The 71,880-nt window shown below is 39.3% G+C and overlaps 1 protein-coding gene across 1 annotated transcript; it reads left to right on the top strand.

Moving 5' to 3' along the window:
* Positions 1 to 40,722: 40,722 nt before the first annotated feature.
* On the top strand, positions 40,723 to 70,342 carry SPOPL (speckle type BTB/POZ protein like). The gene is made up of 11 exons (XM_058839735.1): positions 40,723 to 40,950; positions 55,716 to 55,850; positions 56,031 to 56,152; positions 56,416 to 56,567; positions 60,119 to 60,246; positions 64,337 to 64,514; positions 64,610 to 64,665; positions 66,218 to 66,340; positions 67,483 to 67,625; positions 67,710 to 67,763; positions 69,815 to 70,342. The coding sequence occupies exons 2-11, from the start codon at positions 55,773 to 55,775 to the stop codon at positions 69,957 to 69,959; spliced, it is 1,179 nt and encodes a 392-aa protein (XP_058695718.1). The 5' UTR covers positions 40,723 to 40,950; positions 55,716 to 55,772; the 3' UTR covers positions 69,960 to 70,342.
* Positions 70,343 to 71,880: the final 1,538 nt, after the last annotated feature.

Below are 71,880 nucleotides of genomic sequence, written 5' to 3'. Positions count from 1 at the left end.
ATGGACTGACTGCTATGCAGTCACTCATAAAAAAGGGAAAATGCCGTGGAGGATTAAAAAACCAACAAAAACCACATCATCTGTGAAAGGCCAGGTTCTCCCAGTGGAGTAATTTAAGCATCAAGGAGGTTCCCCGACTTTTTAGTCAATTACAATGAAAGTCACCATGTTTCATGAAATCTTGCCCAGTACCATCATCCTTCACTATTTCCTGTTCACTCAGGATATTCTTTAAAGGGTCTGCTTCTCGGGACTCCTGAATTACCAAAGGATTGCCCAACACCCAGCCAAGGTCTCTTTTTCTTTATCCTTGGGTACTTGGAGCTGTGAGCAAGACTCAAATGACATCTTTACATGGACTGCCATCCATACAGCACAGATATCCACCTTTCCAGCTTGTGCTTGTCTCTAACCACCCAAAACAGCATCTTGGCCTTTCTCCCTGGCATCTCCTTGCAAATATTTAACTGTTATGTCACAATAAAGATGACTAAAATATTGCTGCTAGTCCCCTTACTCCACTACATGTGACCCTGCTACTCCTTTTCCTGCCTCTTGTGATGTATTTTGCCTGTCACTCAAACACTGAGAAGGGAGCCTTGTGATGTGTCAAAGCCTTGATCCTTTCTACACAAGAACTGTGAAACTGCCTTTTCTTTCCAAAAAGATGCTAAAAATCATGCAGATTTACAGCTTTCAGCAATTTTTTTTTTCTTTTTATTATAAGTGCAACTTTTGCCTCATTTTCTTCTACACAAAAATTCTTCAAGCTTCTCACTGTGACCCTGGTACCCTTCTCTTTTTTGCCCCTTCACAGGTCTCATTTATTGGTAAAATGCTTGTTCTCACTCTCATGCCCTTCACAGCCTACCCCTCACTGGAACAACTCCTGCCTCTGCTGGATGTTAGCACGGATTCCAATCAAACTATTCCCTGCTGCCATCTCCACTTGGGATGGTTTTTGTTCCCCAAGCCTCCACAGAGCTCTCCCATTATCCTTCAGAACCATTCTTATCCCATTCCTTGGCTTGACATCTCTAATGGACAAATGTTAGGCAGCTGGTGTGCTGATACTGTTTGCTTTCATGCTTATCAACTGTTTAGGAGTTGCTTTGCACTTCACCATCTGTCCATCTCCATCTGGTGTCTCCTGTCGTACAGTTTGGATTTAAGCTCTGGTAGTGGTGACCGTCTTCTAATTTTTAATTTTTTTTCCTTCTGCTAACAGAGCAGCAAGCACAGGGGGTTCTGGTCCATGACAACCATTTGCTAGGTACTGTGTAAACCTAATTATTCAGTCAGCATGCCAGTGGACTATTTGCTCTGCATGGAGCAAGTATGGAACAGAGGGTGCTCATGGACTTCATATTCCTTTAGAATCTGCAGCTAGCAGTCATTCCCTTCTGTTGCCTCCCATTTCACTGTTAATGGACACGAAGAGAGAGAAGGTAAACAGTGTCAATTAATATTTATCAGTTGCTTTTCTGCTTTCTTTCCTTGTTGTTTCAGGAATCTCTAGGAAAACAAGCTGAAAATTATTTTTCCGGTTCCTCCTGAAATAAATGGAGGAGATTCAATGAAACAGGAAGACAGCAATGACCTCGAAGATCATGCCTGGTATTGATGGAGGATGAGGGAGTTCTGGAAGAATCTGGAAGATTGGTGTTAGCACAATGGCCAGAGCACCATGCCAGGAGGCATCCAGAGATGAAAAGGAAAGGGAGAAGAGAAAGGAGGAAGTGTGGTGCTCAGGATGCACGAGGCTGTGACCTGCACGGAACAGAACACTGTGTTCCCTCAGCTGAGAAAAGAGGCAATAGACCACACTTGAAGAATAAGTAGGCCAGGAATATGAAGAGAGGACTATGAGTTATGACAGCATGAAAAGAAATATTTCCCTTCCTAGACCTATGGAATTCCTCCAGAACATCACTACTTTTTTGATAGGAAATATTATCCATATTTTCTTAACCTCTAACTCAAGTCACAAATTAAAAAAACCCTGTTTGTGATGGTGAACACAGTTATTGTTCTGCTCATACAGTGTAGAGATCCTGAGATTTGATATGGGCTAGAAGGTCTGAAAAAGTGCTCAGCTCACTGTAGGATGGACCCTTCATTCCCCTCTTTTAAACTGAGATGTAGGAAAAATCCTAAATAAAAACACCAGGTGTGGTTCTAGCAACTGAGTTTTCACCCTTGAATAACTTCAGGCACTTCAGATAGTGCATTTTTGGTTGGTTGTTCAGGATTATTATTATAATTACTATTATTAGTATTATTATTTCAGATACAGATATTATGTGAACAATGAAATGACAAATGGTAACACCATACCTCTTTAATGAAGTGTTTATCTATGTCTTTTCCAAGCTTTCTTTCTGCAACTTAGGATCTTTTATGAAAAGTTAAAGAAGATCCAGGATTTTAAGCCAATGAGGAAATGAAGCTGAGTGATGTCTAGGAGATATTTATGACATATCACATATATTAACCAGCATTGATAAATTGGATGCAATCTATCTGTTGGTCTTGTATTTCCAAAGAGAGATCAAACACAACTATTTGAAACAGCTGTTGCTGGAAGTCTAGTGAGCAGTCCTCAGCCTGCATAAATCAGCACAGTTCTGGCAATTTCAGTGGATCTACACCGATTCACACAGAAGCAAATCTAGTGTTCCACTTTTGCAAAAGCTATTAAAATGCAAGCAGTAGATTGACCATGGCTTAATGCTGCTAATCCAGCTGCCCTTGGTCTCTCTATTTTCTCTGCTTAGACTTCAGAGACATTTACTGTGTAGGTAAGCAGCATTAAATTAAGAGTTCTTCAAAGAACTGGACATTATTGATTGGCAGAGGTTTTAAGGACTGTGCTCTGTTAGCAATAGTTTCAGCCTAATGCATGCAAGCTCCAAGTCCCAGAGCTCTCCTGGCACTGGTGACACTAACACTGCACAGCAGCTGAAGGGTGACTTCTGTAAGGTAGGACCCACTTTTCAGGATTCAGCCTTATTTTCAGTCTGTTTCTCAGGAGATACTTCACCAGAGGAAGTGTGACAATAAGAGCTTCAAGAATGGCTTTGCTTTGTGGGATTCATTGTGAATGTAGATGTCAGATCTCGTTCATAACTCCGTACCAAAATTCTTCTCTGCATACAACAAAGGACTGACAGGTTCAGGCTATATTAAAAGCAGAACCCAATGTTCTTTATCTCCCTTTCTTGCTCCAATATTTCCCTTTTGTTACCTTTTTATATGAAAAGAAAACACAGTTTTACACAGTAGGCTTGCTGGGCCAGGGACTGCTGCTTTCTCTACATTCACAGAGCACAATGGGATTTCCTCCAAGCAATAGTTCCTATATCTTTTAATATATTTTCAGTCAGAGAGCTTGGTGGAGAGAATTCAGAGGTATCTCCCCCATATGATAACTTGCGGCTTTTATATCTGAGACCAAATCTCCTGAGACACCAGGAGGACCAAAAGAACATGAACCTCTGCAAACACACACACACAACAAACTTTTTCTGTTTTTCTGCAGGGACCATCTTTGCCCCTGCTAATAACTGCTGAGCAGTCAGTATGAAAAGAGACCTGAGGGGTGAGGGAAATATTGTATTGTCTCATTTTTTAAAGAATGTCCCAAAAAGGTCTCTTTTCACCATGTTATAGAGAAGATCTACTGAGAATCAATGTATACACTAAAAAAATGTGCACTGGGGGATGTGGGGGATTGATCCCAGCTGACTTTTCTCCAAGTCCTGGAAAAGCTCCAGTTTTCTTCTAGAGAAAAACAAACCATTGCTTAAAAATATTAGAGCTAGATATTTGTCTCAGCTCTTGATTAGGAAATTAGTGCTGCCCCCTCCCTTCTTCTTCCCAAATTACAGCAATTGTACCTGTGAACAGGTGCTGTCAGAAACTAGCATCCATTAGTGTATTTTCTGGTTTCATGATTAGCTGATACAAAACTGAAGTGTAATCAAGTAAGGATTCATTCGTTTGATTAGCCATTGAAATTATTCTGTGCCTAATCAGATACCTGGCTAGTTTGTCAGCCTCTTTATGGAGTCTTCCTCTCTAATGGATGGTCCAAATGCATTCACAAAGTGGATCTGATTTAAGTATAGTTAGGGTCCTCTGACTCATCTTGGAGAGTCAAAACAGAAAGATGAAAGAACACATCCAATGTGAACTTACTTCATTCCTCACCTACAATGATAAAAAAGAGCAGTTTTGAATTGCAAAGTCTTATGTACAACAGAACAGGACTAAAGATGTTAACAGAGAGAATGATCTACTGCAACAAGCTCTCTGTGTGAGCTTAGCTGTAAAAGCAGATCTGCAATGAAACAGACCCAGGCTTAAAATCTCTACCCTGATTCATGGTGAGCAGGCTTCTCACTCGTGGATACCAAGGGGTTTGTACTCTCAGATCTTGTCTTTGGTGAGTTTTCTGTATAGTGTCACAGAACGGTTTCCTTAAGACTGAATGATTATAAAGAATGGGCATTTCTCTGAGGTTCTTACCAGAACTTGTGATTTGACAGCTGAGTCAAGAGGCAGCATGTGCAGTTTGTTTTGGGAAAAGGTTGTTCTCTCTCCTCTCATTCTGGCTGCAGTTGCACAACATTTTTCCCTCTTCCTGACTACATTATTCCAAGGCATTACTGCTGTAGCTGATGATGGGCTCAGCCTGGGCCAGCAGTGGGCCCACCCCTCATCAGATGTGGGAGAAGCTTCTGGCAGCTCCTCACAGAAATCCCCTTGTAGCACCCCAGTTCCAAATCCCTGCCAGCCAAGCCCAATACTGAAGCTGTCCTTCTACCACTGTTGAGCCAATCCAGGTCAGGCCTACAGCAAAATTCATTTCTGCAGCTCAAAGCTGTGATTTTCTTCCTCAGGCAGCTGCCTACATCTGTCCAAAGCCAGATTTGCTCAAATCAATAGTAATTTTTCTACCTAGCTAATTATTTAGGTAATTCTAGAACCATTCTGAGAAATTAATTTCTTGCTTATCTTGCTCCCTCCTCACTAACTCTTGGGTTGTTACATGGCAGTACATGCTTGAAAGAAAACTGTTTCAGATGCAAGGTTACAGAAGAGTTTTTGCATCTAGTTAACACGGAGAGGTCAAAAACTTGCCAAACAAGAGCATGAAACTGATTGTATTTTAGCATTCCTACAAAACTAAAAAGTCTTTTAAATGCTAAATATCCTAAAGTAGTTTAAACTCACTTTCACAGAAGTTATTAAAGCACAGAGATAATCCTGTTTGCTTCAATACCTTTTTCCCAAATAGTAAAAAAATTAACTAGGTAAAAATTACCATATCTCTTATTTTCTGTTATTTCTATTAAAAAAGGTCCCAGTCGCAACTGATAGTGTTCAAATATCAGCTTCAATTGAAATGATGCAGGTACATGACAAAATCATTTTTGCTTTTCTGATTTCGGATGTTTTCTCATCAGCTGTTCCTATTTAAAATTAAGAAAACAGGCAAAACGCTGTTACAGCATCTCAAATAACTTCAGAAGTTAGAAGAAATATAACTATTTGGGATTTCAAGTTCAGAAATGGGTAAATACTATAAATAGAGCAAATATGATGTATAGATATTAGAAAGCACTTTACTGGAGAACCTGAACACAAAAATTCAATTGTGATTTTCCACCTTTTAAACACAAACTCAATTTAAAAACTAAATGTTGTTTACACTGAAGTCCAAGACCTGACTGGAGTTGCAGCCTGGTGTCAATGAATGCTGTAGGAATTCAAGTTCAGGTGCCAAAGGGAATATATCAACTATTTCAGCAGTCCCTCTGTTTATAAAGAGGATGGTTTCCAGTCCCTGGGAATTAAGATTTAGGTTCTACACCGGATGTTGAGCTGTAATTGTGATTTCAGGGTGCAATGAAAGAAAACAAGAGCTCTCTCAGGGTAAGTGGTATAGGAAATTGATAACAAGACTTGTGTCTAAAGTGGGATCTACTGCGCTCCACTTGCTTCACTCAAACAGTTTGTACTTAGAATATGTCTTCAGATAAGCAACTTTCTTTTCCCTCACCCACCAAGAGAATCCTGCTGTCTTGGGTGGTATTTTAGAAAGGTTTAATACAGCTTGCAGTTTAAATTAAGCAGGATTCAAAGATATTTCTCAGAAAAGGATCAATTATCCAGGATGGAAAGGATAAAAGTCAGAGTTTGTGTATTGACTCTTTTACTATTTTCAGTACAAGGATCAGTTTAGCTTTGTATTAGCATTGCAAGAACTTCTCACTCTCAGGAGCCTTTCTTTCCCCCTTCACCCACTGGTGAATGATTCTGCCCTTCATGGTTAGAACAGCCCCATGCAGAGAGCAGGGGACAGGACCTTCTAAAACAGAAAAAACAGAAACTGGCAGGAACAGATCAGCTGTTGGAGCTTCCCAGATTATCACTTAACTTCTTCCCTTCCTCTTCCAGCTGTGTCAGAACCTACAGCTATCTCAAATTGAGGAGAATTTGGACTAGAGTCAAAAGTGCAATTATTTTTTCCCTGTTCTCAATTACTAATACAAGTTAAGACAAAGGATCCTACTTAGAATTCCAATTTACACTTTGTAGTGATGTATTTTACAGCTGATTTAGCATTTGCCCCTCTGCAGGCTTAATTCCAGAAAAATTGATTTAGTACTCCTGAAATGAATGAAAGATTTATTATTGACATTAGTAGTCTCATTCATGACTTTAAAAACTGACTAAATGTTAGTGATGACTTATTTAGTACCAACCACCAACAAATACCATTTCATGAGTTCTTGTATTGTGCCTGATACCTGGTGGAGGTGGAGGAGGTGCAGGAAGAGGAGGAAGAGGAGGAAGAGGAGGAAGAGGAGGAAGAGAAGGAAGAGGAGGAAGAGGACTTCTGATATTTTCTAAAAGGGGTTGGAACTCCCTCTGCTGCTCTCTGTGATTTGTAGGTTGCTTCTAATCCATTTCTGCTCCGGTGAAACATGGGATAAAGAATTTGGTGTAACTGTGAACTAAGCTGCACTACCATGGTATGCAAACTGCAGAGAAAGATGAGACATGAACACAATCCCCACTTTGGGAAATATTTGGTGTGACTCATCTAAACAGGGCTGCAGAAACGCCAGGGATTTTCTGCTGATGGTCCTTTTAGGCACCCCTCTGTCCCCCTTGAATGTGTCTCGGTTGTCCTGGAGAGAAAGACCTCCATGCAATCAGGCAAAGCTGAGTCTTCCTCACCTCAAGGTCTTGCAGCTGCCACTTGGGTTCTGAGGACAGCCAGGATTATCCAGCTGCCCACTTCCTACAGGATGGTTACTATGGTGGTCCTGCCACATCCTGGAGGAGTGCAGAGACTTCATCCTGCTGCTTTGCACAGATCTGACCCAGCCTCCCTCAAGCCAGTGGGAGCTGAAGCAATGATCATGTTTTCAGAGCCACTCACAAGCCACTGATCACATCCAAAGTCATCCAGCCCCTTCAGTCATTTATTTAACAGCCTACCTCCGAGTTCCCTGAATCACAGCACAGGAATTCTCTATCTGGAAGGAGTGAGAGGAGCACAGCCCTTCAATTTTTATGTGCAAAACTGTAAGTTATACTGAAATAGTAAAAGAATGAAGAGACACTTACAAAGAGAAAGCTCGCTGTTGAGATAGTAGGGAAAAAAACCTCTACAAACCTGAAATGAAGTCAGTGACATTTAAAAAGAAAACTAAGAATCTACTCAGCTTGGCTTTGCAGTCCAGCAGCTTGGAAATGATGGCTCGTGAGATGTTCTGTAACAAACAAATGTACCCTCTGGGCACAATACATATTATCGATCCTCAGGCGAAAAGAGAGAAGATTGAAAAACACAGATTAGAAAAACACGGTAAGAAAACCTCAATATCAACTTCTCTTTCAAGTTTTAAAATAAATGCAATTGCAGATGTATACTTGGGGAAAGTGTTTCATATTTTCTGACACAGCACCTTCATCTCTGCTGCAGTTCCGCACGACGTTGTAATTCACAGGGAATTCTCACAGGCTTTAGCTGTTGTGGACATTAATTGGAAAATTCAGTGAACAATGGGAACGATAAAGAAGTTACACTTCAACAGAAAATTGTGTCCTCAGAAAAAAATAAAAAATACTCCTACAGTATGACGTAAGCTCCTCAAAAACCTCACCATCCTGCAAGGAAACGGGGGAATTCTTGAACAGTGTTAAACAGACATGAATGGCTCGAGCCCTGAAACAAAATGATTTAAACAGCAGAGTCACCAACCCTCCCAGTGGCTTCTCAGTTAAGAGTTTATGGAAACAAATTCTGAAATTATTAGCACTAGATTTGGCCCAAATTTCATAATTCTGGATCTAACAAACTTAATTAATTTAATTGGAACTTCTCCCAAGATAGCGTGAGAATGTGTTCATACAAACCTTTTCTTTGGTGTAAATAACAAAAACAATTCTTCCCAAAAACTAACCCACAGCTTTGGATAATTTGTTTCTAGCTAAGTACTGCCCTCAGAAGGACACTTCTTAAATGTGGGGTGAGAAAGAGGGAAAAATTTGAGTGCAGGCATGTAAATGTCTGTAATAATCAATAGTTCATTGGTTAAATCTTCCTGTGTAACTGAGAAATTTTCTATATTAAAAATCAAAATCTACATATTGCAATTAAGTAGTAAAACTTTCTATTTGATTGATATCTTAACTGGACATGACCTTCCCCTTTAAAAATATCTGCCTGTAGAAATCTGCAGCACAGATCTAGGACTCATTCTCAAAACCAAGTCTTTTTAAGAACAAGTCTTCTGTGACCATGGGGAACAGAGAATAAAAATAGTCTCCTACTCACAATTAATAGCATTCATGACTTTTCATTGACTTTCTATTAATGATTTCAGAGGTATTCCAACTGGAGTTACATTTAAATTAAAAATTAAAAGTACTTACCATACATGATGTAAATTCATTAGGATTGCTTAGTTACAGAAATGTTTATTCGGGAACATTTTTTGTAGTACTGTTAAAATAGGCTATCAAGTTACAAATGCTAAATTTATGAATAATTATTGTCAAACTGCACAATGAATTACAGGTTATTACACATCTTACACCATGAAGTTGTTGTGCAGTTTATTTGCCTCTGGAAACACTGCCAGTGTTGATGCTAACCATAAAATTGATGGGATTTCGGACAACAGACTAATAAACAAGATAACAAACCAGACATTTTAAGTAATTGTATGGATAAAGTCCCACTTTTCAAACACAAATATATCTAAAATTAGACTTTATGTTCAAATTTCAGCTAACTGGAAAACAGCTGATCTGAAAAGGTATAAAAAACACACTGGTCTAGTGGGAGCTGATGTTTTGCAGTATCATCCAGCCCTGGCCTGCTCTGTTTAGGGGTTTATCATTAGTATTTCACATTGCAAAGTCTGAAAACCTGCCGACAGGTTCTTGTGCAGCATCTCTTGCTCAGCTCCACTGCCTTTTTATGGAACATGATAATGCTTGCTTTTTTGTTTTTCAAAGCTTCTTTCCTTTATAGTTCTTAGACTGAAGGCATTTCCTGCTTCAAGAAATTTCCTTTTTGTGTTTTCTACACTGACAGCACCCTGTTAAGTCTCCAGAAATCAGCTGTGTTATTAAATGATTATTTATGTATGAGGTCACGGTAATTACCATTCCTAATGCCTTGCATACCCTAATACCTGCAGGCTGGTAATCTTTAGCATGTCTTCTTCCAGCAAATGTTAAGAGGCTTATGCCTGAGAATTTCAAACAACTTGGAGAACAAGACAGAGTCCTGTTGCATTTCCAGCCTCACTTTTAACTGACATGCCTTTCCAGCTTCAGTTCTCACATGTGTTATCAGTCTTTCATCATCCAGTCTTTATTGCAAGTCCACAGGGCTCCATCAATTCTCAGACAGTCTTCCCATACTGAGTAATATGCCTGTTTAAATTCAAAAAAGACCATTTCCTGGCCCTATTTGTTTATTCATCTCAGCAAGATCTCCTGAAAAGCACAAACATCCTCTTCTGAAGCTGGAGACACTTTCCTGCAGCTTGTAAGAACTGTAAGAGTACCCAGGAGACAGATTTGATACAGATTGATACAGATTTCTGCTCCTCTTTTTGAGCAACAAGAATATTGCTATGACTTCACTCACCTTTCCTCATTATACAGACATTTGATTAGTCTAAGTTACTGGCATTGTGCTTAGTGCTATTTCATATACCTTCCATACATGTGACTCCAACTCACATTTCTCATATTTATCACTTGTTCTCTTTAATTCCACATCTTTTTACTATTTTCCAACAAAAGCCCTTTTTAGCTTATTATAAATTCCTACTGGTTCCAATATGTCTGCTTCAGTACAAAATCTTCATGTATGATGCTTTGCAGGTTTCCAAATAATCCCAGTTACCTCCCATTCTAACCATGTGTTGAGAAAATAATTTTGGATCCAAGGAGATAGCCCCATGGATTGTCTCATCCAATTGCTGTTGTCTCAGAGGTATCAGCAGTGCTTAGAGGTTTGCTCATCACATACTTGCATGCTAACAAGGGAGCATCTCCTTCACACCTTAAGCTCTTTTTTTTTTTTTCGCCACAGGAAACTTGAGATGAATCAGCTTCCTGTGCATCACTGGTGATGAAAGAGGTAAGGAATATATGGGTGGGAGGGCATGGCCCAGAGCTGATGAATGTGAGCTGATGTGGATGTTCAAACTTACCCTTCCTTAATAGCAAAGCCAGTTTAAAAAGTTCACATTCCCCTCAACACATGCACTCCTGCACCTCTCTTATGTTCTTCCAAATGTATGATTTCTGTGGTCAGAGAGGACAGGCATGCTATGAATATCTCTACATTTTGGAGGAGATATCCTCCTGTGCACCTGGAGAAATAAAGAATGCCCACTTCTTAATGGTACATTGATGTTAAGGAGTTTTTGATTTTTACTGAATTTTTGGCAACAGTCCAACACCTTCTTCCCCAGGTAACAAGGATGTATTGGCTATACAGCTAATAGCTTATCTTCTCCAGACCCAAAGTGCTGATGCAAACCAATCATCCAGTAGCTACAACAATCTGCTGCCAGAAAAGCTAAAGATGACCCTGAGAGCTTCAGACATCTCCACCCACCATATCTGGGTTACCATCTCCTTGCTGGAGGTGACAGAGGTGTCATGTTGTGAATCAGTAATCCAAACAAGTTAATTGGACAGTTTGCCCACAGGAGGGCTGGTACCCTCCTCTTCCTCCTACTTCCTCTGCTTCTCACTGTGCCCTCAAGCCCTTGCACCCACGCTGCTTTGGCCAAAACAACGTTAATTTTCCTCCTGGTTAATGTTTGATCTGTTCACAAAGGCTGGTGGAAGGCAAAGGATGAAACCAATCAGGGCTTCCTCTTGGAGATCAGCAGGCTCTGAGAAATGCAGCAGGTTCTGGAGAAATGCAGCATCATTCAATAGCCCATGTTCATGCTCATGAGCTGCTTCAGTGCCAAGTCTTAACGTCAAAACTGTGAGCAAAAACCAACACAGAAAAAACTCGTCACCCTCTGGGCACTGAGACTGGATTTTCTATTGCCAGCAAGAAATGCAACATCCAGCAGATGGGCAGAATAAACAGCTGGAGGAAAAATGTAGCAACATATTTTGAAATATCAAGAGAAGATGAGTTAGAGCTCATCTCATCATGCTGTCATGACACTTGGAGCATTTTTCTGCTCTTACTTCATTAAAAGCTGAACAAATTGCACAACCGAATCCATCAGCTGAAACCAACCACGTCAATCAAATCTGCATAAAACCACCCAAGAAATCAAAACAACACATCACTCTGGGGCCAGCCCCGAGAGCGTTGGTTGGACCCATTTCACTGTGTCAGCACTGCAATGTGCTGACTGTGCTGTGAGCACAGGGGCTCTGGGGGCAGAGAGGGCTGAGATGGCCCCAGCAGCCCATGGAACTCTGTTCCCAGGGGTTTCTGTCCCCACTGCAGAAGTGTGTGCAGTTCACAGCCTCCCTGTCTCATGGTAACACAGGATGGGTGATAAATCTCTTTTAAAGCACTGGCCTAAACACCACCTAAGCTGCACTCTCTCCACAAGGTCTCCCTGCCAAGCTGCCCCTGCACAGAGCAGGAACTCAGCTCTCCCCGTGTGATGCTGTAATTCCACATATCATTTAGGGCAGAATAGGCTGGTGCTGTGTCTATATCAGCCACATTTTTAGCTTTCCTTTTCTGGTTTGTACATCTTTCTTGCACAGCACGAGCACTTGTATGGTCACAGAGTGAAGCAGGTGAAACAAACCTTTTATGTTTTACTCCACCAAATCTGTTCTTTTAGACACACACCTGCACAAATGCTTGTGCTGTCACTAGGTCTCTTCTGGAAACACTTTGTGTTATGAGTCAGAGAGTTCCCCTGACTAATGTTACTTGCAGCCTATGAGTTTAGTTCCTGTATAATGTAGTTCATACACAAGAAGTTTTACCAGGTTCCTTTAGAAACTTACCTAAGAATTTACAAACAACAAGCCTAATTTAAGTTCAAAGAAAATGAGGCAAATTTTACCTGGCTTGGCAATCCTTTTTAAAGGTATCTCTCTGCCTCTCAATCTCTGAAGAGTAGCTCATGACAGAAAATAAGGAAAAATGCAAAGATCTCCAGTTCAGAGTCACATACAGATTTTTTTTAGACTAGTCACGCTTTTAAATACTCAGATGACAAACTGTCTTTCAATGTTCAAAATGGCTAAATATTAGTTCCTTTTAAATAAAAGGGCATTATAGGTATTTATAATCCCTATTGGTATTTATAATCCTTGACATTAACACGTAACCCTACCCAATATGTAATTTTGCAATTCTGTGACTATACTTTCATATTTATGCAAATGAGCTCTTCAGTGTAGTGCAGCTGCTTCCTCAGCCACATAAAGTGTTTGCTTGTTGCAGGAAAACATACGTAATTACGTTAGGTTGGCTGCCAAGAAATAATGGTCCTAGAAGTGAAACCTATGGATCAGACAACTGGTACATCAGTTTGTATGTCACAGCACAGCTGCTGTCGCTAGGAGCTGTGGGATAAGTCCTTTGTAAACTTTCCAGCTTTTCACAGGTTCATGCCACGCTGCTTTCCCTCCATTCAGCCCGATCTCTTAATGCTGTAAAATCAGCACCCTTCATTTCTCCTGAAAATGGCTTTTCAAAAGGCAAATCTTACAACTGTCTCTCTTATAGACCCATTTCTTTCAGGTATATAGTACATTGCACATGCACACACACAATTTCCAGCATCAATTGGATTTTCAGTGGAGACAGTTATGAAGCAGAGAGCATGAGTGTTCAATCTGGGATTCTGGAAACCACTGTAGAAATTTAATGGTGGGGACAGAGAGGTTTTGGACATCAAAAGGTTGGCTAATCCTCTGGGCACAGAAGCTGTTCCAACTTCTCTGCTTCCATCTGCATGGCCTCCAAAAAATTTCAGGGACCAGCTGCCCAGCAGGATATGTAATAGAATAGCAGCCACACTAACAGTTCTACCTACTTGTTGCTGGAAACCATACAGAATGGTGACAGCTTATGAATCATTTAAATGGGATTCCCTAAACTGAGAGGGGTGGTCAACTGGAAGCTTTATTCGGTTGTTTGAATCTCCTCTGATGCCAGCTGGTTAAAACAAAACATGCCCAGATAACAACTTGCACTGTCCACTTTGCTCCACTCTGGGATGGAGTAAAAAGCAAACTGAGATTCTGAGGTTGGTGTTTTCCATAGGGACAGGCAGAGACTGCAGATCAATGGCAAGGGAGAGAAGATAACAACCCATTATCCACTACAGCTCTAGGTGATCTAGGAAGCTCAGAGATATAATTCTAGAAGTTTCACATCAACAGAGCTCTTTTCTCTCCCACAGAATGTCCAGGCAAGTTTGTAAGGATCACCTGAAGAAAAAATGATTACTGCCACATCCAGCCATGCCTTTTTTTTGTGCATGTGTCTCAGACTGACCCACACTGCAGAATCCCACTAAATCTTTTATATACATCAAATACTTTATCTGCTGTACCATTTTATGGTCTCTGAATTAATGAACAAAGTGTTCTCAGCAACAAACAACTCAGCTGCAAAGTACTTGCCTTCACTTGCAACACCATAAGCTCTTGAACCTCCTGCTGGCTCCTGCTTTGGTGTGGCCATGAAGGCTGAGGGTGTAAACACCTTTACTCAGTATCCCAATTCGACTGTCAGACTGTAATAAAACACTTTGAAGAGTCAATGCATAAAGATATATGTGTTTCTCTAGCTAATTATGGAATGCCTAACTGCCTCTCTGACATTTAGACTTTAACAACTACTTTAGAAAAATGCTTGTTATCTTTATTATCCTGTTGATTTTCAAGATGAAAGAAAACCACAAAATATGCATTTTTTAAAGCACTAGCTCTTGACTCTGTGGATATACATGGCAAAGTTGCAGCTGCAGTGATCTGATCTCATGTTGAATTTAGTTTGTTACAGATTGAAATTTGTTTATTTTTTCAGATGAAATAAGAAAGCTTGGTCAACAATAGCATATATTTAGTAAAACCACAACCTATATATAAGCCACTTTGCAAATCCCATCTATCAGTTTCTTCTCAAATGAAGGCTCACAAATGGAGAACAGTGAAGATCCACATTTTGTCACAGCAAACAGTGTTTCTTCCTTCTATTTTCTATTACCACATCTCAAAATCTGTCCTCCCTGCCACTTTCCAAAAATGAAGATTCCTCCTTTTCCTCTGACAGCCTCGGCCTTCCCCTTTGCACATAGGCCACAGAACTCTGGTAGTGAATCAGCAATCCAGTCACGGGAAGCCTGATGTGCCTCGCTCCGGAGAGCAGCTGAGATGCAGTGAAATGAGGCACGTTCGCTCCAGCTGAGGATGCTGCCTTATCAGCCCTCACAGCTCCTGCCAGGGGCTGACCTTGGTGATTGATTCCTGTACAGCTGAGCCACCAGCTCTGTTCCCACACTGTATTTTCTCTCTGGCCTCTGCCGACAAAGGGGCTGCTGGTGCTGGATGTCCAGGGGTGCGGAACTCACGGAAAATCTGCAGAGCAGCCGGTGCTGCCTGAGAGCAGGGAAAGCTTCAACAAGTCCCCACCTGCAAACTGCTGAGACACTCACAGGCACAATGAGGTGAGATGCTACAAGCTGAGGCATGTGGATGTTGGGGAAAAAGGGTGCCCTGACCTGCTGCCCATTCTGTTTCAGAGCTGGGGAAGTTGTGCTGCCGGTGGTGCTGGGCAAAGCCTGCCTATCACATCACCAGATCGCACTCACCTCTAATTAAATTCAGTTTGCTGCTTCTAAGTAGAAACCACAGCCTCCCAGGAATTTCCATTTCTGCTAAAAAGCAAGTCAAAAATCACAAGAAAGTCTAGCTTAGAGTATGAAACAAAAAGCCAATTGTACAGACACTTTTTTCTTTCAAAGAGAAGCCAATATACAAATTTAAAGCTATCACCAAGTTTGTGAAACAAAGTTTGATGGGGAGGACCAAGTGCACTGATGCTAAGGATTTCACAATCCCAGAGAGGCATTCCACCTGCACACTGTAAATGAACTCCCACTCACCCATTGTAGAGGAGACAACAAAACACTCATTTACAACACTGCACAATATCTACAGGTAGAACCAGTCTCTGTGAGGACTCTGAACCAGGAACAGATGAGTTATAGAAGCTCTTGTGAAAGAACAAGAATGTTTCTGTTGAAGCCACCCAGTGCAGGTGAGCCCCAAGGCAGTGACAGTAACATAAGAAAAAGTGGTAACCCAAACCAGTCCATCAGAAATTGGTCATCATCAGTGCCTATTTCAGAGGAAATAGATTGAGAAGCTGATAATTAATATTCACAAACTAATCGTGACAAATCATGACTACAACAATTACTGCCGTCTGAGTAAAGCTATAGATCTACTAATTTGCCACTTACACAACAACACATTCCTTTGTTAGAGCCTGGACTGGATGAGTCCTTTCAGGCTTAGTGGAAGACTGCATCACTACTCTAATGGGGAGGTCCATTTGCTTTAGCAATTAACAGTTACTGTGTGCTGAGAACCGATTTCTCACACATCTGCAATGGGAAACAATGAGCTTTCAACTGCTTCTAGAATCAGAAGACTAAAATACAGGCAAGCCTGGGATCTGTACCTGGAACAAAAGCTCAGGCAGGGCAAAAGAATTGGAGCAAAGGGAAGTGTGTCATATTCATCAGCTTTACCCTAAAGATCCTCTTGTTTTCTCCTAAGGCCTATTCCAGTTCCTAACTTGAGAATTTCATTGACTTCACTTGGGCTGTGTGTCAATTTTTTTCACTCATGACCCAGATTTTAGACACCATGCTCATTAATCTATTCCAAATAAAAGTTAAGCATTTGACAAATTATTTTCTCATGTGTATTCTGTTCTAAAATCAGCCCCAAAACAGCTTAGCAATTTGCATTGTTAGCATGCTTGAAAGTTCCTCACTTTTTGTCTTCAGACACTTTTTTGCTACTATTAGAATTGTTCCTTCAATAAATACACTTATTTAACCAGAAGAGAGAAAATCACTAATACAGAAAGCAGTTTTAATCCTACACATATCCACATAACTAAGGGAAAGGAAGTATGAGCCCAAATATATCAATTTTACTTTGAAGGACTTACTAAAAATCATAGACTAAAGAAGCTTATTTTCTTGGAGATGATTTTTTGGTACAGCAGTATCTGACATCAATGTAGGGCCAGTGAAACTTCCTTAGTATGCAGTGAGGTGCCTGGAGTACTGCAGTAATTACACATTTGGCAGGACGTAAACTCCTCTGCATTTGTGAGCAGCCTGTTAGTCAGAGTGCAGAATGTAAGGGGCACAGATCAAAAAGCAGGCTCAAACACCACATGGAAAAAAAAAGTAAAGAAGGAATGTATATGACTATAGCATCAATGGTCGACTGATCTGATCCCTCTGTATGTGGCAGAATAAAATCTGCTGAAGCCAAATCCTTTCCCTAAACTCTCATCATTCTTGAAACCATGAATACTCACCAGTGTTAATGTAAATGTTGTCAGGCACCCAACCATTATTTCAAAAAGTACCATTTCTCTCAGAAGTACATTCCCCAGGTCTCCCAGCACACTCTGCACTGTCTGTCTGTCGTTGGATTCCACACTCCTAGGGCCACCAAGTGTCATTTCACTGCCTCTTATAGCACTAAGCACATTATTGAAGCTTAGCATCCATAACTATGAAAAGCAAAGCAAAATCCCACAAGTTAACTTTGATGTGGTTGCAGATCCCAGTCCTGTTCCGACATCAGGAAATTGGACTCATGAAGGATTTGGGAAGGCTGTTAGAAAACATGGTGAAGATATTTAGAGCTCACCTACAGAGGGAAAAATGGGAAACTTGACACGCTTTACTGCAGTTTATTTAACTTCATGAAACCTCTCCATGGGCACTTATAATCAGTGACTTTAACTTGCTTAGCGAGGGTCTCTCTGCATAAAGGATCTTTACACAAACCTGAGCTATGAATTTCTGAATCTCTGATGGCTTTACATTCACTTCCAGGTAATGATGATGGCTGAGCCCACTTTTACATATATATATATATATATGAATATATAAAAATACACATATATGCATATATATACACACACAAGCCATGCCCACACAGGGATTTAGCATAAGGAGAAATAAACAGCATGTCATCAATTCACACTCTGCTGAGCAACACTCTGAAGTGTCAAATGGCAATGATAACAGTCAGATCTTCAGGGTATATGTGCCTTTGTCATCAAACTTTAATCCAGACATTCTCTGCCAGCTCTGAGCCCTCAGTTATTTCAGATAGCTTTTCTTCTGTGTAGCATGGGGAATGTGCAGGCTGGCACAGACTTTTTCATTTCTAGTTTCTGTGGGGTGACAGCACTGTACCATCTAAGAAGAGAATTAAAATGCCATCATGCTGGGTGCATGCATAATGCCATAGTGAGAAATTCTCTCTCATCTCCTACCATTAAATATTTATACAGAACAAGTGACTGGATTCCCCAATGAAGTTTGGGGTTTTGTTGGGTTTGTGTTTTTTTGCATGTCCATAAAAAGTCAATCACAGGCCTAAAATATTTATCTCATTTGGAGATGACAAAATCCCAGGGAACCTTTCCCTCTCATGATCCAAAACCCACACAATGTTGCACATTTTAGCAACACTGGATACTTTTCCTATAAATAGGTTTAAAGGGAAACTAGGATTTTTGTTTCAAATTTAACTTTTCTTAGAGTAACCAAGACACACTCCTTCTTACCTGCATCTGTTTTCAGTGCAGTGGGAAATGTTTTTACTACAGTAAAAGCTAGGACTTAAAGGACAGCAAACCATACTCTGGAATGTACTGATAGTTTTATGTAACTAGTGACAAGAACTCTGGAATGGATCATTGGATCAGGACTTCATCCTGACCTTTCTGAATTGGACATGATGAACTAGGTCCACCCAGATTTTGTCACCACCATTTTAAACCAGAAACCACAAAGCCACACAGTATCAAATGCATTCTTACTTCGTTCCCTTGGTGGGAGGAAACACCACTGATCTTTTCATCAGGAGTTACGTTCACAAAAAAGCAGAGAGAGCAAGCACTTGTACCAAGTTCATATTACATATTCAGTCATTCTTTTGGAAGGAGAACATTTGGATGTACTCTGCCAATCCAACCCAATTCTCAAGCAATACTGCCCTTCCTTGCTATTAAGCATCTCAGCTTCCCAGTTTATTATAAATGGAATTGGAATCCTCTGTCTTTTACCACAGCATTTCCCACTGATTCAATCAGTCTATTCATATTTTTTGCTGACCTGATTTTTCTCCCCTTTCACTTCTAAATCCTCTATTGACTTGAATTAATCTTGCAGAGTACAACTGGGAACTCATTGAGTTTTGAATGCAAGCTCTGGTAGCTCATAGAAGGCCTTCTCACACATCCATTTTCAAAAAAAAAAGGTTAAATGCCTAGTGAGAGAGGTAGCCAGATGCCATTGAAAAAAAAACCATAGTCCAACACACACATGTAGAGAATGAAAGTGATGGTTAAAGCAAATCTGTTCCTGAGAAACAGTGTCAATTCAAGTCAAAACTCATTTGGGTGAAAGAGTAAAACTTTGCATAGGAAAAGTAATGACAGAATTGTTACTGAAATTAAGGTCCAGACAAGTTTCATGTGTATCATATTTAGGTCCTGCAATAAACTCTCTTACTTCATGCTGTGACACAGGTAAAATACAGACAATGCACTGCAAATATCAAAATCTGTAACTAGCTACATTTAAATAGCACGAAGCCATTTAACAGGATCTGATCACAGATTGATACTTTTGATCCCATCTTAAAATGAGAGAATATTTACACAACAGCCACCTACCTGTACAAACAAGGACACTTCAGTATGATATAAGCTCATGCTGTGCACCTATTACAACCTCCCTAAATTAAAACTTACTAGTTAAGAGATTGTGAACAGAGGGCACTTCAAGCTGCTGCAGTTTCATGAGAAACACACATTAATTTCCTCAGCCTAATTGCCCCTTCTTAGCTGCACTAAACTGAGGAGACAAAGAGGCTGCAATTCCATGACACAGACTGAACCTTTGTAATATAATAAATAAGCACACCAGGAACATAAATTCAAAACTATTCTGTAATAGTCAGATGCAAACCCATGTATACTAAGAAAGAAGCATTTTTCTGCAGTGGAAAGTGTGGAAACAAATATCCACTAGTGCCTAGAAAAATATGAAATGGCTCGTCACCGTCTTTTTTTTTCAGTGTAACACTTATGGCGTGGAGTAAAACAGTTCTTCCAAGTACAGGGGTTGTACTTGACATTTCTACTACTATTTTATAGATAAGAAAATTCGCTCAAACTGGGGTCAAGAAACAGCATGGTACTACAGTACTGAACAACACAACACTGTTGTGATAGAAATCCCTACTACAGTTTGCCCCTCATTTCGTTCCATGTTTTTGGGTAATTGTTCCTGAGGTGTGGTCTGTGGATCACTGTTAGCCAGCTAAGTCATACCAGGGGATCTGTAGAGCTGCATACTCAGTATTTGCAGCAAAGAATTTGACAGAAGTGAATGTTTCCCTGAGAAATTGAGAGGCCTAATGTTGACCCATAATTACAAGCTCAACACTTAACCCCTCCTCTCAGTTATAGGGGAATATTATCAGAAAGCAGCATTGTCCATGTAAAGAACAAGGATTCAGGTTTCAGCTGGAAATAGAAAGGTTATAAATGGCCACAAGCTAAACTTTCAACCAGGGAAAGGTACTCTTATCCAATTACAAGAAAACTTCTCGTCCCCTTCTGAGATTAAACCATTTTCCTGCACTATTAATACACCAGAGTAGTATTTTTTTAACTAGAGAGGCAAAAGCCAGCACAGGCAAAAAGAGCAGCCATTTGGCAAAGGGAACAGTGCAAGTCTAAAGGCACAGAAGGCGTCACTTAATAGCAGAAGTGTTATTAACAGGATTTTATCCCACATTTTTTGCTAATTTTTCCTCTTTTCCGTGTTGTATTCCTGGTTTGTAGTGGTTTTAAAGTTCTTTTTAATAGATTACTAATTGCCCTGTGAGTTTCTGACATGAAAAATACTATGTAACTTTTGTGATAAGACAGAAACAAATGAAAACACTTTTTTCCTTAGGTGCTTAGACATATGGGAAAAGGTAAAGGAGAAAACCATTTCAGCTGGATTCACCACTGCATTTAGCAAGTGGGCATGCAAAGATACCTATGAAGATGAATTTCATATTAGAATAGAAGGTACAGAATCTTTTGCCTCTGTTGACAATTCTCCTCATTACTATAGTATTACAATAGCTGTTGATAGCACTCTTATGAAGGTAGCAATTACAGAAACTGGTATATTACATCTCATTTTCCTTCTTTATTCTAGTGCTTTGACCTTTGAAAGTTAGTGTAGATTCTTGGAGTGATTATATAGCTGTAAGTTTATGTCCAGTATTTACTGAAAGTATTTGCAAATTTAAAAGAAATAATTTTCACCTTTAATTGCAATAGCAAAACTATTGCCTTATTACTACTCTTATTCTCTTTTTAAGTGCCAGAGCTGCTGTGGGCAAATTGCCCCTCGATAAAAAAACTGCACATGAAGTTACTGAAATAATTGTGCAGTACAGTATGGGCATTTAAAAAAGAAGTAAAAACATTATTCACAGATTCAGAGGATGAGCAATGAAAAAAATGAATTCTATCCCAGCCAAAACCAGAACAAGCAATAATAAGTACTTATTGGTTTTAAAGGTATTTGGTGAATTAACTCACACTTTTTAAAATTTTTTTTACAAAACTATTTCATTGTTTTAAATGTCCTTGAGAGTTCCATGCCATTAGCTAGCTGAGAAAATGAAATGCTCATTTCCACCAATATGTGCATGAAATCCATATCAGATTTTCCTTTGAGAAGCTTATGTCAGTCAATATGGTTTCCGTACACACTGTTTTCCATACTGTAACAAATTGAAATTAAATATCTGGTGAAGAGGACAAGACACGTGCACGTTTTTCTGACAAAGTGTTTGCTGTTTATTATCACCGTGTCTTCACCAATCTCAGGTCATGGGAGCAAGGGGAACAAGGAGAAGATGACAACAGAATTAAGAGGAGAAGGAATACATGTTTTAAAAGGATTCAAAAAGGCCTAAAAGCTCTTTGGCACCCATAACATGGCTTCCAAATCACTTGCAAGCTGTCCCTTACAGTCTAAATAAGCATTCTCCACATCCAAGGGGTGCTCCCCTGGAGCTTGAAGAATCCAACTCTTCTCCATGAGCTTGAGCAAAGCCCAGGTCCTCTGGAAATGCTCCCCTCCATCTCTGCATGGCCACAGCTTCCCTGAGTGCTCCAGCAATGCAAACACTGCTGACTGTCCAACATGACAGGTCCAGCTCCTGCCTGCCTGCTCTGCTTTGCCCTTGAGACAAACACCACAGTCAGGACCATTAGTCACTCTGTTGATCAGAGGAAAAGCCTGGCTGAATCAACACAGTGTTAGGATCTAATCCTGCCAGAAGAGTGAAGAGAAATTTCTGGTCAAGCAGATTTGCCACACTGCATGTCTGTGATTAGTTTCAATTTAGCCTGATGTAGTCTAAATAGAAGTGACAGCTAGAAAAAGCTGGAGACTGAACCTAAAAGTGAGGGGATGAAACACTGCTTGAACAGTGATCTTCCCACTGTATTAAAGCAATTAATTTAATATTTGCATTGAATCACAGCAATTACAGTTAACTGAAGGGGAGGAGTCTTTTTTTCTGAAGATCCAAGATATAAATTATATCCTTAATTCTCCTATGTATTTATTACCTGAATTTTCAAGAACTCTTTGCTCTATAAAAGAGATACCATTTCTCTGATTTCTGGTTTTGCTTGAAATGTCTAACCTATTTTGTCCAGACTCCATGTCATGCCCAGTGAAAACAGCTTGAAAAGAATTAGAGAGAATAAATTTATGCTAAGCCTTCAAGTGTTAATTCTTATTAATCAATTTGGCCTGTATGGAAAAAAACCTGTCCTAAGCCTGAGACCATGAAGATCTCAGTTCTCAGCTTTTCAACCATGATCACAATTTAATACCAAGTATCAGGTAAAAATCAGATAGTCTAGCCCACCTAAAAGAAGTACAGAAATAAATACTCAAGGATGCAGCTTCAGTATTACATTTGAGGTACTACAGCTGAACTATAACTTATTTGCAATTCCAAATCACTAAAATCACTTAGGGGCAGTTTGGTACAACATTCAGAGCCTGTACAAGAGTCCTGATCACTGCAGAGATGGTACAAGAAAGGAACACTGTTGTAATGATTATCTCTGGAGGCCATGCCTTTCGGAACTGAACAGCTCCCATTCAGAGCATTTCGCTTGCCGCTTGTGTTTCAAAGTGAAAACAGAGCTGCTGGAACACTGAAAAGAAGTCAGAAAAGAACCTTGGCTATTTCTCAGTTTTAGATCCCCATAAGCATTCAGATATAATTCACTTTCATATGTTAAATTGGAAAGGGGAAGATCTGAAGTTTCAAAGGCCTATTTATCTTCCTCCTAATCTGCCCTGCTTGTTCCCGATGTAGTGAAACTCTTCCTGTTATCTGCTCCTGTCTATTATCACATTCTCCAACTCCTCTCTGGTGTTTCTGACCTTCACCTGCATGTGCTGCTTCTCTCATCCCTGCTTCTCTGGGGGATGCCAGCTCTGCTCTGAAACATGTAGCTACCTTTTTGTAAACTCCTTTTTTTCTTAAAATCCACATCCACTGTGACACATGGAAACAATGAGGTGACTAATGGCAGATCTGCCAAAGGGAATCTGGGAAATACGTGGTAGTAGAAAGAGCAATCGCAAAATTTATTCTTCATTGATGAGTTTATTAGGGCATTTCTGCACTGTAAAATACTACAGGACACCTGAGGATGCCTGAGCTGCTACTGGATGGAGCAGCTCTGAGGGGCACAGCTAATTAGCCTGAGTCCAGTGCCATGCCAGGAGGGTTAGAGAAGGAAGTTAGTGTGTCTTCATCAGAGCATCCAACAGACTGTAGAATTTCATTAGCAATTGAGCAAATGCAATTCCATTAAAGTTAGCAAAACTCACACAATGCCTTATTTGTAGAGAGGTTTTTTCCTTAAGGTCTTAGGCACAGGCAAACAAATGTTTCTTCTAGTAAAATTCTGAACTTCTGTTGGAAAACAAGGAAATGAATTCCTTGACATTTCTGGAAACAACTACAATGCAGCAATTATCCTCTTTTTGTGGTCTTTTGACAATACAGAAATTTGAATAACTATAAGTTTAATTTTGAGAGGTCTCCCATCAGCGGAACAGAAAACCTCCCAAGCTGAGCTGCTCTGTTTGCTCACAGCTATTTCAGCAAGCTCTGAAGTGCCATTCCCACCTTGGGAGGTGGAGCAGAGACCCCACCGTGCACCTCAAGGCACCAAGTCACTCCATGGGAAGTGACCAGGCACAGAACAAACCAACTTTAGGGATAATGATCCGGGTGTGACCGACTGCCAGCCCTGTCCAGGGGTCAGCTCTGCAGCATCACAGCTATTTTTGGAAATATAGAACTCCTACACTAATGGGATTACTTGTAATGCTGTGAAGTGAAATCAAAACATGAATTTTGATTAAGTGCATGTCCTACATTTTTTTTAGCTAGCCAGTGCCATGAACTGCATTTTTATGACATCCTTGACATTTTGACTTCTATTTTTTCCAGGTGGGTTGCTTAATGACCAATTTCCAACATGCTTCCAGTGACTCAGACATCATTTCTGCACTAGTCTGATCAACCTGTCACAAGTTCTCGCTCACACAGATCTCTACACCCACCTCCCATCTCAGACTGGGGGCCATATCTTATTGGCTGAACAGCAGGAAAGCATTAGCAGTAATTACAGAAATGTTTTTCCTCTGCTCTAATTACAGTGACATCAGCATTCTATTAACCTTTAAATTACTGGTATTTTTCCAGAGAGAACTGTAATGAAAAGCAGTTAAGAAAAAGAGTTTCAGAGCAGAGAAAAGAAAGCAGAGGTGCTTTATGCTGGTGCCGGTATAAAACCCTCCCGACAGTGCTCTGGTACAGATGGACACCACTGCCTCTCACAGGCCACAGCCTCAGCTTGTGTATTTTGGAACAGCTTCACTGATCCTGGCAGCCTGGTATCTACAGAGCACAGTTTTTATTTCTGAGTCCTTAGATATCTTGGGAAAAGCCACCTGGAGCTCCAAGTGCTGTCGCAGGTACCTTGCAGCTGAAAACAGTGAGAAGTTACTGCCTTGTGCTCCTGGACAGACAGAAATAAGAATTTTTTCTGGATTTACCTCAATAGCAATATACATTAAATGCTGAAGAACATGAAAAAAAAAAAACCAAACCATAAAAAAAATTATTTCTTTTGTGATAGTCCAGTTTCATCCATTATAAAGTTGATTTTATTCCCTCAATAAGATTCCTTAATTTCTTTTGCAACTGGTCTCAGAATGGAAATATCTTTTCAAGAGAAGCTAAGGAAAGAAGAGGCTGGCAGAAGACCAATTTGTTTTGGAGCAAGTCAAATGAAGTAACAGATATTTTTGTGTATTCTGAAAATTATGTTTAACATTTTAGGGATGCGTAGTCAGAGGAAATGATTTTTTTGTCCCTTTAGGCTTTCCAAACACTTCATTCCTTTAAAGGAAGTGCGTGGAAATACTTCCCATGAGATTATGAATATTCTGGAAAAATAGGGGACTATTTATGATGATACATATTTTTTGACTCAGTTGTTTCTGGCAGAGGTGCCTGTTCCCCAAATACACTTCAGCATCCAGGTACACAATGGCAAGCACTTCTACAGTGATATAACACAAATTCGTGTTCACAGTAGCATACACAGAGGCTTGGCACAGGAAGAACAGAGGAGAACCAGTAATGGAATAAAATAACCTTAATATCTCATGCACAGCTATAAGAAATAAAATTGTACTCTTCTTTCAGTGACAAGAATTACTTTTGTAGATGCAGTTCTTGCTTCAGTGTAAAACTCTGCTGGGTGTCCTTTGTAAATGTGCTTAGAGTTCTCATTTTTACGTTAAAGCCTTTCTGGTTTTCACATTGATTTGTGGCTAACATATTTATGCACATATATTGTGAACTTCACACAATCCACTCCTGAAGAATGAGACCTGGATTAAAGAGTTCTGACTCTGAGAATTTTTTTTTTTTTTTTTTTTTTAAATTAGAAGGCAATCCTTATTTCCCTTTTTTCTGCATCTTTCCAAAGAATCATTCTAGTGCATGTAGATATCAAAAAAATAAAATGGACCAGGTGGAGTGAGTGCTGTAACAAAAGATCTCAACTGAGACTCAAATCCTTGACCTGAGTCAGGCAGAGAACAGGCTTGAGCCAGCTTTCTGCTCTTGCGGTGTGACCGAGCCACCATGCCATGGATAATGCTGGATTGATTCTCTCCCTCTGTGTCTGAAATTTCAGGCAGAATTTCAGGGAATCCTTCATTGGCCAAAAAGCACTGAAACTACCTTTCTCAAAGGAGAAGTTTCAGCCTTTCCACAAAGCAGTTCTGTCAGCTGAAGAAAATATCATGACCAGTGGACTTGTACCAATTCCTAAAACAGCCAAGAGGCTTCAGCCCATGATATTCATTTTCAGAACTTTATACTCTTAGAAACCTTAATCTTACTTCATTTCCTTGGGGGTGAGAACAGTCAGCATGAATTTACCACAGGTCAGATGAAGATTAGAGAAAGCCAAAGGCAGAGAGGAGCATGTAACCACAGTACAACCCTGATGGCTTTAGGAAGGTGGTGTTTTCTGAGCCTTGGCAGGGGTGACTGACTCCAATACAGGAGCTCTTAAATCAGCGCTCACATTTATTGGAAATGCATCTGCAGAGCTTCCTCTTAATGAAACAAGTAAAAAGAACTGAAATTGCTTAGTATATACCTTTAGAAAATCTTACTCATCTTAATATATTGGCACTGCTACAATTAATAGCCTGTTTGAATTTCCCTTATAGTTTCTATTACAGAAGGTTCATAATTCAGGCATAAAAGTCTTACTCTAGTCTGACACTTGTTATTATTTAGTGTCTGAACTTGTTTCATGCAGCTTTTCTGCACAACCCAGCTCACCTCCCACTGGCCAAGAGTAACAGATATGGGTTCCTCAACATTACCTGCTGGTAAGGGGTCAGCAAGCTCAGGTGTAAAATTAGCAAGAGAGCATTTTTAAAAGAAACAGCTGGGTCTGTCCAAGAGCAGATGGGGTAAGAGCTCAGGAGTGGTTCTTCTATCTAAAACCTTTAAACACTACTAGAGAATGATCCTGTTCAGGGACAGGCCAAAGAAATGAGCCAGAGAGAGAATGGAAACAGAATAATTTTTGGTGACATGTAAAAGAAGTGATGACATTGGGATTCTTTCCAGATTGGTCATTGCTGTTCCTTCTGGCTCAGGTTGTGACTGCAAACATGAAAACCAGATCTGCACAGGATCAAACCCCTTTGCCATGTAAATCTGTTCCACACCAGCCACAGATGCAAACTGCACTCCTGTTGAATTATCCAGAACTATGATGATGCTTAGAAAGGTTTTCTACCATGCTGTGAAATCAGAGCATCTTCACTGGCAAATTAAATTTATATGAGGTGATGGTTTGCAGATGGAACACAAGACTTTTCTGATTGGGCTACAGGAGTTCAAAATCCTAATTTACTACATCATCAAATCCACTGCACATTTCCTTCTTCTTGAGGCATTACAGCCTTTGTACACTCACTTTTACAATGTCTTTGAATGTTTTTGATAATTTCCTGAAATTTACAAGTCCATTCCTTGAATTCTCTTCTAATTTTTGAAAATTCTAAAGATTCAGAATTAAGATCTGCTTTGTTAAAAAAAAATCTCCAAAACACTACCCAAGTATCCCCTTCTACTATTTCGCAATAAAATTGCATGACATTGATAAAGGTGATTTCATACATTGCTTATCATACTATCTGCAAACTCTCAAGGATAATGACTTTAAAAAAGCAAATTATGGAAAAATAAGGAGTAGTAAGTTATGGTCTCCATCCAGCAGAGTGGATCTGGCAGTAGAGATCTCCAGTTTCTATTCCCAGCCTTGCCACTTACAGTATCACTATGAAAGTCACTTTCCTTCTCTGCTCCTCAACTTCCCCATTTGTAAAACATGAATATCATGATTGACTTCACAGAAAACCTTCATAATTCACTTAATCAAAATGCTTAACTGAAAAATACATATGAACCTTCCTTGAGGAAAAGAAAATAAAATGTGCAGTTGATATATTTACCAACAAGAAGAATCGCAAGAAGAAAATGAACTGTAAATTATAATTTTTAAGGGGTAAAGGTTATAAATTGTGACATCATGCTAAAACAGAGTTCATATGAAAATACAGCTCTACACATGATCACTGATGAGCACTGAACAGGTAACCACAAGGAAATTGTGTTTATAGGAATCACTTGATCAGAAAACACAGTGTTCTTTTTCAATTTCATGCGTATCATGTCGGAGCACGATGAGATTCCACCAGTTCTTGTGCACTGATGCAGATTTCTAACAAAAAGGAAAATCTCCTTTTCCCAGGCTAAATCCACATATCTTAAGTCAGAGATTAGTTGAGTTTTTTGTTAGCCTTAAAATTAAACCTGTTTTGTAGGGTCTTAAAAAACCTCTTTTCTTGCATGACAGACAATACCTTCTCACTTGTTCTGTTTTGTTTTTCAGTGAGAAAAAAACATGGATTCCAGCTTCCCATGGTAATGAGGATCATCTTCAGCTTGGAGTTCCCATTAAAACACTTCCTCATTTGCTCTAGATTGACATTTACATTTTGAAGAAATAACTAGCATTTAAAATATATTAAAAAAAATCAACACTGCACCACTTGTTTTGGATTGTTAGAGTTGTTTTGGTAGTTTGTATCTGGATAAGAGTTGGAGGGTGTATTTCTGATATTCAAAGGGAAAGAAACCCAACTGAACCAGAAAGGTTTATAAATTTTCAGATGAAATGATATATTTTTAATTCACAGGCATCTCTCTACAGCTCAGAAGCTTCCCTTACTGTGACAGATTGGAAAACTCCAGTACAATTTGTCTTTTCAAGCTGTCCCTGAAAGAAGGTTCTGGGGGAAGCTTTTCAAGTGCAGAAACATGTGCTGTGTTCTTTGCTTTTTTAGCTTATATCCAAGCCACTGAACTGAGAACATTTTATGTTCTGTCAGTTTTAATGTTTGTTAGTCTATTTCTTGTAATTGTGTCACTTGCGATATTCTGTTAGAACAAAGACTGGGATTTGCAAAAATGTGAGGTGTGAATGTAACACAGGAATTCACAGAGAGCTTTGTATTCACAGAATTCCCAAACAGAGGATGTGCAAGATCTCTGGTTCTCCTAAACAGCTTTGCCAACTCAGGCTTTGTCCTCTCTCTCACATGGAAAGTGGAACCAATTCCTGATTCCAGAGCAGTGAGTTCTGCCTGCTACTCAGTATCAATGCACACTTTTTCATTATTGTGGCACAAATTTCCTTGATTCCCTTGGCCAAATACTTTGTTTGCCATAAAACTGATGAGAACCCAAATTATTTGTGATTTTGAGTTACATTTAGTCTGGGTAAGTGTCAAAAATGGCAGGTAATGAGAGAAGTCAACATATTACAGAAGAAATATTCTGTGTCTAGGTTATTACAATATATAATTATAATATAAGCATAATTATATAATATATTATAATTATTTGATTTTGGTTTTTCATTAGGAAACATTTTAGAAGTTGCTTTAATGTAAAAGAAAGAAGTAGAGAAAATTTAACTCAATTTTATTTTAGAAAAATAAGTGTATCATTTCTATGGTAGATCAAGTTAATGGCTCATCTGAGATTTACTCAGCTGTTTTGGGAGGTAGTTTTCTTGGAAGAGAGGGTATTTCTGTTAAAAAATTCAGGCAACATGTATCATCTTTTGATGAATTTGATAGCTAGTCCACTGGTCCTGCAATGCTGAAGTTCTCTTCTCATGGTCATGTACCAGCTGCTTATCGGTGGTGCTGGAGTAAGATTGCAGCTCTGCTGCTCAGGCAGAACCCAGCTTGTTACTGCCCTCACAGCAAAGTGGCAAAATGACATCCTGGATGTTATTTTCTGCATAAGAAGTGTCCATTGAGAATCTTGTCACACAACTTGTGTTTCTTGGTAGCCTCTGTGGGTGCTTACATGTGCTCCAGCTTCCATTTTCTTCAGGGAACAAACACTGGGATATTTCCTCTGCCCACAAAACACTCAGTAATATTTTGGGCTAAGTGTTTTAGCTCCTGCTTTTTGTGCATTTTCTCTACCTTAAGAGGCAATGTCTGCTCTCTCAGACAGTGCCTGCCTGCTCTGCTTCCCCATTCCCTTACCCTGAACTTTTGTAATTGTTGTGCATTAATGGCTATTAAGGTTTGATCCCTTTCACTCTAAAGCCTCTTTGTGTCTCAGGTCACAGTTCTCACCAGCCACTAAATACTTATTCCAGTATTTCAGACATTATTCCTAGTAACAGTGTCAATCATTTTATGTCTTTCCTTCACAATGGGAAAGTACAGAAATAAAGGAATAAGAAAAATTGAAAATAAAAACAATTTTATCTTCATTTTTTCTTCATCACAATTTTCTGTAGGTGTTGCAGTTTTGCCTTGTTAATTGCACTTCCTGCCACATTGTGGATGCCATAAATCTGCACAGTGACATCAAATTTTGTCTTGGGAATGCTGAACAGTAACAGCTCAAGCTTTACAATCAAATTGTTTTTTATCTGCTGCTTACAGAAATCCCCAAACTGTGGCAAACGCCTGAGCCATACATTTAGGTTTGTACTGTCTGGTCTACACTCTTCTGTCTTTCAACTTGTACTCCTCATCTAAGTGCCATCCAATTTATTACTTGAATGAAAGACTCCTTACAGCACAGGAATTGAAAAGGCTTCAAATGCTGCAGGTTTTCAGCCATAATTGCTGCTCAACTTCAGCCTTATTTTCATGGGTAGCACTAGCACCATGGTAATTTCTTTCTCTCAGGTGAGTCACCACGGTCAGCAATAGTTGCAAACAGGGACTGCACTTCTAAAGTTGTTTGAGACTCGAAACAGCTAATTAAGGCTTTTTTAACCAGCATGCCATACTCTATAACTGCAACTTTGCTACAAATAAAATGTTGTAAGGTCAGGAGCACAAGTTTTTTCTTTTTCAGCATTGTCCTGAACCGGTCCCAGGACCCATTCTGGCAGTTCTGTACTGGGCTCAAGTCCTCAGAGGCTTCCCTTATCTGTGCAAATGAGTTTGCACTAATTTCCTCTCTTCTTGCATTGTTCTGAAGGTCCTGCTGTGCATTTTCACTCTATTATCCAGTGTGCAGAGAGAAAAACAAGTAATATTGACCATTCAATAACTAATTCTCTGATAAAGAGGCCAGCTGAATGGAAAACAGCTTTCCACTTATTTCAAAGAAAAATATTGATAGACTTATCTTTTTAAATTAAACAGAAACACAATAACACCATCCATGTTTCTCATAAGTTTGCCACTGGTGAGGAACTCTCATGAACCAGTTTTTTAAGCTCCTCTTGTGATTGTTCATTTAGGTAGAAAAGAGCCAAATTCCCAAGCTTTGGCAATAGCATTTGAGACAAGGTGCACACATTTTAGAGATAAGAGCTATCCACCTCCTTGCACATGAGCAGCCAAGGAACTAGAAGCAAGTGGAGGTGATATTAACTGGGATCAACAGTTGGAAATTTCCATCTCTGTTTTGGGTTCTGATTTAGCCTGTAACTCCAAGGAATTAGCATTCGTGAAAGGTCTTCTTTGCATAAAATTTTTGAAATAAAAACTGAAAAAATCAATCTCTGTAATGGTTGATGAAGCTTTGTCAACAAGGACTGATCAAAGCACTAAAATGAAATCATTCTCCATCCAGATGTTTTGGAATTCAGACTTCTTCCTAAAGTACTGGGTGAAAAATTTGAACTGATTTCTAGAACAACGTATTATCAAAGCTGCAAATCAGAAGTATTTCAAAGGCACTTTGATTAACTGGACTACAGTCATGTATTGTACCAATTGATCTCTGTTTCTTTCTTGCCAAGTACTGTTTCTTGTCTCCAGAACAAATTGTCCATATTCAGGAGTGACCTTAAAATGGCCATCAGGGAGAGATGACTCAGAGAAAAGCCTCAAGGTATTCCACGAGATCACGGCTCCCTGTGAATCTCTTCAATTTGAGGAGATGCTGCTGTCATCTTCTCTGATCTTAAAACTTGCAGGGCCAAACACGTGGTTTAGATGACAAATCCGATCCTTGTGCTCTTAGAAGACATTTTTAGATTTGCAGCCATGGCTGTCAATGGCTTTGAGATAACACACTTGAAGTTTTGTTGGCACTTAGAAAGTTCAAGGTAGTTATCCAGGATGATCATATTTAGCTTCTTCCTTTTTAATTATCTACTTTATATGCTTGTGTAAACACCTTGAAATACTAAAATTCAAAGGATATTCCAGTTTTTGATTACTGAACAACTGAAATGAAAGATATCTGTTTGGATTTGTACCTATCTGGTCTTTTTCACCAAGACTCACTAGGGAGCTATCATTTATGTTTTCTGAATTTAAACACAGTATCTTGCAGTTGTTCCACTGTGAATTCCTGTTTTTTGGCTATCAAAATCACTTTGGATATCTGAGTCACCTTCTGTACCACTATGAATAATTTTGTTGAATTTAGAATAGATACTCAGGCAGAAGACAGCCATATTAAAATATCTGATTCTAAATATCAAGTATTTAATTTTAAGTATTCAAAATATAAACCAAGAAAGAGTTGAGAGCAATTAGGCACCCGAATTTTGGGTTACAAAAAGTTGTGCTTTTAATATATAGGGAAAACTGTGGCAAATTCTTTTTAAATGAAGGGATACAAAACAAACCCACATGTAAATATGAAAATATCACATCTTTCCAAATCAACGGTGTCAAAAGACTTTTTTTTTTTTTTTATACTAAGGAAACTGCTTTCACCTTTTGATATAAGTGGAATTTTGACCTAAGCATAATGTGCACAGGAGTCTGCTGCATAATATCCATCACTAATTAGCATTTGTGTTATGTAAATTTGGTACAGCAGTTGAAAGCTGAAATCTCAAATGAAGTTTGCATCCAATTACAGTATTGCAAACTAATTCTAACAATATTTTACCACTACATAATCTGACTCAGAAGACCTGTATCTACCTTAATCTACCTCTTCCTGACCAGCAGTTTTAAGCTGCTGAAGAGACTGCAGCAGATCCCCATCAGTGAGTAATACACTTGTCATACTACATTATTCATCTGAGATTTTGCTCTAGGAATAGGATACTTCCATGCTGGTCTCTTGAATCCCAGAGCAAGGGGAAGCTATTCATCTTATGAATCATAATATGTCTAGAGACACTAAATGCTTGCCAGCAAGGAGAAATGAACTGGATGAAAACATCAACAGTACAAAATCTGTGCTAAGGAGAACTACAGCACTTATGGCACACATTGATATGTAAAAAGGGGTTAAATCTAAGGAGATGCCAAAAGAAATAAAAAATAAGTAAGAAACACCTGTATTGTCTTAAACTGAAAAGATTGGCTTCATCAAAATTTCAAATATCTGGCATAATTCTGTTAGAAATTACCAAGGGCTGTTCTGTGTTCCCAGCTTGATATTTAGCATTTGCATTGGGATCCTTCCAATAATCCTGAAAGTAGTTTGGTGTTTTTTTCTGGTATTCAGAATATACCATTTGTCCTTACATCTATTCACAAGGAATGGGGAATTTATACAAATCTCCAGTATTTCTTAGAGATGAAATTCAGTGACCCCACATCTTTTTCAGTAAAATTCAGGAATTGCTCTGCTTAGGAGATTTTCCTACAAAAACTCAAACTTATTGCACAGATTATGTTGTTTTGACAACTGAAGACATTGTTATATACATATACATATACATCTAATATCGTTTGTTATCTAGTGTACATGGTCCACCACACTTTAAAATTAACTTGGAGGACAGTCACAGTCTTACACATTAATTAATTAAATTTTATTAAAACCATATGACCAGATTAATTATAGATAGTAGTGGTGAATAAAGCTGTGTAAATCACGTCTTTTTTGGGGACGGTGAAATCGAAAAATTAGAAAAATTAGAAAAACAGCCAATGCTTTCATTGCCCAGAAAAAAATATGAAAAACAATTTATGGTCAAACAAAAATGCTGTTTGATACATGGTAAAAGCATGTTTCATTAGGGATTAATTAATTCCTGAATTAACAGAGGCCAAGCTATGTGTAAAACATGAAGGCATGAGCTTTAAATTTAATATTTCTCCCTCAATCCATTTTTTCCCAGTGTATGATTTCCAACCCAAAAAAATGTGTAATAGGGAAAAAAAGAATAAGAAAATACAGGATGTTTTGGTGGAATATGCAGAACTGAATAAAACAGGCAATTTCATGTGTAACCGAAAAATCCATGGGTAAATTATTGTGCAACAATCAGCAAATATCCAATTGCCTGTTATGCATATTAGGGAGGTGTAAAAATAGGCACTTACTGGAATGACAATGCTGCTTTATTTTAGTCTTTATTAAAAGTTATGTATTTAGTTTTCCATGCTAGAAAAATTGATTTCCAAGTATGGCAAAAGAGCTCAGTCCTACAAAATACTACATTAGAAGGAAGATGAGGGTTTTTACCATGCATGGAGACAATTACACCAAGTCCTGTCATGAAACTCAGAAGAATTTGGGGAATATTAATATTGAAATATACTCTTGTGAACAGCATAATTAAGGTTTTTGTTTATCAGCTGGGAACCAGGAGCCTGTTTCAAGAGGCAACACCACAGAATCTCACAACCAGAAAGGGTAATAAAGTTCAAAAAACTTAGCATTCTGACAGAACTGAACTGAGGTGTGGTTTTTCCTCTAAATGTGCCTTAGCAGCTTGATCTTCATTCAGTGAAGAATCTGTGGATTCTTCTGAGAGTCTGTTCATGGGCTCTCTGAGCCAATTGAATCATGTTCAGATGCTGGGCATATCTCCATTTATAAATGATCATGTTTGGGGCTTTCATAAAATTCAGAACTTCATGCTTGTTCTTCCCTCTATGAAAGTTACTTTTAAATATATTTTAAAAGCTACTTGGTATTGAAATGAGGAAAAGACTGTGTTTGGCTTCATTATCAAATTTATAAGCCACAAAGCAACATTTACTCTTTATTGTTGCTTTCTGGTACAAAAAGAAGTTTCCACTCTCTGAAGTCTCTAGAAGGGAAGTCCCTTTGTGTTTCAGCAGTTTGGAAAGCAGAAGGAAGTCGAGAAGGACAAATCTGGCATAACATTTAAAACCACAGGGTTTGATTTTACTTTTTTGTTTTTTTAAAGGAGAGGAATGCTTATTTGCAAAGAACTTTTACAAGGCTTTCTCATCCTTTAGCAAGACCTGAAAAGGCTGTATTAATTTTACAAAGAAATGAAAAAAAAAAAATCATCTTTCCCTGAAGAAAATATTATAAAAAATATTACCTCTTCCAGTTGTGGCTGTCAGGTTTGTGACTTACTGAGCAGATCAAATGGTTTGCCATCTCATTTGTGACCCTCAGTGACCCAGCAGTGGCAGTAAAGGGAGACTAAAGGAGAAAAAAACCTGGGACACAGCACCTGGTTACACAGCCATTCTGTTGTGGAGTTCTGGCAAATATGCCAGAAAAAACAACTAAGTACAAAATCAGAAGATTTGTTGGGGTGCATATGAGGTTTTTTTCACAAGAAACTGATGATACCACATTAGGAAATACTGAGGAGGAGTAAAACAAGGATTGTCAGTGATTTGCAGCTCATCATTCTGCAGAAAAAATATTGTCATGCAGTGCAGCAATCAGTTTCCAGGAAGTTTTCTGCCATTAGGAATTAAAGAAATACCCTCAGGAAGATAGGATACCTGCTTTGAAGTCCTCACTCTCTATTTTAAGGCATAACAGTGAAGAGAGCAAACACAGAAACTGATGGAAAGGGACATGACAATACAAAGCAAATTCTATTTAATAATTCTTTTTTAACGCTAATAACATAAAAGCACCTCTTGAAATAAAATGTGTTCAAAAACTGACTGAAACTATTTGGGGAAACATCTACCTGTCTTGTAAAAGTTAGAAAACTGAAATGTTTTCATATTTTGTATGAAAATCTTTTCAGTGTTTATTTATTAGTTTTAATGGAAGAAGAAAGGGAAGCTCACACCCAACAGCTGCTGAGCTCAGGCAAAGTTTGGAAGCCCCAAGTTCAAGCCCCTGCTAAAGCTAGTGTTTGTTTATACAAAGTGTAAACGGAGAAGACTTGGTGGTTACAGAAGCTTGTTGGTTTTTATCTGCAGTGAAAGATAGATCTAAACTCACACTGAATCAGGAAAAACAGAGACTTGGCTGTGACTCACCCCCACTGTCAAGCTCTGTGCTACAGCCACTGGAAGAACATTTCACTCCTCCAGTGTCACCCTCCTCTCTCAGGAGAAGCTGCATCTTCACTAAAACCTTCCTGCTAAAACTAGCATATATTTCAAAGTGAAGAGTGCTGGCTTCAAAACACTGACCTTTTCAAGTGAAGACCCATTCTGTTGAAACATTACTGAATAACTTCAGGGCTGTGTCACCACCTTGTAGGAAATTAGTTGTTTGTCGTGGCTTAACAGTTTTATTATTTACTTTTCTTTTTCAGAAAGGAAGTCCAGGAAAATATAAAAATAATTTAAGGTGGAAAAGTTACTCTAAATTGAGTAATATCTTAATGCCCTAGAACTTTAAATTCCAAAAAGCAATTCAAATTCTGAAACCCCTATATTATAAAAAGACAAAAAACTTTCCTGCTGAATTTTTTCATTCTTTTAAAACTGCCCATAAAATTGTGATTTATATCAGCTAGATCTGCCTTTGCATTTACTTAATGCAAAGTCACCCATATATCTTGGCAGCACATTTGCAGTGCTGTCTGCTGGCTCTGTTAAAAGTAAATAGGGTTGAATGAAATAAGATGCTATGGATTTATCATGATTCCTCCAGAAAGTGCTTACATTTGGACAACAGACAGAATGTAATACTTGCCCTCTCTTGCAATGGATTTTTCTACAATATGTTAATAAAATAATTACACTGATTAAGAAAATAGATTAAATTAATATTCCTGTCTTTAATTTCTTTCAAAAATGTTATTTTAGTGACATAATCCTGTTGTGGATCTTGAAAATTTATTGCAGCAATGTGCTTACATGCATGTATACATGGGTCCTTTCAGCAGAAGTATCTCAGAGTTTTATAATGAATCTGTAATTAGGATATATAATTTCACCATTGAAATGTGACTACTTACTGGGTAGAGAATGGCTTCCACTCACAAATGCATTTTGCAAATCATTTCAATTCACGTTTCCATATGCATGTACTTTCTTTAAATATGTGGGAGTAATATTAAAACCAATCTATTTACAGGCCCTAAGAGTTAACATCACTGTGTACAGCAGCTGAATTCAACTCACCTCCTATCACAAACAAGGGTGAAGAAATCTCACCAACAACCTAGAATAAACTCTCTATTTCACATAGAAGCACAGGAAATAATGTGTTTAATATTACAGCAGACAGAATTTGTATTTTGAAGAGTTTATCTAAGGTGAAAGTCCCAACAACCTGAAACTTGATCATTCTGTATTGCCTGCCCAGACAAGAGCACTTAAATCTCCACATACTAATCCTTTTATAGCTATATGTTAATATGCTTTCTTAATCTTTCAAGAAGCATTCTTAAGTAAAATTATTTTAGAGGTCTTTCACATTAAACAACCCTTCCCAACACAGAAATGTGTGCAATGAGAGCTTTTTCATAATGAAAAGTGATGGTCAGTCCAAATAGAGTCAGTACTGCTGGGTGTGTGTACAGTTAAAAACAACTACAACAGCCATTGTGCTTTCTTCAGGTGTCTTTAGAAATACAGTTTCCCAGGCTGTAATTTGAAAATTAAATACATTTAGTATTGGGTTTTATTTAGGAAAATAAACTAGCATAGGCTCTTTCTGTGAAAATTTTTGAAAAGTATAAATACCACCAAGGGTCCTGCCAGAAAATGATGTTGTAAGAATATTTTCCTGTAAGTTCTCCTGCCTGGTCTGAGGAAGCATGATCCAGGGAATTCACTCTGGACCCAGGAAAGTTTTGTCCCCCCTCTGGTCTCTGCCAAAATCTTTGTTCTGGAAGTGCGCTTAATCACCTGGCTTTGGTTTTCTTTACAGTTTCTATCATAATTAGATTACAAACTCTGTGTTTGGTAACATTTGGCATGAAGGGTCACTTATCTCATTTGACCCACTAAGTGCTGCCAAAATGCAAATCACACAGATGTCTCCTGATGTGACAGAATTTCACACAGATGTCTCCTGATGTGACAGAATTTCACCTCAACGTTACAGGCCAACACTATATGGGGCACTTTAATTTAGCACTGAGAGGGTGCAAGAATGGGAATCTGAGGGGGAATAGCAGGAAGCAGGACTAAGCAGAGGATGAAAAGTTCAGGAAAATAAGTTCAACTTCTGCTAAAACCAAGTGGAGACTCCAGATCTGGCAGGTGGCAGTTGCTCTGCTTGGCCACCATTTACACACCCTGCTGTGGCATGTGCCCACACCCCCCACAATATCCTATCTCTGAGGGTGAGCAAAGGAACTTTTCAGCCCAAGGGATGCATGAGCTCTAATCTCACCTTTTGACTGCTGGCAAATACGCATGTTTTCCACAATTTCTGCTAATGATTCATCTTTGTAGACTTTCTCTAGAGTGGGATTTAAGGGAGATGATGGTTACTATATACAAAGATTCACTTGACTCACTGATTTTCCTATGTGCCAAGTTACTCTATTTAAATCCTAAGAATCCCATTGTAGACTCTTCAGGTACAGCTAGGAATGCACCCCTCATTTTCAATAAGAATGACTGAATTCTGCCCTGTGAAAAAATGCTCATCTTTCACTTCCCAGCTGCAACAGTGTCTCAAATCACTCAACTGTTCAGCTCACAAGACCAAACATCCTGATACTCTGTGTTCTTTTTGTGCTTCTCACAATTGATAAAGGTTTACCGTGTTTTCTTCTAAGTAGTGGGCCACATGAAAGCAGCCTGCCAGAATCCTGTTCACTAAGTGGAGTAAGCACTGGCTGTGGATGTAAAGCTATTTCCTACAAGGGTTGCTGTGAAAAAGACTCCAAATAAACAAAAAAAAGCTGAGACATCTGAAAATACAGTGCTGAACAGGTTCATGAAATAGTTCTGAGAGAACTAGTACTACCAAAGGCACCATGGCCATGTCAGTGAAGTTTTTCTCTGCAGGATGAATTATCCAGGGCTCTGAGCCTCACTAATGCAGTTGTATCGATTTTGAGACCTTGCTAGCCTGGGTATCCTGACACAGCACAATGCTCTGTTAGCGTGTATTCTTAGTGGTCATTCTCAAGAGAAGCAATTAAAGTGTCACTGGGTCTTAATTGTCTCCATAGAGGATGTTTTCTTTAAAGACCTGTTTGTTTGAAAAACAAAGCAAAACATATTGCTTAAGTTTTATTTTCAGACCTCCACAGGGAATTTTGCAGTACTGCGCATGTAACTTAAAAATTATCACACCATTTATTTTTAGAAGCAACTACTTCAGTGACATAGAGAAATTCACCTGGTTCTAAAGGAAACAGATCTGACCAACAGCTCTCAGAACTGCTGGGTGGTGAACATGTGTGGAGGGAGCAGAAAAGTCCTGGTCTGGGGCTGTGGACTGAAGATATTGAAGCCCATGTCTGTGCCATCCAGGAGCAAATCTGTGGGCAGGGTGAGAAGCTGAGAGCCCAACACCAGCCCTGGATCTGGGGGACCAGTCACTGAGGACTCTCCAGCCCCATTACTGGGGAGCACATGGAACTTCTGTCAATTTCAGGTCAACATCGTGTGAAAAACAAAACAAAATAAAAAATAAGTAAATAAGGAGTCCTTAGAGGAGCCCTGCTGACCCCTTTGAGCAGAGGTCCAGAAGAGGGCAGTGAGGATAATTGGGGGACTGGAACATTTCTCTTACAAGGAAAGGCTGAGGGAACTGGGCCTGTTAAGCCTTGAGAAGAGAGAGCTGAGAGGGGCCCTCATAAATGTGTATAAATACCAAGAGGGGAGTGCTAAGAAGATGTCACCAGGGTCTTCTTGCTGGTGACAAGCAATAGAATGGTTTGGGTTAGAAGATGGCCTTGATGATCATCTTGTTCCACCTCCTGCCATGGGCAGGGACACCTTCCCCTATCCCGGGCTGCTCCAGACCCGATCCAACCTGCCCTTGGACACCTGCAGGGATGGGGCAGCCACAGATTCTCTGTGCCAGCGCCTCACCACCTTCAAAGTAATTTTTTTTTCCTAATATCTGATCTAAACCTACTGTTTCCATCTGAACCCATTCCCCCCTGTCCTGTCACTACGTGCTCTTGTAAATAGCCTTGCCTCATCTTTCCAGTAAGTTCCCCTCAAGCACTGCAAGGCCGCAATTAGGTCACCACAAAGCTTCTCTTTTCCAGGCTGAACAATTCCTTCGCCTCAGCCCCTCGGGAGAGGTGCTCCATCCTTCTGGACGGGCAAGAGAACACGAGGCCACGGGAAGGCACTGGAAATTCCACCTGAGCATGGGGAAGAACTCCTTTCTGGAACACGCTGTCCAGAGAGGGCGCGGAGTCTCCCTCAGCGGAGCTATTCCCGAACCATCTGGACGCGATGCTGCGCCATGTGCTCTGGGATGGCTCTGGGATGGCTCTGTGTGCCGCTGTGCCCCCCGGCAGCCCGGGAGCGCCCTCAGCCCCCGGCCCGGCCCGGCCCGGCCCGCAGCGCTGCCGCCCCGCCCCGCCCCGCGCGTTCCCGGATGGAAGCGGCGCGTCCCGCGGCCGCGTGACCGCTCCCTCCCGGAAGTGCGGCGGGAGCGGGAGCGGGGCCGTGCGGAGCCGGGAGGTGCCGAGCGCGGGGCGGGCACGGCCGGGAGCAGCGGGACTCGGCGCGGGCAGCGATGCGGCTCCGCCGCCGCCCGGGCTCGCCGCCTTTGCCTCCCGCCGGGCGCCGGTGACCGTCACAGCGTCCCCGCCCCGGCGGAATGAGCCCCGCCGCGCCGCCCCGCCAGCGCCGCGATCCGGTACGTGCCTGGCCGGGGGTGCGGGGGGAAAAGCCTTTGTTGTGCCCTCGGGCCCGGGGCAGCGCCGGGAGGAGCTGCGGGAGGGCCGGGCCGGGCCGCGTTCGCTTTGCGCCGGGGCGGGCGGTGTCGGCTCTGCGCGGTGCGGGGATCCAGCGATCCCGGGATCCGGGGGTCCCTCCCGGGGCTCCTGCAGGCCCTGGGTGAGCGCTGCCCGCCGCTCGGCCGCGGAGAGCCCCGCGGAACAGCGCCGTGTTCGCCGCCCGTGCCCTCATTACCCCCCCAAGTGCAGTTTGTTTTGGGAAGTTCGCGTCGTGTAAGAAAGCAAAAGGGCGGGGGGGGAGCGGTGGGTTGGTCGGGGGTTGTTTGGCGTCTTTAGGCTGCGGCAAAGTTTGTAGCAGGGAGTGAATGGTGTGTGAGGAGAGCTCCCCTCGGTTCACCGGCTGCGCGCACCATCTTAGACGTGGTCAGGAAGTGGAGTTGACTCAGGCTGGGTTTCACCTGATGATGTCGTCTGCTGAAATTCCCGGGAGTCCGGGGAAATTTGCATCACACTGAGGCTGTTCGAGGGCAGAAGTAGGTGAGAAAGACCATAAAGAAAGGAAAAGGGCAAAACAAAGGAAACAGCATGAGCGATATCGACGAGCTCTCGGTGGTTTTTTAACTGTAGGATACTGAAATCAGAAATTTGTTTAAAAACATATCTTTGCTTTGTGACTGTAGTCTTCATTTCTTTTCTAAAGGGGTGTTAAGGGTCATAAAAACAGTATTTGAACAAAATGGATTGTCTTGAACCTCCTGCCAGGAAGAACAATCTGTGACAGAGTCAAGCAGGGTCCTTCTTGTTACCAGTTCTGCAGAAAGCATTATTTTGATAGATATCCCATATGGTTACAGGAATTTTTACCACAGTGGTTCTGAGTAAAATCATTTGTATGACTGCCAAGGCATTTTGTTTTAACCATAAGAAAAAAAGGTTAAAAAAAAAAAGTGTCCCTTTCTGTTTTTTACTAAAAGTTTTATTATTTCTGGAAATAAATACCTCTTTTTAGAGGGGCACTTAGCATTTGTTGTCCCTTCTGAAACTATTTTACCTGGCCTCTCTATCTGGGCCTTCTGGGATGTGTAGCCAGGACAACCAGAAATGTTTGTGAAGGATTTCCAGTGTGTGCCTATTGCATGGTATTTCCCCCTCGCTCTGTAAGGGGATATTTACTCAGGAAAGGGAAAGTAATTTTTACATAATATGCCTTTTGTATATAAAGCTGCAGACTTGCCGGGCTTTGGTACATCAGCAGAAACTGCGTTTAACTCTCTTCTGGAAATCTGAGATTTTAAATATCCAGAAATATCCTTGGTGTTATATTCCCTTGAAACAGCTTTCTGCCAAACTTTTAACTTTGGTACTTTGCAGCCTGCTTTTAAACTGTCAGTGAAAATAAAGAATTACATTCTGTACTTGCATAGGCGGCGCAAGCTACTTGTTGCTATTAAAAACTTACTTATGCTATAGACAAATATAAAATGAATTTGAAAGGCCACCAAGTTTTCTTTCTGGCCCTAGTCATTGATTTCAACTGATTTCAGTGCATGCTTTTTACAGTTTTGCATTTTGAGTTGAAATCACATAAAACTACTTCTTTTTATTTTCTTTTTTTTTTTCCTATGGGTTGTGTTTCTCTGTTGATTTTTATGCATTTGAAAGCACCTAAACATAAATATACAAGAGAGAGAATGAAACCAATTGTCATTATCAACATAAGTTAGAGTGGAGAAGAAATAGCTGAGGATAGCAATAAGAAACAGTTGACTAGCACTTAAATCTCACTAACGTCTCTCTTCATTCATTCTTCCCAGGTTTTCTGTCTGCATTGGTTGTTTTTCCAGCCTTGCATATACAATCTTTTCACATCTGTTCACTTTTTTCTCTTTGCCTCTCATGCCCTTTTAGAAGTGGTGGTAATTAGAAATTTGTCCTGTTGAATGTTTCCAGGCGCTGTGGTATACCCAGGCATGGGCTTCTGTGTGTCTTGCCTTACAAAACTACCTCAGCCTGCTTTTTTTCTCTTTTGTTATATTTTCCTGTTGATGACAAGTGGATATTTTTGGTGGTGTTTTTTCTCACAGTTTTTGTGACAGGTTCATATGCTCCTTATGGGCATTTCTGTCTCCTTGTCAAGAGCAGTCTGCTTCCTGTGTATTTAGCAAAACCTGGTTGAGACTAAAGGAAGTCTTGAGTGAGACTGTTACACTTCCCAGAAGCAGCAACCTGATACTTGTAGTCATAAAATCCTGGGATCTTCAAAAAACTGTGCTCCCAAGCAAAGCATAAAGACCGTGCATTTTGGTGTGTGTGTCCTGGGCCCTGTATTTTTAGGATGAAATAGAAGGCACTTGATCCAGTGCTTGACTAATGCCTGTGGTCTCCAAAAGCCTCTTGTAACTTGGCTCTTGGCACCGGCACAGGGTGCCCAGAGAAGCTGTGGCTGCCCCATGCCTGAAAGGGTCCAAGGCCAGGTTGGATGGTGCTTGGAGCAGCCTGGGATAGGAGAAGGTGTCCCTGCCCATGGCAGGGGGCTTGGAATGAAATGATTGCCAAGTTTCCTTCAAGCTCAAGCCATTCCACGATTCCCTTTCCCCTCTACAAAATAACGCGCATATTCACAAGAGACTTTCCTTCTTTAGATTTCTTGAGAAAATGTCCAATTTATGTTCCTGTGACATTCTGTTTCTTCTTGTCCCACTCATATCAAAAGGCTTCTTACTGGAATTATCCCTTCAAATGGAAGTAGGAAATCTCTCATTCAGTTTGTGCTCGGTACTTAGTGGGGATCTGTTGCAGCTCTGTGAGAAGTGGAGGTATTTGAGTGGTGGGAATTTAGATGTTGTAGTTCTTAACTGAGAGGGGGTCACTTCCCTTAGTTCAGTGGGTTTCTTAAGAGGTGTGTTACAGTGTGAGTTTTCCATAAATGTGGGGTTTTGGTAATGTTTTAGCTATTCAACTTGTGTGGTGGAATTTTGGCAGGAGTGTATGCTCAGTATTGGAAAGAGCTTAACCTAAAACCTCTTGGCTATAAACTTCAACTCTGTTGGTTCCATTTTATCAAAATTTAATAGCTTTCCAATGTGTATTTTGGTAGCCTGGTTTAAAATTATTCTTTATCAGCTACAAGGTTTTTTTATGTTTTGTACAAGGAATCACTTTGCAACCATGCATGTATCTGTCAACGTTGTTGTGATGAGTGTTTGCATATAGCATTTGGGAAATGTAGTGGAAAGTCAGATAGTCTTTCAGCTGATTCAGAAAGTCATTGGCATGGAATAATCCAGAGAGCTCACATATCCAAATTCCCTGAATTAGATTACTTATCCTTGATACTGCTTTGCATCTCCCAGAAGCCATTTATCACTTCATTTTTTGGTGAAAACTATTATATGAACTACTTTTAATTTTAACAGTCTGCATCAGCTCATCCGCTGCGGGCGGGTCGTGTGACATTTGCTCTTTGCACTGTATTGTGACTTGAATTCTTAAGTAGTTCAAAGGTGAGGTATCATTTGATGTGTAATTTACCTGTGTGCATTACAGAAAGAAAAAACAATTGTGTGCCAGGGAATATGCAACATAGTAGCTCTTGGCATAGGCAGTGCTGCTGCTGGTGGAGTAAATGTCTCCAGCAGTTGGGAAACTTCCAAAGTTCATGGGGTGGGAACCTCTTATTGTTGTGCAGTGGAAGGGATCACTGGGTGAAACTCGGGAGCCAAGCTTTCTCTTGGCCTCATTCCTGGTTGTTCCTTTAATGTTCGTCCCCTCCCAAGAGCTCACTTACCAGTTGGTCAAGTCTTTTGCAAAATCGATTCATGAGCAGGGCTGCGAATAGAAATGAAGGAAATGGGGGGGGTGATGACTTGATTTCTTTCAAATGCCTTGTTTTCTTGTGTGCTGAATGTTCAGCAATTAAATTAGACTTGGGTGTCTCTAAAAGGGTTTGGGGTGGTTGCATCAGGGCTTGCTTCCTGAACAACTGAAATGAGGTGTAGGTGCAGAACTCTGGCCTGGGGAGTAGCTGGTGTAACTTTCTCCTCTGGTGTCCTACTTTCTAGCTCTCTGTTCCATGCTGACTTTTTCTTTGGAAAAGTTCACAAAAGCTTTCATTTTCCTGGCTTTCTTTATACATATTCGGTTTCTCATTGATGAATCTGCTTTCTCCATTAGTGTGGCCTGTAGCCTATGAAGGACAGATGATTTCAGTACACAGAGTTTAAAGTCAATGGGTTAAGTAGAAGTAAAATCTGAACACAAGTTATTTGTTGTTTCAAATGCATAATAAATTAATCTAGTGATTCAGATTAGCTAATAATTTCTCTAAATTCTTTAGAAGAGACACATGTTTACTGTCTTCACAGAAGACAATAGGTCTCTGAATTACTTAATCTGTAGACATTACCTCAGCAACAAAACTATCACTCTTTAGGAGCAATTTTTCTTAAATTTTAAAACAGATTCCTTGGTAACAGATTAATTTGAGAGTTACTTGTTTGTAATCAAAACTTTTGCAGATAAAACCAGAACGTTTTGTAACAAATTTATATAATGAGTGGTTAATAGTTTCTTCAGTTTCAGGGATGGAGCAGTATATAATGAAAATATTTAATTTTAGCTCCTTTTTGTAAGTGTCAGATGTAGCAGTGGGCATACTGATATTTACATATCAAGCTGAGTAACTGGTCTTGTAACAGGACAAAACAGTCATTTTAACTAACACGTCTGTGCTATGTGCAAAGTTAATTGAAGCAATTATTTGTGTACATCTGGATTTATACCTCTTTTTAGGTGTTTTTTCCATGCATTTGGGAAGTTCTGCATAAAGTCTATGAAATTATTTAAAGTCATATTATTTGAGTTGTAAAAATGTTATTCTGAAGATGAAGTTGTCTGAAATCTCTGGCTGATTTGTGTGATTGCAGGTTAATGTAATGCACTGCTGTACTCACTGTCCAAGTGGGTGTGATCTCACTCTTGGGTCTGGCAGCGCACTTGGCATATGGTGGTTTCAGAGGAATAAAATGTATGAAATCTATTTTCAGTGAGTTTTTCTGATCTCTGCAGAATATGTCAAGGTAGATTTTTTTTTTTGTTTATTTATGTGCATATAGCAAGCTAATTTAAATTAAAAATGGCAGCAGAATGATATTTGGGTTGTGATGGGTGATAAAGCTTGTAAGAACTTCTTATACTGAAGAAGTTTGCATAAATACATTTTATGCAAGTTTTGCAAAATCCACTGGGCAGGTGGTTGATCCAGGGGAAAAAATACAGTAAATAAATCTGAAAGATTTGAATTAATACTGTTGCATCTCATGAGAGGCTTGTGATTAGGCAAGTTCCTGCCTTGCTTATGGCAAAAAAAAAAAAAAAGCCTTTTTAGTAAGGTTCTCCTAAAGCATGGGTTTTCCCTTTTGAAAAAAAAAGAGGGAGGGAAGAGAGAAGGCAGAGAGCATTATATAAGCAGAAGTGAAAAAGAAAAGCTTCCATATGCAGTGACCTGCTCAAAATTTGTGTGTGGCAAACTATATCCAGAGTTAATTGCTATGATTAGTTATATTAATAAGATCATCAAGCAAAATCCACCTTTATTCTGTAGTCAGTGGTTTTGAATATTGTTTTACAGGCCAGGCATCATTTTTAATGATTAAATGGCAGTTGTGTTTGGAAATGTGCCATCCCCTCCAACAAGCGTGAGACTGCTCACCGAGTGCTGAGGGGAAAGATATATGGCAGTAACATCATCAAGTGTTAGTCTGGGTTACTAATAAATTACAGTGTCTGAGCCTTCAGAGGTTTCCAGAGTCACTTGTAAAGAAGGGCTCAGTGCTTGATGTTGGCTGACTTCTTGATTTCCTGATAGTAAATTGCCTTTTTCCCCGCTGTTTGTTTCTCTGCTCCGGGAGAGCGCTGTTCACTGTGGCACCGCTCCATGTGTGCGAGGTGGCCTCGTCGGGATGATTCACAGCGGGGTTGTGTCTCCTGCGGATGGAGGCAAAAAGCAGCAGACTCAGATCTGCTTCTGGTCTGCCTTGTTTGACAGCACCCAAGATGAAACCAAATCTATTTACTCCACAGCCAGGCCACCCCGACAGGCCTGTGCCAGCCTCTTTGCCGTGCTACTTACTTGGGAAATTTTCTTCTGTCTTGAGCAACTAAAACTGTGTAAGTGGGGAAACTTACAGGAGACTGCCAAGCTTTGGATTGTTTTTGTAGTGGAAAAAATGATCTTAAACAGATTATATCAGAATGGTTCTTAAATCCTGAGGTATAAGAAAAACAGTACCTGGTTGTTTTTTGAACAATAGAATGATAGGAGTTGTCTACTTGTCTTTGAAATTCAGATGCCAGTTTCTGTTGGACTAGTTTGTGAGCTGGACTCAATCATCCTTCCAACTCAAGATATTCTATGAACTTTTAGGATTTTCTTTATCTCTGTGGGTCTAAACCAGTTTAGCTGCAGTCAAATCCTGAGATGTCAAGTTTTGCTTGTATTGATGGCTTTTAGAGATTACTGCTTCATATTCACCAAAGCAAGTGTGTATGCTGCTCTACCTCTTGATCTGCCTGTCTTTCCTAGGATGTGTCTAATCAGCTGTTGTGGATTAGTTCAAGACTGTTGGGGCAAATTAGCATCAAATGCAGTTTGGTCCTCTGGCAGAAGTGAGTTTCAGGCCTTTTTTCTCAATTTCCTAGCTTTAAAGCATCAGTTGTTTTTTGCACGAAGTCTGACACTCGGGCACAGAGGAGGCCTGGAATGAGCTGTGACACTCAGGATCTCCAAGGTGCAGCTGTGTGCACAAATGTGACCACTGCTTTGCCATGAGAGGTAACAGGGCAACAAATGGCTGATCTACCTCCTCCTGGCAGCATCTGTGAGTATGAGCTTTTGCCTGCTGAAAGCAGTTGTACCAATGCCATGTGAGCTTTGCAGGTGATGCCAGTCTGCAGAAGTTAATGAGGAGAACGTTCTGCTGCCCTGTACAGCTCCTTTGCAGCAAATGAAAGCGCCTGTCTCCAGAGAGTGTAGGCCAGTGCTTTTCACAAATCTTACAGATTTTTAAAGAAAGCCAAAACAGCCCAAACCACCCCAGACTAGCTGTGAATCTGCTAGAGAAAGATTATTTTTTTTGTTACAATTGAAATTAACTTTCTGTTGGCTTATACAAAATCCTGTTCCAAGTGCAAAGAAGAAAGTTAAGATTAGTATTTTCATTTTGGTGAACTCTTGATTGTGTGTAACTGAAGCATTTAGGGAAAAAATGTCTTCATTTAATATACTTTCACATGCCAGTGATTTGTTGGAGTAAGAGTAATGGAGTGAAACTAAGGAGGGGAAAAGATCACTTTGGCTGTATACCAGGAAACAAACCCGACAGCAATAGATTATTTGAATAGAATAGTTTCCCAAGAGGAATTGTGGTGGAAATACCCCTCTTTTGGGTCCTGTAAAACTCGACTGGGCAATGAAAATGAAAAATGCTGTAAGAAATAATATTTCATTTCTTCTCCAGGGAAATGCATAGATGACTGCTGTAGGGAATGGTCTGGGACGTCTAATACAGAGCACAGTGTGTTTCCTGTATTACAGAACAATAATGCAAGGCTAATGCTGAGGGATTTTTATCAGTGAGCTTGGCTGATGTAAACTAAACAGTTTCAGTTCCAGCTCTGATGAGTACTTGGGCTTTCTTACAGCTGAGGTAAAATTCAGCTTCATTTTTCAAAGCTTTAGGATAGGAAAGAAAATGTAGAGAAAAGCCTGAAAATAGCATGTACACAATCTTACAGTTTTTACAACTAATAGTATTATCTTGCTAATTTTGAGCTGCTGACTTCAGTGTCATCAGTCATAGGTGCACCATCATCTTTCTGAAAAGTTGGGCATTTCCCTTGTGCTGAGTTTTGCCTTGCTGGGGCTTTTTTGCCAAAACCACCACGAGGAAGGATGTGCTTTGAAATTCTGCAGTCTAAGTTGCAGCTATTTTGAGATGTCTGTGACCCCAGCTGCCTGCCCTCTCTCTGCTGGAGTTTAGTGTCCCTGGGCAGGGGTGACAGGGTGTATATGGAGTTCCTCAGCTGTCATGGCCCAGTCCATGGTAGTATTTTTTTCTCACTGGAAACGTGTGGAGAGAGTCATGAATTGGCTCGTGGTGTGGCTGCTGATTGTGTCTCCTGGCAGGGACAGGCTTCCAGCAGAGCTGTGGGATGGCAAGGGTGAGATGTTAAGCTTGAAGCACACAGGGTCAGCCAGAGCTTCTGATTAAAGCCCCAAAGCTTGGGTTTGTGTAAACTTGGTTACTATCTGGTGGTTCCAGAGCAAACATATATACTTAAAGAAACATTTTTTAATATCATGTTCTAAAAAGCCTCAGGACTTTTTAACTGATATAAGCTGCCTCTTCAGTGTCATAGGAGTTTCCTCTGTGTAGCCCAACTGCTGTTCCCTTCTTTTGCCCCAAAAAGGAGAATTTTTTCATGTTAGAAGTACTACAGATAATGTAAAGTATAGTACCTCCTTAACCTATAAGTTTTCTATCTTAGGTGATGGATATATGTAATTCTGTTCACTCAAATGATGCAGTGATGGATGGGGATGAAAATCAATAAATGCTAAACACTGTATTTAAATTTTTGTAGGTATATCTTGAGTATGTTTTCAGAGGAGATAATAACTGAACAAATTGGAAAACTGCCTGAGCTTAATAGACCTTTTAGACATCTGTTATTATGTTGTGGATCATCCAACAGGAAACTTAGTTTAATAGTTAGCTGTTTAGAAAATATGACAGCAATTCTTTCAAAAAGATCAATTGTGAAGGGATGCAAATCCTCCTAATTAAGAAAACAACCTATTTTTTGCTAAGTTCATTTTTTTTCTACTTACTAATGAAAATCATAGGAATTTATGTAAGCTTGATTGGCTTATAAGACAAAGTCTTAAACAGAAAAAAATTACATTTCAAGCCAGAGGCATTTCATGCCACCAAATTAGTGTGACCCAGGGTGGTGGGTGGCTGTTACACAAATCCTTCTGTGATCAATGAGAAAGGGACATGGCTTTTTTCATTCTTAGGCCTTCATAAGCAGATGCTGCCTAGAACTGTGTGATCCAGCTGGATCCAGGGGCAGTGCAGAAATAACTCTGTCTTTGGCCTTAGAATGTCTTTCACTTCAGACGTAACTATTTTGATTGGCTTTGGTTTTTTCCTTCATTTTTATATTCATAAATGTATTCTTTCTCAGCCAAGAAGTGAGAAGATGGTGTTTTTCCCAAGAATTTGCCTTTTCTGTAATTTGAAAAATGAAGCTGAATCCTGGAACAAATATTGATAGTTTTATATATAGCACTTACGTATTAATTATATAATACTATGTAATACTTTATTCACTGGTTATCATTTAATGAGAGGAAATTAAATAAGTATCTGTAACTACACCATGTTTATTTTGAATGTTTTTTTGGGAGTTGATTTTACTGAATGGAGGATTTACTTCAGATTTTTCTTTTTATTGCAGCCAGCCCTTCAAATTTCACAAACTATATTTGGTTTCTGAATTATGTATTTACTAGCAATAAAAAGCTGGAGGAACACAGTGTTTTTACCAGACTTCAGACAGTGATCTTTATATCAGCCAGTGACGAAATATCAGTATTTCCAGAGAGGGGACAAAAAGTTAATTCATAGCAGCTTTGCATTTCGTGCAATGTTGAGCCCAGCTCAGGAAAAGACTGTCACCATCTGAGTGCAATATGCAGTACATGCACTTGGAATTTGTTGGTGTGACCCTGGAAGGAACCACTTTGATCCTGGAGGCCCAAGCCCTGGGAAGAAGGGATGCTGGAAGGAAGAGGCTCAGCAGGAACTGATCACCGAGTTCACAATGTGCTTTTCTTCTCATTCTTGAAGGGAGCAGGACAGAGTCACTGGTTTGCTTGGAGAGCTGTCCTTGGGCTGGGTTCTGGCAGGCTGGATTTGATTTTGGGGTGTGTTGGGTACCCTGCAGAAGAGTTTGTTCAGCCATTCCTGGCAGGGACGTGCTGGCTGCAATCCCTCAGTGAAGTGCCCAGGTAAACCACTGCTGTGGTCACTGTTAATGTGAAGCTCCTGGTGTGCACCTGCTCTGCCCTGGCAGAACTCCTGGGACCTGCCTGTTGCACTGAGCTGCTCCTACAGACACAGCTGGACCAGCATCCTCCTAACAGGGCAGCTCTTCAAATAAGTTTATGAAGTGTTTTGTGGCTTTATTATTGGGGACATAGAAAATACTTTGTATGTTCCTTTGTATGTGGTGCTTTCTTAACAAGCTAGTCACTTTTTCACTGAAAAAGTTGAGCTGATTCCAGCACAAGATGTAAGAGACTGGGAATGTGCTCTTGTCTAGTTCAGAGAGGTTGAAAAGTAACTTTGTTTAGAATAATGTTGATAAATACTCAATTTCAGAGAGGGGAAACAAGATAATATTTTTGAAAGTCATGTTATTGATGTAGGAGGTCACTTTGAATCTTAAGATCTCTTCTTAAAAGTTAGGAAAATGGAGATCTGATACAGCTTTTGATGAAAATCTGTGAAAATACATTTTTGGAAGGTAGGCTGTGCTTTCTTTACACTGTGTGTACAAGTAATTAATTAACAATAATCAATTTCAGATGGCTTTAAGTTTAGCATAAGTATTTGACTAGGAGAGCACTTAATATAATTCCTAAATAAAATATGCTTTGAGAAATCTCCTTTTTTCATCTTGTTTCTGCCTACTTGCTCACTGTGGGATCAGCTCCTCAAAGATTCTAATTTAACAGAATCTGGTCTATTTGCAGAGCAATTATCAGGTGAAACCAGTACCTTCCTTAACAGACCAGTAGAACTGATAAGTCCATCATGTTTGGGGTCTGGAAGTACAAGCAAAGAACCTTCGATTTTAAATTTATTTTTTTTTTAATGAACACAAGGAAGTGTTCAATGAAGACAATAAACACAAACTCTGAATTAAATCAGCACTGACTGCTGTACAACATTCAGTATATCACTTCATTAGAAAAAAACCCAAACAAAGGAACTTGACACCCTTTAAAAATACATCTTATTTTCGTTTTGAAAACCAGAAACTTCTTTCACCCTATCTATTGAAGCTTGTTTTCCTGTTCCCAGTGCATGTTTGCCCTGATGGTCAGACACTTCTGCCTGGCAGAATGGCCACACAGACTGGTTTGTTGGGCTGTGTCCAGACAGGCACAGCATTGCCTGAAAACTCTTGGAGCTATTGTCTGATAATGTTCCATCATTTCTGCTGCTTTGTTCATGAGAGCCTGTAGAGTAATAAATGCAGGTTCTAGCATGAAAACTGTCCCTCTAAGTTGTTTCATCCTGCAGATAGCAGACCTGTCTTCCTGCACTCCACTGATTTAATTCCACCCAATTGTTCTCCGACTGGTTTTGTGAACTGCAGCTCTCTGTTCCCAACCATTTGGTCTAATAGGCTGTGATGAGGGGTTGATACTTGGAAAACCATTTTGTCAGAGCTGATGACAGTGGCTAATCAATGATTCATAAACAATTTCTTCAGAGTAGTATTTAGTCTCCTCCCCAGGCGGAGTGTGGTAGAACAAAGGGTGTAGTTTGCATCTCTGCTCTCACATTCAGGCTGCCTGTGCAGGGTCCACTTTGCCCTGGTGACCATTGGTGGCCACTCAGCATGGTCTGGTGTCAGTCTGAGGACTGCAAAAGTCTTTCTCCAAACACCTCTACCCTTCAGGACAGAATCTTGAAAGCTTGTGTTCTCTCTCACCATGTAGCTCTGGTAAATATCCCCATGACCCCACTGAAATCTCAATTAATTGGTTAAGTAAAGTGAACAGCAGATCTGCAGTACTGCTAAACCCTTTCCATCCTTCTACCTGTCTTTTGGTACATGTTAACAGAGCATCAGAAGCTCTGTTTATTCATTCTCCCATTTTTCAGTTTGTCTTGGTTGGGCCTTTGTTTGTTGTTTTTAAACTGTGTGCTCAAGCGTACTAAAAAATACAGACATCTCCTCAACACAGACACACAGTATGAGGATTTAAAGTTACTGCTTTCTGCCAGTTTTCCCAGTCTAAAAATGTGATTAGTAAATCCATGCAAAAAAAGTGGGGTGTAAATCTGTTCCTCAGAGATGTATTAGGAGGTCATGAAAATCAGTTGTCTGGTGCTAGTGCTGTAAAGGGGAAACTTCACAAAAAGCTGAGGCTATTCAGAAGGACCTGAGAAATGTACTTAGGTAAAATCAGGCCTTCCTTAAATAAAGGCCATGCAGCAGGTGGAAGCAGCCTCTGAAGCACAGATGCTTATGGGTAGAACAGGTACAGAGACAAGGCAACAGATGGTCCTGAAAATAATTGCAAATAACTACCTTTGCTTAGAGTTAAATTCTCAGTGAATCAAGCTGATTTAGCTGTGAGACGGGAGTGGGCAGATAGCTACTGGTAGCTGGCCCAAGGTCACCGAACACTTTCTTAAAAGAGATTGTGTACAGCAGTTATTTTCAGGCTTTTCCAATTTAGAAACCCCTTCAGAGCAAATTTGGCTCAGATCTGCTGCTCCTTCATGGTTACTGGGAGCTGACTGGTCTAATGGACTGAAGAATTGAGGTGCAGATGAGAGACGAGACAGTCCTGTGCATCTCATGCAAATGACAGAATAAGGAATGAGCTCCATTTCCTCTTGCTTTTAGCTTTGGAGAGTGGAGGTGCAGCAAGCAGGTTCAGTAAGGCTAAAGGTAAGCTGTTCTAACCCTTTCAGGATATGGTTCTGTGTCAAAATCTGTTGCTTTTGGGGCACAGCCTCACTTGTCACCACTGAGTAAGATGTACTTCTAGAAATAGTGGTAATATAAGTGCTAATGTTTGCTTTATGAAAGCAAAAGTTCATATGTATCCTGCCCAGGAATTTTACTCTGGGTGGTTCTGTACAGGGAATCAAAACCAATTTTAAACAGGTAAGCAAAAACCATGTATGCACAATATGCACAATATATATGTTTCCTGCTTAAAAAAACATGAAGCAAATAAGTTCAATTATCTTAAATTTAGGGATGATGTTTGTTTTTCATTTATGGAAAGTACTAATGAAGTACTGAATGTTGCCACAAATATAAGTTGTATTTGAGGAAAACTCATTTGTTAAAGACAGCTGAATTGTATTTATGATTAGTTTTCAGTGTCTCAGGGATCAATATCTTACAGGAGACCTACTCAGTATTTTATTTTCACCCTGTCATAGCAAATCTGTTGGTAGAGATTCATTAAGGGATATGATTATAAAGCATCTGCTTCCTCCTCTGGTAAAAACTGAGAATTAGCTTTCTTTTCAAGGTCTTACACTTGTGTGATTCAGAGCAATCACCTGTCAGCAGGCTTTGATGTGGAAGGGCTGCTCCATACCATGAGTGAGAAGCAGCACCAGAAAGGCAGGGGGAAAGTATCCAGCAAGGATCATAGCATTTCACAGAGCAGAATTCTTCCTGTAGGAATAATGAACTTGTTCACATCATGACTGAATTGTATGTGCTCTTGCAGTCTTTTTACCAATGTTTGCATAAAACCTTGTTTCTAAGGGTTGCTCCATCCCTGGAGAGTTCCATCATGATTAGTGATGTGCAATCACATCTTTTGAGGAAGACAATTAATGCTGTTCTATCACAGCTAAAAAGAGCTGTACAGTGAAGCAATCAAATGTTGCAGAAAGATGGTTGCTTTTGAGTGATAGCAGGATATGTTTAAAGAAACTTCCTGTACTGAGAGAAAATGTTTTGTGGCAGAAATAATTGATTTTTTTCTGGTTTGATTAGGGTTCATTTCACTTTTTAGCAATTTAATGAAGCGGATTAAGTGAGAGGCTGTGCTTGTGATGGGAATCTGTCCACAGCTGACAGCAAGCCCTCCCTCAAAAGAGAGACAGCCAGGAGCCCAGAGCTGCCCTCCCACTACCCACCTTCTTTCATTAGCCAGTCCCAATTACTGCTGTGGAGCCAAGTGTCAGGGATCTGGGCAAGTGACTCAGTTCCTGATGGGCAGGAGCAACTGCAGTGCTCTGTTAGGTGGTGGTAGTTCATAACAAAATCACTTTGTTGTTGGGAGTTGACTGAAACTGTTTTCTGGCTTTGTCGTTCAAGAGGGAACGAGCATGTGGTGTGGTGATTATAGTTCTTCATCTGTGTCTGTTCATTTAAAGATAGAAGGCATCTGTGAAAGAAAATAGTGCTTGAAATGCAGGTTTGATTTTTTACCCTCCATTCAGAAATCTCAGGGTTGTGTGAGCCTGTTTTACTCCCAGGTGGTTGAGTGTTCTTGTGAATTATGTCTGGGTGAACAAACCAAGGCATTGCACTAATAACCGAGTGCTCCAGGTACTCTGCAAATCAAAGGAGGAGAGCCTGAAGAAAGTTATAACACTTCTAGAGTGGCCTAAGTGGTAATTTGCAAAGGGGGTGTTGAAATATTGTCATTAGCACCATTAGTGGTGGTGTGTGATGCAGAGGTGCTTATTTTTATATATTATTGCGTGAGGGCTCAGCCTGCAGGTTTTGAGCACCAGTGGTTGTTAATGTGTGACACCCAGCAGAGCCATTGTCCTCTTTTCAGGTTTAATTTTCAGATGCATCATTTAATAAACACAGTAATAGGAGTTTTTGTATTTCCCACACCTAAAAAGTGTGAACATAATGTATGAATTCCTCTTTTTAGGAGAATTGCTGAAGCTTGGATTGCTCTCTTGATACTATAAGCCTGCAATAAGTGGCAATGTCAAGGGTTCCCACCCCACCTCCTCCTGGGGAGATGTCCAGTGGACCTGTGGCTGAAAGCTGGTGTTACACACAGGTAATAAACATAAATACCAATGGTTTTATTTTCTCTTATTGTCATAATAATTCTTAAAAAAGACCTAAACTAAAGTTATTGACATATTGAAAAAATATAACTGACAGTCTAAGTAGTTCTCATAGTTAATGCTTGATGTGTAAGTTAAATTTTCTTAACATTTTCTGATCTTTTGTTCAGGTTAAAGTAGTAAAATTTTCATACATGTGGACCATTAATAACTTCAGTTTTTGCCGTGAAGAAATGGGTGAAGTTTTAAAGAGTTCTACATTTTCATCAGGGCCAAATGACAAAATGAAGTGGTAAGGTCTTTATTTGAGCAAATGCTTTGGTTTTGTTTTGGGGTTATTTTGCTAACAACAACTGTAAAGTTAAATTACAAATAAACATTAAGACTTGGACACTTCCTGAAGGGTTACTGTAGGTATGGATTGCTTCTAATTTCATGTCAGGAATCACAAAGGAAACATTTATTTCAGTAGCATTTATTATTATGTCTTGTAAAAGTATTTCTGAATTTATTCTGGGTGCCATTTAAAAATTACTATTTCTCCATTATTTTCAGGTGCCTGAGAGTGAATCCAAAGGGATTAGATGATGAAAGCAAAGACTACTTGTCATTGTATTTGCTTTTAGTCAGTTGTCCAAAAAGTGAAGTCAGAGCAAAATTCAAATTTTCCCTGCTGAATGCTAAAAGAGAAGAAACAAAAGCAATGGGTAAGGGAATATTAATGTGGTTTTGTAAGAACATCATCAGCAATGTAATTTTTTTTCAGTTGAGAACAGAATTTAATATTGAGATAAACTTTTAGAATAACTTTTTTTAATTTCCTTTTATAAACGTAATTATAAAAACCTGTTCATGTTTTGCATGTTTCTGATCACTGAGCTATGTTAATTCTATCCTGAGCAGTATAAATTACAGCACATTGCCAACTGCTGTCACTCCAGGTCCTTGTCACTTAGTTTTTCTGCAGATTATTCTTGTTTCCTGTTAACAGAGGTTTATTTTCTTGTTTATAGCTAAAGTGGAAGTGTTTGGTTTCCATTGTTAAATCGGATAAGCAGACTTGGCTGGGTTTTTTTAGGCATCCTTTACAATATTTTGGTCTATTTCAGCTGATCTACACTGTAATCAGTTTAAAAATGTGTGTTGTGTATCCAAGGAGTTAGAAGACTTTGAAATAACTGGTGATTTAATTGTTGTGTTGATATGAAAAATGTATGGAAGGCTTTTAGTTCCGTACTTGTGAGCAGAACCTTCCTTGGAAATGCTTTTTGGGAAAGCTGGGATTCTTGTGGAAATTAATAATTCAATGCTGATCTGCACTGATTTTGTTCTGCTGCAAGTCCTGTGTATGAAGAATATATTTTTCTTCCTTTCTTCTACTCCAGGACTTAAGAGGTGTTTCAGGTCCTGTTTTGTTGCAAGTTCTGCATTTCTTACAAAAAGTCTGTAGTTCTGCAGTGTTTATACCCTAAGGTCACGCTATTTCTCCTTAAGTACCTAGGCCCACTTGTAATCTCTAAATTAAATCCACAGAACTGGGTTCAAATGTAAAAATTAAATTATTGGGCTCTTGCTAAGGAAGGTAAATATATGTGTTTCATATGCATGTTTAACTCCACTAATCCTTTTACACTGATGGTGATGGTTTCTTCGGTCCCTGCAGACTTCCTGCTTTTGGAGCTTATATGAGCAAAGCTGGAATCATTTGGAGAATGTATACATTTGGACTTGACACAGTCCAGGAGTGCAATGGTATTTGTAATAAAATGTGAAACTGCATCAAAAACTATTTAGAGATAATTATAGAAGCACAGAATTGTTGAGTTTGCACAGGAGCTCTGGAGGCTGGCTGGCCCCAGCCCCCTGCCGAAGGCACAGTCAGCCTGAGCAGTTTGCTTGGGACTTGTGGTGCTTTGAGGTCTCCAAGGATGGACACTCCACAGCTTATCTGGGCAATGTATTTTAGTCTTTAGCCAGGTCCTGCTGGCCCTTTTTCGCCTTAGGGGTTCATTGTGGGTTCTTGTTGATTTGTTGTCTCTCAGGACCCTGATCTCCAGTGACCTGTTTATTCCTGACAGTAGATCTGTAGCAAACACCCAAATCCTGTCCCATCAGCTCTGCTGGTTCATCATCCACTGCAGTGCTGAAAATCCCATGAGTGGGTGTGTCTTCAGCTTCTGCAATTGTAGCTGTGCTGTGTTTGGCACCACAGGAGTTACAAATATCTTTTCACTTTGGGAAATTACCAACGGAAGTCTTATTTCTTGGGCTCTCCAGCCATTTGCCATCTGCTTCTGTAGATGCCGTGTATTTACTGAGACAGGAAAATGATGCCCCACTTCCAATGTCCCTTCTAAATTGATAATTCATGCATAGGCTGCAGCTTCAAGGGATGAAGCTGTGTATGAAACATATTGTGAACTAACATTTTTACTTTATTAGAAGAAAAATACATTTGCACTCTAGTGCTGCTCAATTTTGGTTCTTAATTTTGGGGGTTAACACTGGTTGTTGCTGCTTAGACTAAAATCTAAGTCTGCAGAATAAATAATTGGGCTGAATCTAGAGAAGAAATTTTTGAATTCTTTTGGGAACCTTATTTTCTGATTATTATTTTTTTTTTAATTTGATGTAATGAGGTTAAAAGTTGGTGAAAGTGTGAAAACGCTAATCCAGATGCTGAAAAAGCTAGACAATATTTTTTTAAATGTGATTTTCTTCCTTGGTATATAGATTTTCAGATGTGAACAATGTTGTGTGTTTGTTCTGCTGCCCTCAAAGCCCACACTGCACTTCAGTGAATGCATTTCCCTCTGCTGCTGTGCTCTGCATGGGCAAGGGGTTATTGATACAGGAGTGTGGTGAGGGAACAGGGACAGAGACCTCACACCTCCTGTAGTGTCAGCTCCTGGCTGCTCTTCGGTGTATTCTGAAAATGCAATGAAAATCTCTGCAGGATGTTTTGCTTGATATAATCCTAGTGAAGAACTGTTCTGCATGTAATTTTTCCAGCTCTTGGAGATGAGGGCAGCGTGTAACACGTGTGTGTTTTCTGTGGTACATGCTCAAGCGTGTTCCAGTGGTGCTGCCAAGGTCAATAGTGTAGGGAAGTCTGGCTTTGCTGATGGCTTTATTTTGGAGGCTGTAGAAGGAATGATATTTTAACAGATTCTGTCATGAAAAACACTTTGCTTTTATTACAAACTTCTGACTTAAACTTCTAAAGTGCTCTCTGGAAGGCTGAAGCATCTTTGCAAACAGCAAATGAGATGGTGATGTGTTTTTTGCCCAGCTTTTTTTGGAATGAAAGAAAAGTTCTTTCTTAAAGAACTCTTCGTAAGATCCCTCCCCACTTCCCTCTGTGCTCTTATTTCAGTATTCTTGCTGTCTTCATTTTGAACAATCTTCCTAAAGTTAATTCTGAATGTGTTTTAGTCTACTAAGATTCTCAAAGCCAATCCCAAATAACCTCTTTCCCGTATTTTACTTAAAGTATATGGTGCTGTTTCCTGTGGTTTAATTTGGGCAGCAAGTGGCCACTTTTCAGTCAACCAAGCATGTAAAATGGGTGATCTTACTGAATTTACATGTGTTTGCACTGAGATGACTGTGGGAATTCTTTTTTGGCTGTGAACGTTAGGAAAAAAAAAGTTGGTCACAGTAAATCTGATGGATTAAAAAAATTAATTCTCATAACTAGAGTCAAAAATTAACTATAATTAATATCTTTTATGACCAAAAAAAGTTTAGTATTTGAAAGCTTTCATTTCTGTTTTGCTATTTTAGTGCTTTTACTGTATTTCAAACTAATTTCAACCTGTGAAACAAGATTTCCCATTTTGGAAGAAGTCAAACCGATTGTTATGACAACTGCAGAGCGTTGTCAGGATGGGTTTGTGGTGACAAATTCATTGTAATGGTGCTTCCCTCTGAACAATTCCTGTTTTGACACATTGGCATTCTTAAAATCACTGAGAAACTCTTTGTGCTGGATGGTGCCTGAGAGATGTAAGGAGATGATAGGGTTTGAATTGCAAATTGTGCTCTGCTAAGTTCTATCAAGTGTTTTATAAAATAACACTATTACAATATTAAAAAGGTTTTAATCAGTTCTGTGTTTTCTAGAAATGTGACACATGACCCAAATGTGTGGAACCAATTAATTTTTTTTATTAACACTTAGTCTTGATGTGGAATTAGGTGTTATTTGTTCTTATTTTCCTTTAACTTGCTGTGTTTGTACACAATTTTTTATCAGAAAGCCAAAGAGCATATCGATTTGTGCAAGGCAAGGACTGGGGGTTTAAGAAATTTATCCGAAGAGATTTTTTACTAGATGAAGCTAATGGTCTTCTACCAGATGACAAGCTTACATTATTTTGTGAGGTGGGTATTAGTTTTTAAGTAATAAAGTTTTAAATAAAATGTTTCCTGCTCTAATAAATAGAGATTTATGTTGATTTTAACAGTAACATACTCTAAAATTGTCTTCTGAAAAGTATAAGCTTGGTAAAATATACATGGCTTTGTCTGCATTGCATATTGTTCTTTTTGTGCTTGTACACTGAAGTGTAGAATATTGAATTGATCACTTGTAAACTGCTGGACTTCCCCATGAATTTGCCACAGTTACATCAGAATTGACTGTAGAATTATTTATGCCAGAGGTAGCTGGTATGTGCTGTTTACAGAAATGCTGTTTTACTCGTCACTTGTATTTAAAGAAGTTGTGTTTGGAATTAGAAGATTGTTTTTCACTGGATAAGCAGAAGGGAATGTTCACATACTGGTTCACATTATAAAAGAAAAACTCAACTGATTGTCAGAATCTATATTTCTTTAATATCTACTACATTAATATTAAACCTGTATTGATATGTCTTTAACCAATGAACAGGTCTTTCCAGTAAATTAAACACTTTATTTTTTGACTAATTGTTACATTTTGTTTTCTGAGCAAGTGCAAATATCTTGTAGAAGATGTGCTTTATACTGAAAATTAATACTGAGAGCTGTGGTATAAATTTAACTTCATGGTGCATTGTGGGTCCCTTCTTCTATAATATCATTTATGTTCATAACCTAAATTTTCATATTAAATTTCAGTATAAAGCTTACTCAGTGTTAAAAATGGAAAGCAGAGAAAGTAGCAGTGTAAGTGGAGTGTATGTTGAATATACATTGGCTGGTTATCTGGGCTGCCATAAAGTGATTAGTGACTTAGGAGGATGATAGATGCTCTAACTGCTAATAAGTTTGCTTTGATCTGTGTATTTACAGGAAATGTGTAAAATTGTCTTGGCAAGATTACAATTTAATTATACGTCATTATGCTGGGTAGGAAGAATAATTGAAATGTGGCCCTTGAGACTAGATATTGCAAATATAGTGCATCTTATTTTCACTTAGACAAGTTAAATTAGCTGCATGATAAATTTGTTATGAATACAAATATTTGGGTGATAAAAGCAGATATAACAAGTGTTTTATGGTTCTGTAAAGATACTTTTGAGTATTTTCTCTTCTTAAGTTGTCCTTCTAATGAACACTTTGATGTAAATGAACAGCTTTTAAAAGAATCATTTGGTTTTAGAATAGATCACTCTCTAATTTTAGAGATTAGGTTTGTTTAAAAAATATAAGTAGAAGAAATACTGAATTTCCACAGAGAAATGCTGTTATTTAAATTCTAATGCTAATCACTGAATTTAGCTGTGTTTCCCTACAAAATGTCTTGGTGCTTTAATGTGAGTGGCTTTTGTGAAGTGTTGGACCTACCCTGATCTTAAATGTGGAAGCAAGTAAAATGTTTAGTTATTCACAGTGAGCATGTTAAAATAACTTCTGGCTTGTTTCAGGGTGAAGGAAAAACTTGGAAACCCAAATATTTTAAGAATTTCTTTCTTTGGATGTGTGATGCCAGCTCTTCAGCTGTCCTTAGAAATGACAGGTGTTGTTTGAAGGACCTGAACTAAAGACAAGCCTGAAGTTTATGTCCTTTTATAACTTCACTTTTAAGCTCTAATTTCCATTTTTGCCTTCCTACTCGTTTCCTGTTGGGAAAACTGACTTACCACTTCTTCAGCATATTGCACTTGGCTTGATAAAACTTGTCAGATGTAGCAGGTATTTAGTGAAGGTCACTGATTACTCACTGTTGGTTGGCCCTTCTTCCCCTTGGCTTGCAAGAAGATTATTTGGTTGTCTTTGGGAACAAAGATCCTTATTCTGTGTTGCCAAAGATTCTCAAGAACAGCTGGATGTGCCCTTGGATTGGACCTGAAGGACTCTTTAAGTCTAATACTTTGTAAAGTCTGGTGCTGCCAGCAACTACTAGTGATTAAATACAACCTCAGTGTTTTGGGCACACTGATCTGTTTGACTGAATTCTCCCTTTCCATATAATCTTAAAAGTACTGAAGCATTGCAGGTGTTCCATTTGCTAATGGAATTGCATATTCTCTGTTTTCATACATCTCATACCTGCCTTAGTAGTCAAAAGAGTCATTTATACCCTTACCATTAGATTACCACAGATTCAAAATCAAAAAAAAATCATGAGCATTATCCTTGTTAAGTGTCATCACACAGAATTTGTTTAAGTTGACAAGTTTTCAATAGTTATATGGAATTAACTTGATTTGATTTCAGCTTTATTAAAATAAATTACAAATAACAAGAGGATGCACTTGATTGATGGCATGCCTGTTGGACAAGTGAGCTATAAAGTATCAGACCCCTGTAATCCTTTTGTATTTAGAATCTTTGAAGGACAATACACGCCAGGTCACTGGGGCGGGGGAGATTTAAATTAAAACTTTGCTTGGGTTACATCTTAAAAAGATGTAGGAAATTGCTGTGTTGCACAGCTCTCAATACACATCAGAAACCATTCTAGAACAGAAGTTTGGAAGGTCAGAGATCAGTTTAAGTGCACATAAAGAGTGTGTAGATGACTTTCCCTAGGCACTATAGCTAACTGGAGGATGCTCTGTGGACAACTGGGACCAAGAACTTTGAGTCAAGGCTCTGGAAAAGCAGAACTCTTCTCTGACAACAGAAGATGAGCTTGGCTAAAATAAAACTTCCTTTGTGTGTATGTATATCTCCTGAAATCACTGTGTGTATGAAAACTGGAAAATAGCTCTACAGATTTTTTTTCTTTGTTATAAATGTACAGTCTAACAGTGAAAGGGAAATTTTGCTGTGCTTGGGGTTTCTTCTCTTTTTTTTAAGGTGAAAGAATATAAAGGAATTTCTTGTATTCACAAGGGGGTATGAGATGATACAGGGAATTAGGCAGTGATTCAAATCCCCAAGCTGCTGTCATAATTGGATCATCCTCCTCCTCTTCTGGTCTGGAGTTTGGCTTGCAGTGCTCCAACTTTCTGTGAAGCTGAGCTGTGCTGTTTTTGCTTTATGCCAGATTTATTCCAGATGCCTTTGGAAATCAACCAAAGCCCTGATCCTAACAGAATCAGTTTTTTCTCTTAATATCTAATCTTAATTTTCTGTATTTGGGAGATGGAGTGATTAAGATCTTGTAGTATGGCTCCTTACAAAGGTTTTATTCTCAAGTCTGTGATCTCACACAAGAGAAGTAAAACCTGCTTAACTCTTCTGTTTTACTAACACTGATTCTAAGGACTTAGTTCGTGAAGATAACTGAAAAAGCAGCAAGGAGTGCTGCTGTCCTGTTCAGTTCCTGTATGGAAGACTTAAACATAGGGAATAATGGCAGAATATTCACTTCACATGCACATATTTCAGTTTTCTTAACTGGTTCTGTACAGAAGTTACATCTTGTGAGCATGCATTTCATTATTGAAGTTACCTGCTACATCTTGTATTTTGAAAGTAATGGCTTTTAGTCTTATTTGGAAACCAATTATGTGTGATTCCTGGACTAAGTAAAATGAAATAATGAAGGAGCTCTTTTGTGCATTTAGTTTGCATTATCAGACTGCAGGTTATATATAAACTTAACTGTCAGTACAATAAGGGATAGCTTATTGAAAAATTATATGGATTGTTCTTCTGAAACTTTTCTGTGACCATGTGATCCTGATGATCTGTATAGAATTTTATATTGTGTATATTTTACTCAGATGTGTGTTGACCTGTTAATTCAACTCTGAAATAGCATTAACTTGTTTTTGTTCCCACTAGTTTTCCAAGAACTGTATCTGTCCTTATTTACTTTGGCATTTCTGTTAGGTGGCATGTGGTATTGTGCTCTCTCTTTCTGTTTTGGTTGGTTTAGTACACAATATTAGTCTCTAAGTAAGACCTATTTGTTTTATGTTGCTTAAAAGTAAACTGTAAAGCACTGGTTTATGGTTCTGGCCTAATGCCAGAAGATTTACTGTTTTTTGCTTTGCTTTGGAATTGTTGGAATTCTAGCAATAGGTACTGTGATTTAATTATTGTTGGCATGCAGTTATGAAGGAGTTGTCTTGCTGTGATTTTCTGTTAGGTAAGCGTGGTCCAAGACTCAGTAAATATATCAGGACAGTCTAATACAAACACTTTGAAGGTACCTGAATGTCGACTAGCAGAAGATTTAGGGAATCTCTGGGAAACAACAAGATTTACAGATTGCAGTTTTTATGTAGGAGGACAAGAATTCAAAGCTCATAAATCTGTCCTTGCAGGTACTTTCTACTTTTGTATATGCTATTATTTTGTAATTTAAATTGCTATAAGTTTAAAATTTGATTCTATTTAATATTTACTTTTCTTGATACAGCAAGATCTCCAGTTTTTAATGCAATGTTTGAACATGAAATGGAGGAAAGCAAAAAGGTAAGCTTCACTGAAAATGTTGTGTGTAAACACTTGTACCTTGTGAAAGAGGAAGACATTGCAGAAAACTTGAGATAGAGGAGATTGAGGAGGATGAGGGTTCTTACAGTACATGAAGGCAGGAGGAACCTCTCCTGGTGAGTTCTGAGGGAATTTGTGTAGAAAGAGTGGAGAGGTGCTGGAGGATTTGGATTCTTTCAGGTACTTGTATCTGCCCTAGATAATGTTTTTAAACATTAGCTACTGGTGTATTGACCTGGTGATCTCTGCACCCTTGTGCCTCAGTTTGTATCTCCCTATCAGCTGATTGACTTGACTCAGGTTTTGCTGTAGAGCACTAAAGTGTTTTTTATGGTAACTAAGAAACAAGAGGTGAATTAGGACTGGAATTAGGGCCTCAGGCAGTGGAACACTTCTTTTTATTCACTTCTGTAGGCACTTGACCTGTGTAAGTGTTTTGGATGGGTGGTTACTTAATCAGCAGAGTGCTGCTTCTGCTTTTATGCACTTGATGTCTCCCACAGCGAGGAGCTGTTTGTGTCTTTCTTGAAGAAGAATTATCAAAATGGGTTGGTTATAGGCAGAATCCATGAAAAGGTGAGGAACTAATCACCTCACGAAAGGACTGTGATAGATGATCATCATTTGGTCTTGAAAACTGCAGGATGCCACTTGTGTGCACAAACATCAGGTGAACATCAGGTGAACGTGGTGCTGTGCTGCAACTGAGGGTCACTGTCCTTCCCAGCACCTCTCCAGTTTGGAAACTGGCCCAGGTGGAATTGGAATATTGGGGGCATTTTATTGAGGTTCCTGTTCTGAAAGAAATCCAAGCGTGTCACAGCTGGAGTAATGTGCCTTGCCAGGCCTTTGCCTTCATGTTAGCAGTGGATCTCCAGTGCAGCCCTACTCCTAAATACTGTCAGGAAACCAGCCCATGTACATCTCCTGTGCCTGGCATTTCCATTCTAAAGTCTGGTGTTTGCTTCTACATCTTTGACATCATTTCCTCCTTTATTAGTTGCTTACAGGGAGTGCTGTTACAGGATTGGTTAAGCTTGCAGTGGCACTGTTGTATTAGTGCAGTCTTCAGCTGTGTGATGTCAGTTCTGCGTGTTTGCTTTTTGGATTCTGAGCTGTGTTGACTCAGTTTAAGTTGAGCCAAGAAAGGCTCAATTTGTTCTGTCTGCTGTTCTGACTTCTGATATTCCAAACACATTGTGTTGGAAACATTTTTAAATATTCCTGAAACTGTCTTGATTTTTATGTAGGGTCTGTGTGATAGACTCCAGAGTTGTATATTTCTAGGAAAAAAATTGCAATTACTTTTTATTGCTGAAGCTTTTCCAGCTGATTTCTACCTAACTTCTGAGAGCTTTTTTGATTGCTTTCGGCTTAACATTGTTGAATGTTACCTTAAATTTGTAAGGATTTTGTATGATGAACGGTGAATGAAAATGTGTAGCATGCATGCAGATGATATTTAATTCTCACTTTGAAATTGTAGCTAAATTCCAAATACTTTTTTTTTATTCTTCTTCTTCTTTACTAGAATCGTGTAGAAATAAATGATGTAGACCCTGAAGTTTTTAAAGAAATGATGAGATTCATTTACACAGGAAAAGCACCAAACCTTGAAAAAATGGCTGACAATTTGTTGGCAGCTGCAGACAAAGTAAGTAATTGACTCCAAAGTTCCCAAACCTGGTGTTTGCTTGGGGAATGTTGATTAAAAAAATACCTTTAGATTTTATTAGATCTTATTTATTTATTTATTCTTATTTATTAATCTTATTTAGAAATGTTTGATATATATTTTGCTTTTTTAAAACCTGAGAAGCATGAGAAATGAAGTGAGATAGGAAAGAATAGACATTTTTTAGCAGTAGAAGGCTGATAAATCTTTTTTTTTTTTAAAGAGAAGCATTTCAGGTATTAGTACCAATTTTTTTTTAGAAATTGGAGACCATTAATATTATTTGGAAAATAGGGCTTTGGATAAAATGTATACTAGATCTTTGTTTTCTTCAAGAAGATTTATCCAAGGTCTTGAATTTACTGTGCTTTCCTAAAGTACTTTTCTAAAGTACTGCTACTTTAGAACTTTCATCTTTGTCTTCCCTGCAAATATAATAGTTCTAATCTTTCATCTCTTCTTTGTTTGTATCTTGTCTAATCTTAAAATTGTAGCTCTTCAAAATGCTTTTTCTACTATGATTTTTGAAATTAAGGGATTTATGGCAGCTCAGCAACTAAGGTTTTTTTTTGAATGCTGGCCTTGATTTAGGGCATATTTGATAAATGTAGAGACTGTTATAAGGTAGAGTTATATGATTGTCTGCAATACCAGAAAATAAAAATGAAACCTGTTCAGACTGTGACATACTTCAAAAAAGAAGCACAGTTTATTCATGCAGAATGTAATATGGGAATGCAGTTATTATCCATCAAATTTCTTGTAGGCTGTATCAAAGGTATGAGGGAAATTAGGAAATTCAGAGATGGGTTGGGGCTAAACTAAAGTTTGTTTAAATCAATGTATTTATTGTATCAGTTCTTGCCCCTTAGAGATGTGAACCTGTTCAATGCTGAATGAGTTATTCTTTGTTGTTTTGATAAGAACTTTGTCACAATGCCTGTGTTACCTTTGAGAAGTGTTCATGCAGTACATTGTGCTTTGCAGTACCTGTGGGGAAGCAGTTTGATGTTTAGCTTGGGTGGCACCAAGCCTGGCTGGAAGTTTCTTAAGAAGTGTAGAGATGAGGACAGAAGGAATGAGTTTGAGGAATGATTAGTGCAGTTTTTCTCTCTCTCCAGTATGCACTGGAACGGCTGAAGGTGATGTGTGAGGAGGCACTCTGTAGTAACCTCTCGGTAGAAAATGTTGCTGACATTCTTATCCTCGCAGATTTGCACAGCGCTGAACAGCTAAAAGCACAAGCAATAGACTTTATTAACAGGCAAGTAATACTTACGAGAGTCTAAATATATTTGTGTTTATACTTGGTGTACTTTTGCAATATTAGCACACTTCTCTCTTGCAGGTGCAGTGTTCTTAGACAACTTGGGTGTAAAGATGGGAAAAACTGGAATAGCAAGTAAGTTTCCCTGCCCCACGATGTTCTGTACAAACACTGCTAAGTAGACTGCAGATCTTAAGAACTGTTGCTTCATTTCCACACTACTGAGGCCTGTCACTGACTGTAAGTAAAGTAGGATTCAGCAGATGCTACCCCAGTTCTGATTGTGACTCCCCCTTTAAATGACAGGCAATGTTAACTGCTCTCCGGTGTGAGATCCTAACAATAGCTGGTTTTCATTCCCTCTCCCAGGGGCAGAGTGCTGTGAGATGATGGAAGCAGCCTTTATAGAGAAAACCATTCCCATGAGTACCCAGGTTTGTGCCTGGAGCAGTGATAACCCCAGTGTGGTTTTGAGACTTGCTTGGGTCAGTCTGAGCCTGCAGTAGCTCCACAGAAAGGAGGGCAGTTGCTGTCTTGCCTTTGGGGATGGGTTTGTGCATCTTCCCACATGCCAGCACAAGTGCTCTGGAGGCCACACAACTCGTCAGTCAGGTCCCTCTGACTCTAAGGGCTCCTGCCTACACTGGAAATAGGTTGAGACTGTGTGGCTCAGGCTCTGGCACTGATTGCAGCAGCTCAAGTGAATCACAGAGTGGAAGACAGCCAGCTGCAGAATAGCTGGTGGTAGGTTCAAGCAGTGTAAGGGCAGCAGAGCACTTATTTCTTACCATCAGAATCTCCAGAGAACTTAAAGGCTGTGTTGTACCACTTAGTTTAAATTATTGTTTCTCCTTGAAAAAAAAAAAAAAGGTTCCACAGGCATAATGATTGAGCATGATGTGGAAAAGAAGTGGGTGTTGAAAGGTAAATAGTAAAATACCAGTAATAGAGATAAGTCAGTATCATAACTATGTAACTACTTGATGTATTTCTTCTCAAATGATTTGGAAGTCCCTGAGCTGACTTCTGTCTTGAATGTTTGCTAGTTAACATGCTGGTCATCTTTGCTTCAGCTAAAACATCTACAGTAATTCAGGGAAATAATATGAGAGGGCCTGGCTTAATTTACTGACTCTAGGCACTGAGGAGTCTGAACTTTGGTGTTGTTTCTCAAGGCCCTTACCTTCACTAACTTGCAGCAGCAGATGAAAGACTTGCATTAGAAATCTGCCAAAGGTGTTTTAGAGATCATGTGGCGTAGAGGTCAGCCGATAACTTCGTGCTTGATAATGTTCCTGAAACAGTGTGAGGGTGCTCATGAAAGGCTTTTGAAAATGCAGAGCAATGGGAACCTGGGACTGACCCATAGTAGTTCCAAATTACAAATTTATTCTGTGTCAGTGTGACATGCAACACAACCAGTATAATATTCTTCATATGCAGAGTGAATTTTCTGCTTTTTTTTCTGTATTATTTCACCCAAAAGTAAATACATGCAGAGTAATATATTGCTTTTAATCTCCTGGGTGTCAATGTGATATTTGGTGAAATCTGTTGTTGCTTTTGTGTTAGTTAAAAATCAACAGTGGCCATTGAAAGCTATTTTGAATGTTGCCCATCATCTGCACTGAAAAAAGAGTGAATATTCTCAGTATTCTCCACTGGTACTGAGACTGCAGACTCCCAGTCAAGGGGTCTGGAGCCAGCCAGCTAATCTGCCTTCATGGCTCTTTCTAGGAGTTGAACTACATCATTTTTGCTGCAGTTTCAGCTGATTCATCTTGTCATCCTTCTCTCTCCCCAGATTGAGCATGCCCTTTTATGTAATGAGATTATTGTGTCTTCCCTTGCTTTTAATCTCTGTACTAGACCTCATTTTCTTCTACTTTTCCTCTTTATTGTTTCTCCTGAACAATTTCAAGGTGGTTATTTTGACACAGTTCTCTAGGTGAGGTCTGGCTGGTACTGTGTAGGGCAGAACAAGTACCTTTTGTCCCAAATCTGATTATATTTCTGTACCCAAATTGCAAATTGCTGCTTCTCTGTGCTGGCACCCTCGCTGGCATCCCCAGTCTGCTCCACAATATTTGACTGCCTTTCTGCAGCACTTCTGCCTTACCTGCTCTTCTCCACTGTGCATTTGGTTTGTAAAATTGTGTGACTCTTGTTAATGCTTCTGTTTTCAGCCAAGCAACAGACATAATGGAAACTGCAGGCTGGAAGTCCATGATCCACTCCCACCCTCACTTAGTAGCCGAGGCCTTTCGCGCTCTGGCGTCTGCACAGTGTCCACAGTTTGGCATTCCACGCAAGCGGCTAAAACAGTCCTGAAATCTTCCATGAACTCTAGAGAAATTGGACTGACTCCACTCCTCCTTGTCCAGAGGTGTTTTCACAAACCATAACAAGAGTTTTTGTTATCCTTGTCCACAGAACAGAAGCTGAAAAAGCCTATTGTTTGCTTTTCAGATGGATAATTTATGGTTTAATCCTCAGCTTTAAATTAGACTGATTACTCTAATTCACTGAAAGGCCTTAAATTATCTTCAATGACTCTCTAGTCCATATAGTCTAATGTATCTTGATTTTTTTATTATTATTTTTTAATGTGCCTTGTCTTTTTGACTAGGCTCTGCAGGATTGCACTAGCTCCATAATGCAGTAAAGCTGATAACTGAAGATTAATTTTTGAAAGGGATCTTCCATTATTTTCAGAAGAGAAAAGAAAAAGATTATAGTTTGGTCCTGTGCTAACTGGAAGGTTTTGACTGGCCTCTCTTCAAAAGCACTTGAACCAGAGGCACATCATGTACCCTAGGCAAGTGCTAAATATAGGGAGAGCCTGTTTACCTTCAGCAAATGCCTACAGGCTATTTATGGCAATATACTGCTTTGAACATAATTTATTTTTCATTGTGGGGGCAAATATGCAATGGTTTGGCCCAAAAATGTATTTTCATTACAGTTTGTAATGCTTATTGTGTGTGTGTCAAAGCTGTCCAAGCGGTGAAAAGAAACACAGAATAAACCTTTTGCTTGTGTTTCTTAATGGTCCATCATTAGTTTACATTTAATGCAGAACTGAACGAGAGGTGAAAGAGTTCATTGTGAAAAGGAATAGTGTTGTATATGGAATAAATATATCCCAGTGTATGGTTGCATAGAAAAGTCAAGGATGCATAGAATGACCAAATGTAAATTGAGGAAATGGGCCAAATGGATTCTGAATATGCACTTTTAATGTGTAACTTTTGTATGTTGTGTGGTACATATATATTTTGCTTTTGATGAATTAATGAGGTACAGGTAATTGTGGCTTAACTTTTTAGATACATTTTAAGATGCCCACAGCCACATGGGATTTAGTTTTGTTAGAAAAGAAAGGCATGTCTTTTTAAGACCCAATTGAAGGTGGCTATTGCGAGCTTTCATATTTAAGTAACAGAATATTTTCGCTTATTTGAAAAAGGCATGTGAATGGTAAAAACTTCGAGGGGATTTTTCCCATCTTGACGTACGTGCATGGCTCCCACGAACACCTGGGGAGGCTGTGCACACATCGAGGAGTATTTCCCTGAAATGTCAGATGGTATCTGCAAGCAGAGACTTGCTCAGTCTTGCATTTCAGTTATTGTGCTAGCATTGTGGATGGTATTGAAATTCTGCATAATGTGAAAAGGATGAAACATTTGTAAACTGCTTGTCACGGGCCAGTTCTTTATTATATGAACCTTAGCTTTAATATCAACATCCTCAGTGTTTGATAGCTTTGTTTACAATTGGGAGGAAAAGTCTGCAGTAGTGCACACTCTAAATGTTCCCTGAGTTATTGCATTGAGTTTACTGTAATAGTGATAATATGCTGTATTTCTCTTTTTTTGGGGGGGAAGACTTGGGTTTTGCAGTGGGGAATGGGAAGAGATCTCAGCTAATTTATACATGTCTTTCCATAAGGGTTTGAATTTGCCTATTAAAAAAAAGTCGTGCAGAGAGGAGAGAGGAAGAATTTCAGATTGTTTCTCCATCCTCATTTCATTGACATTCATCTGACTTGCTCTGAATGAAATTTTTAGAGGAAAGAATATATAATTTTATACTTTGGCATCTAGTGAACTGCTTACAAAGGTAAATTGGAAAAAAATTCCCAGTCCAATTTCGTAGATTAAAACCTCTAAACATGAATTTTTTTCTTAGCCTATAATTAAATCTTTATGGTGGCTAAAGTGTAAAATTGGAAATTTTAATAATTGAC

Source organism: Poecile atricapillus, chromosome 5 (genome assembly GCF_030490865.1).
Source record: "Poecile atricapillus isolate bPoeAtr1 chromosome 5, bPoeAtr1.hap1, whole genome shotgun sequence".
NCBI lineage: Eukaryota > Metazoa > Chordata > Aves > Passeriformes > Paridae > Poecile > Poecile atricapillus.
This window is presented reverse-complemented; position numbering and strand designations above follow the sequence as displayed.

Bases quoted from the DNA above. Each gene is read 5' to 3' on its own strand.
- SPOPL (XM_058839735.1), top strand. From the start codon at position 55,773: ATGTCAAGGGTTCCCACCCCACCTCCTCCTGGGGAGATGTCCAGTGGA. The intron at 66,341-67,482 runs GTAAGTAATTGA...CTCTCTCTCCAG, and splicing joins TGTTGGCAGCTGCAGACAAA to TATGCACTGGAACGGCTGAA. The intron at 67,764-69,814 runs GTAAGTTTCCCT...TTCTGTTTTCAG, and splicing joins GGGAAAAACTGGAATAGCAA to CCAAGCAACAGACATAATGG.